Raw genomic sequence first — 72,089 nt, 5'->3', positions numbered from 1 at the left:
TTCCACCACTAGATCCCAAGGCGAGGGGGCTAGTCCTCTGTATCTGCAAAGGTCTACGCCAGGTGACGCTTCCACCAGGGGTAGTGGCAGCTGACAAGTCTCTTGGATCAAGCTGCACTTTCCGATTGAAGTGAGTGGCGGGAGTGGCTGCTGCTCTGGTGATACCGGAGGCATTCGGTTACCATGAGAACCAGGGTATATGCTAATTCAGAGCCAGTGCTGCAGCATTCTCCATTATGGTGATTCTCCAGAAGGGGATGAGGAATGGGGCATGCTCACAGGCTCCCACTCCTCTGTGCTCCTCCACACTCTCCCGCTGAGTATGGCTGTGCAGGCTGTCTTGCCATTGGAGCCTGGAACCGCAACCTCTCCCCTATGTCTCCCTGCCTTGCCCTCACGACCCCGGAGCAACAGGTTTGGCCACCTGTCTGAGCTGCCAGTGGGTGAACGTGCCAAATGCCCATGGGTAGGAAGATCACAAACTCCAGCTGTCTTGCGGGCTTCAACAGGAGCTCCCCCCAGAGCTGAAAAGCAGAACTCTCAACACAGAGTACTCTAGCAGCCACTATGGTAGGAAGAGGGGCTGCAGTCTCCCTGCACCGGTTTTGTGTCCTGGGGGCACTGGGTATTGCCCACCTGTCCAAGCCACTGTTGCTGCAGCTATGCTCTATGAGTTGGTTTCAGCTGGGAATGCCCCCATTTGGGGAGACACGTCTCTTGGCATGGAGCACTTTCACAGTTGCTATGGGGAGGGAGGTGCCATGGCTACAAGCCGACTTGAGCCAAAATTACTTTCTGGATGCCAGGAATGGAGGAGATGAAGAGAAGAAAGCGTCCAGATACATGAATCTTTTTCTCATGTCACTCCCTCATAGGATGAGAGCCCTATGTCCTGCTGCTGGCCTGAAGTACCTGGGTGGGGGAGGGGAGCCCCTCTTACCCTTTCACTAGGCTCTAGGCCTCCCTAGATTTTGTCTGTGCTGCTGATCTCTCTTTTCTATCCTCCTCTCTCTCATCTTCACTGCTCCTGTGGATGGGGTCCCCAGACTCCTCTGCTGTCTCTCCCCATGGTCTGCATCCAAGCAGTATTTGTTCTGAGCTCTCCTCAGTCCAACCCTCTACTCTTCTGCTGGGACGGTCTGACAAGCAGGGTCTCTAGTTGGCCATCTTAGCTCAATCTTGGTCAGCATTACCTGATACTAAACCAAGAAAACACACTACATGAAAACTACAAATGAATATCATGAGTATTGATGAAAAATCCTCAACAAAATACTAGCATAGAGAATTCAGCAGCTTATTAACAGGCTTACACACCATGACTAAGTCAGATTTGTTTGTAGAGTGCAAGGAAGTTTCAATATATGAAAATCAGTCAATCACATTAACTGAATGAAGGAAGAAGTCGTTTGATAAATTCAACACCCTTTCTTGATAAAAAAAAAAACATTCAACACACTAGGAATAGTAGAAAAATTCTTTAACTTAATGAAGGCCAAATATGAAAAACCTACATCTAAAATCATTCTCAGTAGTGAAGAAATTGAAGCTACTTTCCTAAGATCAGGAACAAGGAGAGCATGCCAGATTTCACCATTTCAATTCAACATAGCACTGAAAGTTCTACTCAAAGAAATTAGGCAAGAAACCAAAAAGGCATCCAAACAGGAAAACAATAAGTAATTTTTTTCTCTTTGCAGATGAATGATCCTATGTGGTATAAACCTAAAAATTCCACAAAAAAAACCCTGCTGATACAATATTAATAAATGAATTCATCAGGATTTCAGTATACAAATGTACACACAAAATCAGTTACATTTCTATACTATACTAACAATGAACAATGTGAAAAGGAAACTAAGAAAACAATTCCATTTATAATATATTCAGAAAAAGAACACGGGATTAAATTTATTCAAGAATGTGCAAGATTTGTACACTGAATACTACAGAATGTTGAAAGAAATTAAAGACACAAATAAATGGAAAGACATTCTGTGTTCACAAAATGAAAGACATACTATTATGATAATGATACTATTCAAAACAATCTACAGATTCCATGCAATCTTGATAAAAACACAAATAGCATTTTTGCAGAAATAGAAAAACTTATCCTAAAATTTACATGAAATCTCAAGGAACCCTGAATAGCCCAAACAATCTTGCAAAAGTAGAACAAAGTTGGCAGGTGTGTACTAATTTAAAAACTTACTACAAAGCCACAGTAACAAAAACAGTGTGGTACTGGCATAAGGACAGATACACAGACCAGTGTAATAGAATAGGCAGTTTGGGAATAAACCCTTACATACATATGTAATTGACTTTCACTAATGGTGCCAAGCCCATGCAGTGGAAGAAAGGACAATCTTTCCAACAAATGGTGCTGTGGAAATTATATACCCACACATAAAAGAAGGAAGCAGAGCCATTACCTTACACTATATAAAAAAAGTCACCCCAAAATGGATGAAACATACAAATGTAAGAGCTAAACCTATAAAAGTCTTTGAAGAACAGTTATGGGATTGGATTGGTGATAATTTCTCATATGTGTCACCAAAAGTACTGGAAACAAAAATAAAAATAAATCTAAAAGTCAATAAATTGGACTTCATCAAAATTAAAAGTTTGTGCAACAAAAGGCACCATAAACACAATGTAAAGACAACCTACAAAATGGTAGAAAATATTTGCAAATCACATAGCTGGTAAGGGATAAATATATATATATTATATACATATATATATATTATATGTATAAACACACAGAACTCCCACAACTCAACAACAAAAAACTAAGAACACATTTTAAAAATGAGCAAAGGATATGAATAGAAATTTCTCCAAAGAAGATATACAAATGGCCAATAAGCACATGAAAGGATGCTCATCACTAGCTATTATGGACAGAATGTTTCTGTTGCTCAAAAATCCATATGTGGAAACCCTAACTTCAAGTGTGGCTATATTTAGAGATGTAGTTGGAGATGGGACCTCCAAGGAAGTAGTTACAGTTGAATGAGGGCATTATGGTAGTGGGGCTCTAATACAATAGAATTAGTGTCCTTGTAAGACGAGATACTGGATAGCTCATTAGCTCCTATTCTCTCTCTCTCTCCTCACACTGAAGAAAGTCTCTTGTGAGAAGGAAGCCATCTGTAAGTCTGGAAGACAGCCCTCATCCAAAACTGAATCAAACTCAGAAATTTAATCTGGGACACTTCTGGCCTTCGAAACTGTGATAAACTGTGCGAAAATAATTCAGTCTTCGGTATTTTGTTATTGCAGCCTGATCAGACTAATACAGATTTTGGTTCTGAGACTTGGGGTGTTGCTATAACAAATAACTAAAAGTGTGGAAGTCGCTTTGGAACTGGGATAGGTAGAGACTAGAAGAATTCTGAGGTGCATGCTAGTAAATTGCCTTGAAGGGACTGTTAGTAGAAATATAAACATTAAAGGTGATTCTAGTGTGAGTTCAGAAAGAAAGGAGGAGAACTATAGAGAGCTATATAGAGAGCTATATAGAGAGCTCTAGAGCTATCTAGCTTAGAGAAAAAAAAAATAAAGATTATATATATGTAAAGAATATGTATAAAGAATACACACACATATGTATATATGATCATAAACAGAATTTTTGTAGAAACATGGATGCTAAAGGCCACTATAGTGAAGTCTCAGATGGAAATGAGGAACATGTTATTGGAAAGTGGAGAAAAGATGATCCTTCTTACAAGATGCAAAGAACTTGGCTAAATTGTATTCTAGTGTTTTCTGGAAGTTAGAACTTCCAATAGATGAAATTGGACATTTAGTTCAGATTCCTGAGCAATCAGTTGATGGAATGACTTAGTTTCTTCTTACTGCTTATAGTAAAATGTGAGAGGAGAGAGAGAAATTGAAGGAATTATTAAGTAAAAAGGAGCTAGAACATGAAAATTTGGAAAACTCTCAGCCTACGCATCATTTAAAAACTGAGAAAGCACTTTTCTGAAGAGAACATTGTGGGGAGTTAGCTATGCTCCCAGCAAAAAATTGGGTCCCTCAGGCAGGGGTTGTCGCAAAGGATGAAAAAATAGTAGGAAATAGAAATAAAAATAATACACAGAGGCAAAAATATAGTTTATAAAGAATAGATTTATGAAGATAGGCAAAGGAGGGTACTCGGAGGGCTACAGGATTTTCCCATCAATCCCTAAAAGCCATGACTGAAGTTTTACATAGGTATTTATAGGTACAGTGTTTCGTTTGTCAGGGATAACAAGATTTACATAATAACAGGTAGTTTGGTTTAGGTTCAAAGTCTTCCAAAAGGCTTCTACAGATCCCCTAATTAACTCTATCTATGTGAACAAATGGTTACAAAATCTTTTTAGGGCAAACTTCTACGTTTTAAGATAAAGCTATCACTTTAGCAAAAACAGAGACATCATGGCTCTGGTTATTCTGTATTAGAACAGAGATTTCAGAAGTCAAGCATGAGCTGTCACTTATGCTAATTACTTTAACTGCATGGGACTGTCTGGGCTCCAGCTCGGCCCGGCTTGGGTGGCATATCTTATTGATCAGCTCTCATCTTGGGCAGCCTGTCTTTATTGATCAGCTCCCCATCCCATGGCTCCATGCAAAACCTGCTTTGTCCTTCAAAGCAGGTGAGAACCACAGGCTTGAGACTACAGCATCACCTTGGAATGCAGCTGCTACTGACCATTGAGACGCCATCCTGAGGCAAGGCAGCCTTTGATATGCGAACTAACACATTCACATTTTCCTTCAGGACAAAGCCTTGCAAAACTCCTGAAATCATTTCTGTCTCTAAAAATATAAGGGGCATTTCTATAAATCAATATTTCTTAGGCTCAGCAGAACACTAAGGCTGTGGCTGAACAACCATTTGATAAGGAGATCAGTATGAATGTGAACCATGGATTTAATCAGCGATCTCAGCAGAAGCCAGGAACAGAGATAGGATTACACCAGTAGAAACACTGCCAGCTGGTACTAAAGGGGACAATAAAAATGGGACAGAATGAAGGAAGGCTGTTGGATTTCCTGGATTTTATAGGATGGAGCCATAGAGCTATATGGCTGAAAACATATATTATGCTGCAAGAAAAATGAAGAATGACCCCAAAGCTAATTCAGAGATCATCAGGGTCCCACTCCCACCACAGACCCAGAGTGCCTAGGCTTGGGGTGGCAAGGCTGCCTCCACCTCAGTTCCAAATGGTGGGGCCATTATGGAGGTTGCAACAGGTCATGTTGCTGATGCCTGGATCCTTGGGAGTGGGACCCCTGTCCCACAGAAGCTTGGGGGTGGTACAAAGAGCTGGAAAGGCTGAGAAGCCATGAGGTAAAACACCCATTTTTCAGGTGGGGCAAATAGATATGAGGAGGAAGTAATGTTAATCCAAACCTTGAACCCATCCCCTGCTGTGCTGGTAGTCTCTTTACCCTGACCAACACCCACTCTGATCTTGCCACTGCCACCTCTGTGGTCACTGGCACCTTTTGCTCCCGCCCCTGTGCTAATGGCTGAGGGGCCGAATATGCCACAGGCCTTAGGGCCTTATCCATGTACGGCCCAAAGTGAGGCACTCCCCAAAACAACATATGGGGCACAGGGACTTGGTTTGGTGTCACCATCTGGGCCCTAGCAGGGAACCCAATTTGATCAGGGGGCCATTTGCAGAGCTGGGCAATTTCCACTGCATCAATATCTGGTAGGAGGACTAAATGTCCAGGATCACCTGGCTGGTTTTCCTTGGATACACAACCCATTTTCAATCTCAGATTTATGCAAGTGGAAGAATAACAACCCTTCTTATAGAAAGGACCCCTTTTGCATGACTGAGCTTTTTACCTCCATTTTTTGCTACAAAGCACCCCTCACGGGCAGACATACACACTTATGAATATGATGTTGACTGGAGATGAGAGGAGGATAGTTATTGATAAAGCTAGAGAAGAGCCACATCAGCTTCACCTAGCGGACCCAAATAGAACTTCAGACATGAAGGGTCTCCACTGCTGAAACTAACTAGGGCCTGAATGACAGGCTAGGTCATTACAGAAAATGTATTTTGGTGGGCTTATGAAAGGGGGTACCCAAGGAAAAAAGTCTTGACAAACTTTAGGAAATACAACAAAAACCTAACGAGGACCTTTTAGAATTCCTAGAAAGAATTCACTAGGCATGCAAGTGTTACACAGATGCTGACCCTGAAGCTCCTAGGAATACCAGAATGGTAAAGATGACTTTCACTGGACAGAGTGCCCTGATATTAAGAAAAAGTTACAGAAACTAGGTGGAGCATTTGGAATGAACCTTTCTTGGTACATATTGCTTTTAAGGTTTTTAACAATAGGGAGCAAAACAGAAGAAAGATGATGCAAAGAGAAGTGCCACTTTCCTGACCGCTGCACTGGATTCCTGGAAGACAGGTAATGACAAGGTAAGCCCCCATTTGTTAAAAATCGATGTGCTTACTGTAAAGAAGAAGAACCCTGGAAGAAAGATCACCTCAAGCTGAAGAAAGGAAAAGCAGAGGGTAACAATAAGATAGAAGCAACTCAGATGGCTGAGAGGGAAATATGTTCAGATGAAGAATGAAGGAGCCAAGGGGCTCCCTTAGACTTAAGGCATCCAATTCAGATTTTTGCAAAGAAGCCCCAGGTACAATTGACAGTGGGGAACTGATTAACTTTAGTGGACACCAGTGAAACCTATTAGTTATCAACAACAAATTGGCACAAAAGACTTCTCTGTCTACTCCTGTTATGGGAGTATCAGGAGAAATACAAAACCATTCATTTTTACAACCATTATGGAATGTCATTTAGGACAGCTCACACTGAAACACAGTTTCCTATTGAAGGAGCTCAGGAACTTTCACCCCAAAATATGACTCCTTTGTATCAAGAGTGTTTTGAATTAAAGGCCCTAGAGACCAACAGGTCTTTGGAAGGGGCTTTCCCTCTATTTGCATAACCGGATGGACCTATTAAAAGAACAAATGACTTCCTTTTCCTTCCCTGGATTCTCACTATATTGCAGGAAAGAAAATCAAGAATGCAACCAGACCTGGCCCAAGTCATTTTAAACATAATACCTGTCCCTCGAGATTAATTTAATTTGTGAAGAGAATCATTTATAAGTCAATCTCTTTCCCCCACCCCTTCATCCTCCCTAGCAACCATTGATTGCCCCTAAATGGAATTACCTCTATTCCTCATCTCCCCCTCCCCTCTAAAAGGAGAGATAAAAATATCTTTGCACTTCATTGCAATATAGGGTAATCTCTCTGTGATTCCTCCCATATCCACAGTGAATAAACCTGTTCCTCGTATTAATCTGCCTTAATTGTGAGTTGATTTTCAGTGAACTTTCAGGGGAATGGGGAAGTTAGAATGCCCCATCCCCATCTGAGGCTGAGATCTCCTTTGTAAATTGAATGCTCAAGTAATCTTTTCACAGTTGGCTATTAGAGTCCCACCAGAACAAGCTCTGATTCTGCAGGTGGCTCTTACGGAGATGCTAGAGGAGGAAACAGATCTCCTGCTTCCTGAGGATGACAAACAGGTAAGGCTGGACATGTGGGTAGATGGCACTCCAGGCAGGGCCAAAAATGCATGGCCAATAAGGATTCCTGTCAAACAGGATGCTGGGACACCTAATCTAAAACAGTATCCCTTGAGACAGAAGGTCCAGAAACGGATACAGTTAATTCCTGAAAAAATGTTGGCAACAGGACTAATTAGATCGTATAGGTCCCCATACAATACTCCTATTCTCCCTGTCAAGAAGTCAAACTCAGCAGAGCATCATTTTGTTCAGGATCTAAGCGCCATTAATGAGGTGGTTCAAGACTTAACATCCTGTATCTCCTAAACTGTATACTCTGCTCACAAACATTCAGGGAGAATACGGATGGTTCTCAGTTTTGGATTTAAAAGATGCTTTCTTCTGCATCCTATTGTAGAGGAATCACAACAGCTACTTGCTTTTGAATGGCAGGACCCAGATACACAAACAACTCAGCAATATTGCAGGATGGTTTTGCCTCAGGGCTTTAAGAACTTCTCTACCTTATTGGGGTGGGAGTGGGGATGTTAGCCCAAGATCTTAGAAACCTTGTGTTAGTTAGATGAAGGACTCTTACTGCAATATGTGGATGCTTTGCAGATAGCAAGCCCCACCTATGATAAATGTTTATAGAATAGTATAAAAACATTGAATCATTTAGCTGAATGTACATGTAAAGTCTCAGAAAAAAACCCAAATACACAAGCAGCGGGTCACCTATCTGGGTTTTGCTATTTCCTGAGGCCAGTGAGATCACTTACGTGACAGAAAGCAGGCCATAGCAGAATTGGCCCACCCAAGACTCACAGGCAACTGAGGGGATTCTTAAGGATTGTGAGATTCTGCTGAATTTAGATTCCAAATTACGGACTTATAGCAAAGCCCCTCCATGTCCCTAAAGGGGCATGATCTAAAGCCTCTTATTTGGATTAAAGAATGTCAGAAGTCTTTCAGTACCATTAAGGAAAAATTGATTTTGGGACCTGCTTTTAAGGCTGCCATACTTGAAAAAGCCCTTCAATCTGAATGTCCACAAAGGACAGGGAATAAATCTCAGGGTACTGACCTAAAACCTTGGGTACTATTCGATGACCAGTTGCATATTTCTCTGAACAATTAAACCACACTGCCAAAGAATGGCCCCTTTGTCTTCAGGCCATGGTGACCACTTGTGACATCCTCAACAAGCTGACAAATTCATCCTGGGACAGCCTATCACCATATATGTCCCTCACTATGTCCTTTCTTTGCTGGAACAAAAGGGAGGCTATTGGCCAACATCGGGGAGGAGGGGAAAACATCAGGTCATTCTCCTAGACAACCTCAATGTGAGGCTATAAGTTATTTCTGTCCTAAACCCTAATGAAAACTTACTTACTCCCTAATGAAACCACACACACCCCTGAGAACGACTGCTTACATGTTATTGAAGTAGTATATTCTAGTCGGCCAGATCTAACTTATCAACTGCTGGTGGCTGGTACTATTGAAATTTTTTTTAAACCAACATGATTTAAATTTTCTAATTTTTTGTAGCTAGTATTAAAAAATACTGTACAACAATGTTATATAATGACCTTGTGTCCAGTAACCTTGATATATTTACTTTTAATAGTTTATTTGTACTTTCTTCTGAATTTTTTTACATATGCGCACAATCGTATCATCTTTACTTCTTACCTTTCAATCTTTATACTTTTGTTTCTCTGCCTTGTCTTATTGGTCTGGATAGGACTCCAGGATAATATTGAGTATCATTGGTAACAGAGAATATTCTTTGTCTTATTCCTATATTTAGGGGAGAAGGAAATATTCACAATTTTAACATTGAGTATAACACTGCCTGTAGGTTTTTTAGCTGCCCTTTATCATACTAAGAATCCTCCCTCTTACTTTTACTTTGGGAGAGTTTCTGTCATGATATTGGACTTTATCGAATATTTTTCTGCATCTATTAAGATGATCATATGGATTTACTTCTATTCTGTTAATGTGTAAATTATATGTGTTGAAATTTGAATGATAAACCAACATTGCATTCCTGGAGTAAATCCCAAATGGCTCTGATGTAATATCCTTTTGTATTATATTTTTTGCTGGATTCTCTTTGCTACTATTTTTTTTGTAGAATTTTAAATCTATGTTCATAAGAGGTATTATCTTCCACTTTCTTTTTCTTAAAATATCCTTGTTAAAATTTTATATTAGGGTTATACTTTCCTCATAAAAGAAGTTGGAAAATCTAACTCTCTCCTATATTTTCTGAGAGAGTGTAAAAAAGATGGTATTTTTTTTTTTTTTTGTAGGTTTGGAAGAATTCACTAGTGGACTTACCTAGGCTTTTGGTTTTCTTTTGAGAGATGGTTTTTAATTATAGATTTTTAATAGATACAGAGATATTCTGATTTTCTATTTTTTCTTCAGGAAATTTTGGTAAGATTTTTTTTCCAATTTGTCTATTTCAAGCATGCTGTCAAACTGATTAGATTAAAATTACTTATCTTTTTTTAGTAATCTGGTAGATTCATAGCCACGTCTTTTTTCAGTTTTTATATTGATAATTTTTAATTTGTTTCCTGATTTCTTAATCATCTTCCTGGAGGTTATTAATACATGAATTCCTCTTAAATAATGAAATTTTTACTTTATTGTTTGCTCTATTGTGTATCTGCTTTCTATTTAGTTCTCTATTTTTACTACTTTATTTTTAAATTTTCTTTGGTCTTAATTTGCTACTATTTTATTGGCTTCTTAAAGTGAAAGCTTATTTTCAGTCTTTCTTCTTTTTTCTTTTTTAACATTTTTATTTTTAGAGATAGGGTCTTGTTCTGTTGCCCTGAATGGAGTGCAGTAGTGTGATCTTAGCTCACCATAACCAAAAATTCCTGAGCTCAAGTGATCCTCTTGCCTCAGCCTCCCGAGTAGCTAGGACTACAGGTGTGCATCACCATGCCCAATTAATTTTTTTATTATTATTTTATTTTTTGTAGACATGGGGTCTCCCTATGCTGCCAGGCTGGTTAGAAACTCCTGGCCTCAAGCAATCCTCCCATCTCAGTCTCCCAAAGTGCAGGGATTACAGGCATGAGCCACCATGCCTAGCTTTCTTCTTTTTTAATATGTTTCTTCAAATTATAATTTAACCTCTAAACACTGCTTTGCCTGCATCCCAGAAGTTTCAAAGTTTTGATAATGTTGTATTAATATTGTTCTCTTCAAACTGTTTTCCAGTATTCATTGTGATTTTTTCCTTTGGCCCATTGATTATATGGAATTGTATTGCTCAATTTTCAACTTTACCCCTTATTGGTTATTTCTAGTTTAATTCTTGTGTGGTCAGGGAATAAACTCTGTACACATTTAATCCTTTCAAATTTATTAAGGTCTGCATTATGGTCTGGAATATGATCTGTTTGATACATGTATCAAATGAACTTGAAAATAATGTATATTCTGCAATTTGGGTGGTTGGGGGGAAGTACTCCATAAATGCCAATTAAGTCACATTGGTTAGGATATTTCATTTACAGTTGGAGGCTTAACAGGAATTTTATGAGTTAGTTCATCATTAGATATTTTTCTTCATGATTAATACATTATGTTGTAACACATTTCATTATGTCCTATCAATAGAAGCAGCTATTATTGGAGGATTTTTTTCACTGATTTCCACTACTTTCAGGATATACACTCAACTCAGTGTGAGCAAAATTCCTCTCACAATTATATTCATATACATATATGCACACATATACATATATATTCATATATTTTATTTTTATAGATTTAGGGATTACAAGTGAAGTTTTGTTACATGCATATAGTGTATGTAGTGGTGAAGGCTGGGCTTTTAGAGTAACCAACACCTAAACTATGTACATTGTACCTGTTAAGTAATTTTGTATCCCATGTCTATCATTTCACTCTCTATGACCATGTGTACATATTATTTAGCTCCCACCTATAGTGAGAACATGCAATATTTGACGTTCTGTTTCTGGGTTATTTCACTTAAGATAATGGCCTCCAGTTCCATCCATGTTGCTGCAAAAGACATGATTTTATTCTTTTTATGACTGAGTAGTATTCCAGTTTGTGTGTGTGTATACACACACACATACACACCCTATACACACACACATACACACCACATTTTCTTTATCCAATCATCCATTAATGGACACTTAAGCTGATTCCATATCTTCGCTATTATGAATAGTGCTGTGATAAACATACAGGTGCAAGTCTCTTTTTGATATAAAGATTTCTTTTCCCCCCAAAAATCATTAAAAGAATAAAAAAGATTTCTTTTCCTTTGGGTATATACCCAGTAGTGGGACTGCTGGGTCGTATGGTAGTTCTATTCTTAGTTCTTTGAGAAATCTCCATACTGTCTTCCATAGAGGTTGCACTAATTTACATTCCCGCCAACAGTGTATGAGTTGCCTTTTCTTCACATTCTCCCCAACATCTGTTATTTTTTGACTTTTTAATAACAGCCATTCTGACTGCTGTAAAATGGTATCTCATTGTGGTTTCCATTTGCATTTTGTAGGTGTTAACTTTCTTTCTACCATATTTCTTTGGTACTTTGTATTCTGATTATGCTAATGCATATCCAACATGAAACATTATCTCATCCATAGGTTTATTAATTTCATTAACAGCAATAATATTAATAATTTTTATAGTTTGAGACCACTTTGCTTCAAAATAAGAAGTCTCAGTAGTAGAAATTTCAACTACCAATCTTGGGTGACTCAATGGCTATCTATCACCATATCATACATTTGAAGAACTCACTCACTTGCAAGCCTAAAATAAGAAAAGAAGGAATTGGACCCCCTATAATTGATTTCAAGCCAGTGTAATAACCATTATGACTGTCTCAATATCCAAGATATTAGTAAAAATATTATATGATATTATTAAAGTTAATAGATTAAAATCTGTTATATCTTTATGGCATACCCATTTCAATTAGGTTTTCAAGATGCAACCTCACCTATAATGGAAGAACTGTTACCTTTTCCAAATGGAATCACCGTATTTTTAATTAGCTCTCTAGTCCTTTATATCATTTCACTGATACTAATAGCAAAAATAATTCAAACAAGTAGAAACAGCATGAGCTATTTGCCTGCCATTTCTTAATTTTAATTGCTTTACCATCTTTGCAGATCTTTTATATAATAGATAAAATTAATACTCATTCCTTAACTGTAAAACCATAAACTATCAATGATACCAAAGTTATGACTATACAGACTATGAAGACCTAAATTTCAATTTTTATATAATTCCCATGGCAAATCTTAAACCAGAGGAACTACTTCAGATGGATTAAATGAGTAATTTTACACATGGAAATATCAATTTATATATTAATTTCATCTAAAGGTGTGTTATACTCATGAGCCATATCATCATCAGGCTTAGAGACAAAATTCCAGGACATTTAAATCAAGCAATTCCAACATCTACATGACATGGCCTATACTATGGGCAATGTTCAGAAATTTATAGATCAACTTTATGTCCATTGTACTTTAATTAGTTCCACTAAAACATTTTGAAAACTGGTCAACATGTTTATTATAATATCATTGTGAAGCTAAATAGCATTAACCTTTTAAGTTAAAGACTGATAGTGATGACCTCTCCACAACGAAATGCCATAACTAGATACATCAATATGATTTCTTATTATTATCTCAATAATTCTAGCATTATTTTATTTCAACTAAAAATTTTAAATCCACCAAGATATTTGGAGCATCACAGAATGCAATCTGCAATCCCTTGAGAAAAAAGTAAATGAAAATTTATTTTCCTCTTTCCTGACTCCTGTGATAATCTGATTACCTACTAATATTCTATAATTTCCATATATTTTATTTCCCACATCCAATCACCAATCAATAACAATCACTCTTCAATAATGATTACAATGAGTAATTGTATTAAATAATACCAATTACAATATCAAAAGACTTGATCTCTAATATTAATTTTACTTATTTACTAGTTCAACAAATTTATTAGGCTTATTACTCCACTCATATACATCAACCACTCAATAATCAATTAATCTAGGTATAGCCATCCCATTCTGAGCAGGAACAGTAATTACTGGCTTCCAACATAAAACAAAAGCATCATTAGCCCATTTTCTACCACAAGGAACACCCATTCCACTTATTCCCATGCTAAGTACTGAAACTACTAGTCTTTTTACTCAACAGCCTTACCTGTATGATTAAAAGCTAACATTACAGCTGGTCATTTACTTGTTCATCTAATTGGAGGAGCCACATTAATTTTAATATGCATTAGTTCTGCAATGGCCTTAATTATACTGATTATTTTAGTTTTACTTACATTCTTGAATTTGCCATAGCCTTAATTCAGGCTTATGTCTTCATGCTTAGTCAGCCCTTATTTATATGATAATACTTAATGACCTACCAGACCCACACCTATCATACAGTCAACGCCACCCCTGTTCACCAACAGGAACATTATCAGACCTAACCATAAAATCCAGTTTAATAACATAATTTCACTTCAATAATCTTATTATCCTTAGACCTACTAATACATTAATATATCAATGATGATGATATATTATTTGAGAAAGCACATTCCAAGGATACTACACATCAATTGTCCAAAAAGTCATATGTGTGGAATAATCCTCTTTATAATATCAGTTTTTTCTTTTCTGGCTTCTTTTGAGCCTTTCATCATTCAAGCTTAGCCTCAACCCTAGAACTATCAAGTTATTGGCCACGAACTGATATTCACACACTCAATCTTCTAGACATTCCATTGCAGGATACATCACACCTATTAGACCCAGGAGTATCACCTGAGCCCACCAAAGTCTAATACAAGGTAACTGCAAACATATACTTCAAGCCCTATTTGTTACAATTGCCGTAGGTGAATATTTTACATTACTACAAGCCTTAGATTATTTTGAAGCCTCTTTTATCATCTCTGATGGTGTATATGGTTCAACATTCTTTATAGCAACAGGTTTCCATGGTCTATGTGTAATTATCAGTTCCACTTTTCTTATTGTTCTTTTGTATCAGTTAAAATACCATTTTACATATAACCATCATTTTGGATTTGAAGCAGCTGCCTGATATTGACATTTTGTAGATGTAGACTGACTAGTTCTATGTTTCTATCTAATAATGAGGATCCTATTTTAGTATAAATTAGTACAATTGACTTTCAAACAGTTAGTTTTACTATATAACCCCAAAAGAATAGTTAATCTGATATTTACTTTATTAATACTTCACTGGCATTATTGGTAATTATTACATTTCAATTACCACAATTAAACATTTACACAGTAAAATCACGTCCATATGGATGCAGATTTGACCTAATAGGATCAGCCCATCTACAACTTTCCATAAAATTTTTTCTAGTAGCCATTATGTGTTTACTATTAATTTTCGTTCTAGAAATCACTCTCCTACTACCTTTACCATGAGCATGTCAAACAATCAACTTAAAACCAATTCACTATAGAACTAACTTTAATTTTAATTTTAGCCATAGGCCTAGCCTATGAGTGAATTCAAAAGGGAAGAATTGAATATGGTAATTAGTTTAAACCAAAACAAATTATTTTGACCCTTAAAATATAATATTTCATACTTACCAACATGCCTTCAATTTATATTAACATCATCTTAGCGTACATTACATCCTTAATAGGGCTATTAATATATTGAGCTCACCTAGCATCCTCATTATTATGTTTAGAAGACATATTATCATAATTTATTCTAGGAACACTGGTAGTATTAAATATGTACTTCACACTATCCACCATAATACCAATCATTTTACTAGTTTTTGCAGCTTGTGAGGCTGCTATAGGTCTAGCATTACATATGGCCTTGACTATGTGCAAAACATAAATCTTCTTCAATATTAAAAATTATTGTCCTCACAGTTATTCTGTTGACATATATTCCAAAAAATTCTATAATGTAAATCAATATAATTATTTACAGCTTATTAATTAGTCTCTTCAGATTGTTTCTCTTAAATCAGTGTAATTCAAACAGCTTAGGTTTCTCATTAATCATTTTTTTGACTCACTACCAGCTCCCCTTCTTACATTAATAACTTGGCTACTTCCCATAATAATTCTAGCTACCCAACATCATCTCTCCAAAGAACCAGAGACTGGGAAAAACCACACATCTCAGAATTAATTCTCCTATAAATATTCTTAATTATGAAATTTAACGCTATGGAATTAATTTTATTTTATATCCTTTTTGAAGTAACATTAATTCCAACTGTAATCATTATCACCTGATGGGGAAACAAACAGAATGACTCTATTCCCTATCATGTACACTAACTAGTTCTTAGCCTCAACTGCTAGCATAGTTCAAATTCCATAGGCTCACTAAATTTTTAAATAATCCACTACTGACTTCAAACATTACCCAACTCATAATCTAACATTGTTTTATGACTAGTGTGCATAATGGCATTCATAATAAAAACACTCTTTTATGGCCTCCACCTTTGAGTGCCAAAGCACATGTAGAAGCCCCAGTTGCTAGATCTGCAATTCTTTTTTTTTTTTTTTTTTTTGAGACAGAGTCTCGCTCTGTTGCCCGGGCTAGAGTGAGTGCCGTGGCGTCAGCCTAACTCACAGGAACCTCAAACTCCTGGGCTCAAGCGATCCTACTGCCTCAGCCTCCCGAGTAGCTGGGACTACAGGCATGTGCCATCATGCCTGGCTAATTTTTTCTATATAGATTTTTAGCTGTCCAAATCCTTTCTTTCTATTTTTAGTAGAGACGGGGTCTCACTCTTGCTCAGGCTGGTCTCAAACTCCTGACCTCGAGCCATCCACCCGCTTCGGCCTCCCAGAGTGCTAGGATTACAGGCGTGAGCCACCGCGCCCGGCCTAGATCTGCAATTCTTGCAGCCATATTACTGACATTAGAGGCTATGGCATACTACAAATTATTAGTTTATTAAATCCACTGACAATATATAGCCTACCTCTTTTTATGCTTTCCAAATGAAAAATAATTATACCAAGCTCTTTTTGATTATGACTAACAGACAGAATCACTCATTGCATAGTCATCTGTAAGCCATATAGCACCAGTAATTGTACCAATCTTTATCCTAACACCAGGGAATTTTATAGGAGCTATAGCCCTAATATTAGGTTGGTGCAAAAGTAATTGCGGTTTCAGACTGTGAATTTTAAATCATTATAACTAGGTTCAAACACATCTTTACTAATCAAAGTAGGAACCATTACACTCAACACGTTTTTGCCAACGAGAAATGTTTGTTTATTCCTGTAGCATAAAAATCCATGCTTCGGGATTCAAAGAACTCTTAGAAAGCATTTTCTGTATACTGCTGGTTGTGGAAGCGTTTTCCCTGCACAAAGTTGTCGAGATGCTTGAAGAAGTGGTAGCTGGCGAGAGGTTAGGTGAATATGGCGCTGAGGCAAAACTTCGTAGCCTGATTTGTTCAACTTCTGAAGCAATAATCCCCTTTTCCTCTGTTTATCTGCCGAGATGTAAATTATGGCCGAATCATTCAATACACTCCAACAGAACACCTGTATTCTTTATTTGCTTCCTTATTCACATAGGACAAGGCCTATGTTATATATATCATATACTTTTCTGGAAACTTGAAATGTTGGAATTATCTTATTATTTACAGTAATAGCTATAGCATTTCTATGTAAATCTTACCATGTTATGTTCTGCAATGAGGACAAATATGCCGAGGAGGAACTGTAACTGTGAATCTACTTTCAGCCAACTCACATGTCAGTGCTAATTAGCACAATGAATTTGAGGAGCATCCTCAGTGGATAAAGCCACCCTCATGAGATTCTTTACTTTCCACTTTATGCTACCATTCATTATTTTCACCCTAGTCATTACTCACCTCTATTTCTATGTAAAACAGAATGTAATAATCCATCAGGAATCTCGTCCAACACAGAAAATATTCCATTTTGTCCTTATACCACAATTAAAGATAACCAAGGATATCTTTAGTTTAAATTCCAGTTTAATTTTTCTGTAGCCAGAGAATAAACTCTGTACAAACTTAGTCCTTTGACTGTGTCAAGACTTGCACTATGGCCTAGAATATGATCTCTTTTGATACATGTGTCAAATGGACTTGAAAATAATATGCATTCTTTTTTTTTTTTTTTTCTTTTTCTAACTTTTACTTCTCTGACTCCAGGTCGGTCATGCAGCATTCAACTTTGACAAGTCCACTGACATAGTGACAGTCTGAAACAGAAAACCTCCTTTGGGAGACCAATGTGGGACAATGAGTTTTCTACAATAGCTACCTCCCACCCCAAGTAAGTACATTCTCCTCTAGTTCATGGAATTGGCAGAGTTAGGGTTTAGGAAAGGTATTACAGCATGTTGAACACTCTTGGGAAGAAAATAATATGCATTCTGCAATCTGGGTGGCTGTGGGATAGTGCTCCATAAATGACAATTAGGTTCAATTAGTTAGTGTTATTATTCAGGTAATCTATCTCCTTACCAAAGTTTTGTCTGTGCGTTCTATCAAGTATTACAACCTCTCGTTTTTATTGTTGATTTTTCTATCAACTCTGGAAAACAGTATGGAGGTTCCTCAAAAAAACTAAAATAGAATTACCTTCTTATTCGGCAATCTCACTAGTGGTGAGAAATCAGTATGTTGAAGAAATGTCTGTACTCCCATGTTTATTGCAGCATTATTCATAATAGCCAAGATATGGAAACAATCTGTGTGCAGTAATTACTGAATGGATTTTTAAAACGTGCTATATATATATACACAATGGAATGCTATTCAGCCTTAAAAAAAAAAAGAACATTCTGTCATGTGACAACATGGATGAATTTAGAGGGCATTATATTAAGTAAAATAAGCCAGGTGCACAGAGACAAATGCCATATAATCTGACTTACAATGTGGAATCTAAAAATGTTGAATTCATAGAAGTAGACAGTAAGCAGCCTGGGAGCAGACCCTGGACCCCTGCCAAAACAGCTCTTTTGCCTGCCTTTGTGGAGTCTGAAGGTAGGCTCACCTGATCCAGCCTTGCCCAGTCCCACCTCTCTACCCACCTCTGCTGTGGTGGAAAATAAGGAGACCCCTGGTAGCTCTAGGGCTCTGCCCACCACCTGGGGCATTCAAGTACTTTTCCTGAGGGGCTAGAGCAGGTCACAGGTCCCAAAAAACAACACTGCAGCTGGCTCCTTCCAGGATGCACCACCTACTGGCAAGGAGGATAACTTGCACAGCCCTTTACAGGATTTACTGACTCAATCATACGAGGTATGGCTGATTCTTACCTAGCAATGCTAATGTAAGAGAAAAATGTTACAGGTAAACAATCAAAGAAGTTAAATATAAATTTTGTAATCTTTAGTTTAAAAAGCTAATATTGATATGAACTCATGATTTTTAATCTCCTTTATTTGTATATAATTTATATATAATAACATTAATGTACCCATGTTAAATATAACAATTTAATGAGTTTTGACACATGCATACATAAAGATATAGAACAATATACCATTACCCCTGTGATTTCCTTGTGCCCCCTGCAATTAATCTCTTCTATCCTCTATTTTATGCTGCTGCTGCTATGATTTCTATCACTATTGATTTCTATTATGGCCTACTTTAGAAATTCATGTAAATTCAATTGAATAGTATTATTCTTTGAGTCCTGCTTTGTTCACTCAGCATTTTTTTTGAGATTCATCAAGGCTTTTCTTGTATAAATAGTTTGTTCCTTTCTATTGCCTGGAAGTATTCTATCATGTGATTCTAATAAAACAGGTGATTGTTTATTCAATCACCTGCTGATGAATCTTTATGTAGTTTCCAGTATTTTGGCTGTTTATAAATAAAGTTGCAATGGATATTCACTTATAAGTGCTTGGGAAACGTATGTTTAATTTCTGCTGGGTAAACCCCTAAGAATACAATTGTTGGCATAGAATAAGTGTATATTTAATTTTGTAAGAAAGTTCCCAAAATGAGTTCCAAATGATTATAACATTTTATACTCTCATCAGCAGTGCATCTGAACTCCTGGTATTATAAGACTTTCTAACTTTACCACTTTAGTAGATCTGTAGTGATATGTACTTGTAATTTAACTTGTATTTCATAATGACTAATGTACTGGCATTTTTTAACATATTTACCAACCTTTGTATATCTTCTTTTGGAAGTATTTTTTTCATATACTCTGCCCATTTTAAAATGGATTGTTCCTCTTCATCTCCCTGAGTTTTAAAGGTTATTTTTATATTCTGGATACAAACCCCCTTTTTTATATATATGTACCTTGAATATTTTCTCCCAATCATTTTTTTACCAGTGTCCTTGGAAAAGCAGAAAATTTTAATTTTAATTACATCCAATTTACCAATTATTTTATGGTCAGTGCATTTCTGGGTGCTACATAAAAAAATCTTTGCTTACCCTAATGTTATATAGATTCTCCCCTATTTTTGAGAATTCAACATATGTGATGTATCTTGAGTTTATTTCTCTCTATATGGAAGGTGGTGGCAAGTTTCATTTATTATTAGTAAGACATCCAGTTGTGCCAGAATTGTTATTGAGACAACTTTCATTTCCTCATTGAATGACCTTGTCAAATTTACCATAAAATCAATATAGCATATATTTATGGATCTTCTAGGCTCCCTATTCTGTCCCATTGATCCATATGTCTCTTCTTAGACCAATGCTACACAGTTTTGATTAGGCAGCATAGCTAGATCTCAAAAAATATACTGAGTGAAGGAAGCTAGATTCAAAAGAATACATGCTATTTGAATTCATATGAAATTCTAGAATAGTCAATATTCTTTAATGATAGAAATCATAGCAGTAGCTACCTAAGGTAGGGGATGCAGGACTGGTTGCTTAAGGGCACAAGGAAATTTGGAGGGTAATGATATACTTCCTTTTAAAATTGTTTTGGCTAATCTAGATTATTTATATTTGGGCTAATCTAGATATTACATTCCAAATGTGGAAATTTGGATTTTCATATAAATTTTAGAATAAGTTTCTCAATTTCTACATAGATGTCTTCTGGGATTTGTATTGTTGTGGCATGGAATCTGTAGATCCGTTCAACTAATGTCGCATTTCTCATATCTCTAATTCATGTACTAGAGTCATTGTATAACCAGGGCACTATTTCCATCTGTACCTTATCCTAATATACCACAAAGGAGAGTCTTAGTTTATTTATTTATTTATTTATTTATTTTTGAGACAGAGTCTTACTCTGTTGCCTGGGCTAGAGTGCCGTGGCGTCAGCCTAGCTCACAGCAACCTCAAACTCCTGGGCTCAAGCAATCCTCCTGCCTCCACCTCCTGAGTAGCTGGGACTACAGGCATGCACTACCATGCCCAGCTAATTTTTTCTATATATATTTTTAGTTGTCCATATAATTTCTTTCTATTTTTAGTAGAGACGAGGGTCTCACTCTTGCTCAGGCTGGTGTCGAACTCCTGAGCTCAAAGGATCCACCCGTCTCAGCCTCCCAGAGTGCTAGGATTACAGGTGTGAGCCACCGCGCCTGGCCGAGAGTCTTAGTTTATAATGCTACTGCACACTGGTTGTTACAAACCTACTTGCTGCAACTATGAGTCCTAGTTGCTATCTGACAAGTAAATGATCAAATTCTAGACTCTTGCCTCCTATGAGTCTGCCTTTTAAGGAACACTTCTGCTACCAACAGCCTAAACACGCCCTGAGACATGGGTTTGAGTGTGAGTAATTTATTTGGGATGTAATCCAAAGATTTGAGTGCCTGGTGAAGGAGGAGGAAACTGAGACAGGAAAGGGATAAAAGACAATCAAGCATTCATTAATGGGTGAATGACCACGTGAGCCACTAGGACACAATTATACTATGGACTCTCTGAGAGACAGTATCCAATATCTCAGAGTTGTCCCACGAGGATTGAGGAAGTTATAATGTTCATTCATAAAACATCTCTCATTGGTTGAGAGTTGCTTCCAGACGCATTAACCCCCCCTTGCCTCCAGCCTGCTCCATGAATGACCCAAGTATACTCTTGAAAAGTAGAAAGCCATTAGTGTGTATAGAAATTGTCACCAGTAGTACAGATAATCTCAAGGTTCAGACTAAGAGGATACAGGCAGGCACCACTAGCATCTACTATACCATACTTTCCAACCCCGAATACCTTTACTTTTACTCTGACTTCCCTAGGATTGCATCTCCCAAACAAAGCATTTGAATTTAGCCCTTGCCTCAGCAATTTTTTTTCTAGGGAAGTTAGGTGCAGTAGATGCTGATGTCCCACCCTACATCCCTTTGTCCCACCGTAGTTCACTTGCAGCCACAGTAGACAATTTCTATGCTCTGACAGTTCTCCACTTCAAGTGCTTGTATCTCAGGTCTTCTCTTCCTGACAGCTTTCTTCTAAACCATGGGAAAATATTTCAAAGTATGTTTCACATGACTTCTTAGAAAATCCACAGGGATGACTCCAGTAGCCCACAGAGGAAACCTGCTCATTAACCAACCCTTTTTTTGTGCTTCCCAAATAAACTAACTCTACCTAAATCTTTATCTCTGTGTCTGCTTTTTGGGGAACCCAAATAAAAACAAACAGCAGGTATGATTACATACTTGTTATAAATAGCGTAATTCTAATTACACTACTTGTTATATGTTATAAATAGTGTAATTGTAATGACGTGCCTTGATACATTGACTGATCTGGCCCTAATTAACTCAACCAATTTAACTCTACAGTCATAGTTACTATACAAAAACTATACAGCTTTTCTTAAAATTAAAGTATTATAAAATTTGATGCTTCTTGTAAAAATTTACAAACAATAAGTAAAATAATAAGTAAAATACTGTGACTCAAACAAATTAACTTTGAAATATAATAGAGAATCTCAACCAGTAAAGCAGTAAAAAGGGGCTTATTCAATAAAGTGTATCAGGACAACTGGCTACCTACTTGAAAAAGTATATGATTGGATTCCTATGTCATTTCTTATAGCAAAATAAATTCCAGATTTAAGCATAAAAGCTGAAGCCAACATTATCCCAGGAAAAAAATTCAATCATTCCAAAGTTATCACATGTAGAAATACAAAACTCAACAAATGTAAAAGAATATTAGATTGATAAATTTTACTATAATCAACTTCAAATACTTTTTACAACAAACAATTTCAAAATAGAATTAAGAAACTGAAGCAGCTATTATTTGTTTCCATATGGACATATATACTTACAACATGTGAATCTTTCTCTGATAGTCAGGTTTAATCATATCATATTCTTGATTCACTCTTTCCTATTTCTATGGCTCCACCAGATGTCCTTTTCTCCTTTGTGTTCCTGGCTGGTACACTGTTAGACCTTTTCCTTGTCTACTCCTAGAGTGCATCAAACCATACAGGGGTGATCACAAGTGACAGGGGCACACAAGTGGGGCAACTAATATGATGGGGACGGGACAAGGTCTCACTCTGTTGCCTAGGCTGCAATGCAGTGGTGCAATCATAGCTCACTGTAACTGCTCACTATAACCTCAAATTTCTGTGCTGAAGCAATCCTCCTGCCTCAGTCTTCCAAGTAGCTGGCACTACAGGTGTGTGCCATCATGCCCAGCTAATTTTTCAAAGAAAAATTTTGTAGAGACAGGGCCTTGCTATGTTGTCCAGGCTGGTCTCAAACTCTGGCCTCAAGCAATCCTCTTGTCTTGGCCTCCCAAAGTGCTGGCATTATAGGCATGATAAGCCACTGTGCCTGGTCTCATCTAACATTTTATAAGAAATACTTTTCCAAAGATATAACATTTAACCTCTATTGAGAGAAAAATAGGAGTTTTCTAGTTTAAGGAAGTGGGAGAGGTTAGTAAACAGCATTTGGGGGATGAGAATTGCATGTATAAATGTGCAAGAAAATAACACAGTCAAAAATTTTTTGAACAGAAAATAGTTAAAGGATGCCAAGTTGGGAAAGCATAATGAAAAATGATATCCAAAAGCTCATTTGGCTTAATTTACAGAGTGCCATTCTAAGTTAACTGGATAATACAAAGGATACCTGATTATATCTGCGATTTCAAGAGACAGGCTTTCCAAAACCACTGAGAATAGACTGAAGAAAAGACAAGTTGGGTACAAAAAGACCAGCAAAGTGCACCAGGTACAAACAGCAGCATTTTAAATACATATATTTTAAATATTCAAAGTTTAATTTTTAGCAAGAGCCCCAACAGTCTTAAAATAAATAGGACTGGACTGACATCACCAAGGTGGCAAAGTATTATTTTAAATTTTCCTAGTTAATATCATGCATTTAATACTTCATTCAAGTACTCATCATTACTTCCCTCAAACATTTATTATGTATTAGGCACTGTTCCAAGTATTGGGGTTATGACAGTGAGCAAAACAGATTAAAGAAACCTGCCCTCATGGAGTTTATATTCTAGAATCAAAGCAAGCTTCAAAAAGATATCCAAATTGCCAAATTAAGACAAAGAGAATAGATACTATATCAAAAAGAAAGATCACGAATGACCTAATGTCACACATCTAGGAACTAGATAAGCAAGAACAAACCAAGCCTAAAATTAGCAGAAGACAAGAAATAAAAAAGACCAGAAAAGAATAAAATGAATTTGAAACAAACAAAAACCCAACAATGCAAAGGATTAATGAAATGAAAACTTGGTTCTTTGGAAACATAAAAATAAAACAAAACAAAACAAAAACAAAAACAAAAACAAAAAGATAGACCACTAGCTAGATTAACCAAGAAAAGAAGAGAGGAGATTTAAATAAGATTAATCAGAAATGAAAAAGGAGACATTACAACTGATGCCACAGAAATACAAAAGATCATCCAACACTACTATGAATATCTCTATGTACAAAAACTAGAAAATCTAGAGAAAATGCATAGATTTTTGGAAACACACAATCTCCCAAGCTTGAATGAGGAAGAATTAGAAATCCTGAACAGACCAATAACAAGAATGTGATTGAATCAGTAATAACAAAATTTCTCAACAACAACTGAAAAAGCCCAGGACAAGATGGATTCTCAACCAAATTCTATCAGACCTACAAAGAAGAACTAGTACCTATCTGACTGAAACTGTTCCAAAATATTGAGAAAGAGTAAATCCTTCCTAACTCATTTCACAAAACCAGTATCCCCCTAATACCAGAGTCAGGAAAACAAACAACAAGAAAAGAATACCACAGAACAGTATCCATGATGAACATAGATAGATGCAGAGCTCCTCAAGAAAATACTAGAAAACCAATCCAAAAGCACATCAAAGGATAATTTTCACCACAATCAAGTGGGTTTCATCCCAGGGATACAAGGATGGTTCAACATATACAAATCAATAACTGTGATTCACCTTACAAACAAAATTAAAAACAAAAACCATATAATCATCTAAATTGATATAGAAAAAGGATTTAATAAAATCCAGCATCACTTCATGATGAAAACCCTCAAAATTCTCAGCATAGAAGGAAGATACTTCAAAGTAATAAAATCCATATATGACAAACCCACAGCCAACATCATACTGAATGGGGAAAATTTGAAGGCATTCCTCCTAAGAACTGGAAAAAGACAAGGACGCCTACATTCAACACTCTTATTCAACAAAGTACTGGTAGTTCTAGCCAGAGCAATCAGGAAAGAGAAAGAAATAAAGGGCATCTAAATCAGGAAAGAGGAGGTGAAACTATCCCTGTTTGCTGATGATATAATCTTATACTTAGAAAACCCTAAAGACTCCTCCAAAAGACTACTTGAATTGATAAATTCAGTAAAGCCTCAGGTTTAAAAATCAATGTACATAAATCAATAGCATTTCTATATGCTAATAATAGCCAAGCTGAGAATCAAATCAAGATCTCAATACCATTTACAATAGTTGCAAAGAAAATAAAATACCTAGGAATATATTTAACTAAGGATGTGAAGATCTCTACAAAGAGAACTACGAAACACAGGTGAAAGAAATCCAGATGACAGAAACAAACAGGAAAACACCGCATACTCATGAATTGAAAGAATCAATATTGTTAAAATGTCCATACCGACCCAAGTGATTTATAGATTCAATGCAATTCCCATCAAAATACCAATATCATTTTTCACAGAATTAGAAAAAACAATTCTAAATTTCATATGGAATCAAAAAAGTGCCCAAATAGCCAAAGCCATCCTAAGCAAAAAGAATTAATCTGGAGGCATCACATTACCCGACTTCAAATTATACTACAAGGCTATAGTAACCAAAACAACATGTTAAAAGTAGATACGCAGATCAATGGAACAGAATAGAAAACCCAGAAATAAAAACATACACATACAACTAACTGATCTTCGATAAAGCAGACAAAAACATACACTGGGGAGAGGATGCCCCATTCAATAAATGGTGCTGGGAAAAATGGAAAGCCACGTGCAGAAGAATAAAACTGGATCCCTATCTCTCACCATACACAAAACTTAAGATGGATTGAAGACTGAAATGGAAGACCCGAAACCATAAAAATTCTAAAAGAAAACCTAGGAAAGTTGACCATACACTGTATGATGAGTCGGTAAAAAACACATCTGCACCAGAGTGTTTATAGAAGCACAATTCACAATTGCAAAGATGTGGACACAAGTGCCCACTAATACATGAGTGGATTAACAAAATGTGGTATATGTATACCATGGAGTTCTACTCAGCCATAAAAAAAAAAAAATGACGAACTACCTATTATATTTGTCTTGGATGGAGCTGGAGCCCAGTCTTCTAAGTGAAGTATCACAAAAACAGAAAAACAAACACCCCATGTACTCACCATTAAATTGGTACTAATTGATCAACACTAATGTGCACATATGGGAAGTAACATTCATAAGGTGTCGGCAGATGGAAGGGGGGAGGAGAGGATGGATAAATCCATCAGATGGGTGTGTGCTGCCTGGGGAGATGGGCATGCTTGTCGGGCAGTGCAAAGGCAATTTAGGTAACCAAAGTGTTTGTACCCCCCTAATACTCTGAAATAAAAATTAAAAATTAAAAAAAAGGAAACCTAGGAAAAACTCCTCTGACATTGGACTAGGAAAAGAATTATGACTGAGACTGCAAAAGCAAATACAAGAAAAACAAAAATAGACAAAAGGGACTTAACTAAACTGAAAAGTTTCTGCACAGCAAAAGAAATAATCAACAGAGTAAACAGACAACCAACAGGATGAGAGACAATATCTGCAAACTATACATCCAAGCAAAGAACTAATATCCAGATTCTATAAGGAACACAAATAAATCAACAAGATAAAAACAAACAACCCTCTTAAAAAGTAGGCAAATGACAAGAACAGACACTTTTCAAAAGAAGATATACAAATGTTCAACATCACTAATCATCAAGGAAATATAAATTAAAACCACAATGAGATACCACCTTACCCCATCAGAATGGTCATTATTAAAAAAATCAAAAATCAATAGATATTAGTGTAGATGTGGTGAAAAGGGAAGACTTACACAGTGTTGATGGGAATGTAATTTAGTACAACCTCTCTTGAACATGGCACGGAGATTTCTCAAAGTAGATCTACCATTTGATCCAACAATCCCATTACTGGATATCTACCCAAAGAAAAAGAAGTTATTACATAAAAAGACATCTGCACTCATGTTTATCACAGCACAATTCACAATCGCAAAGATAAGGAATCAACCTAAATGCCTATCAACAAATGGGTGGATAAAGAAAATGTGATACACACACACACACACCATAGAATACTATTCAGCCATAAAAAAGAATGAAATAATGTCTTTGGAGCAACTTGGATGGAATTAGAGGCCATTCTCATAAGAGAAGTATCTCAGGAATGGAAAACTAAATACTTGTTTTCACTTACAAGTGGGAGCTAAGTAATGGATATGCCTGAGCATTCAGAGGGGTATAAACAGACACTGGATACTCAGAAAGGGAGAGGGTATGAGCGGGGTGAGGTATGAAAACTTACCTATTGGGTAAAGTGTACACTATTTGAGTGACAGGTACAACAAAAGTTTGATTGCACCACTGTCCAATTTATCCATATTAACACAAAACCATTTGTATCCCCTAAATCCATTGAAATAAATAAATACATACATATATATACACAAAAAGAATAGAGCCTGGCTTGGTGGCTCACACCTGTAATCCCAACATTTTAGTAGGCCAGTGTAGGAGGAGCACTTGAATCCAGGAGTCTGAGGTTACAATGAGTTATGATCTTGCCATTGCACTCCAGACTGGGTGGCAGAGTGAGATCCTGTCTCTAAATAAATGAATTAAATAAATAAGTAAATAAGTAAGAAAGAGAAACAGGATAAACAAGCTTGGCTAGGAAGCACACAGGGAACAAGGTCGGGAGTTTTTATTAATATTAAACAAACAATTTGTTTATACTTAACAAAAATTCATTTCCTTCTCTTTTGGTTACCAAATAAGCCCACGGAGATGAATAGGACAAACATTGTTATCATCCCCTGTTTCAGATTTTGAAGCGGAATCTCAGAAAATTAAAGTCAATTTCTAAATTGCTAAATGGCAGTCAAGAGGCAAGACTCACTCCTAGATATGCTGATTTCTGTCTCCTGTCTTTCTCATAAGTCACACCTATGCATAAGAAACACAAAAGAACTAAAGAAAGGGTAAGATGGAACTTTATTTGCTGCTTTAAACCAATGAACAGTAGGTAGGAACATGTTAGGAATTATTTGTACTTAATGACAGTATTTCTGATACTGATGGAAGGGAAGATTCCTGCATTTTTCAGTAAACAATCAGAAATGTGCTCAGTTTTTGGCACGTACTAACATTTCTACAGCTAAGAGACCAAAACTCAATAATGCATGGGATAGTAAATTAGAGAATTTTTTTTAACCTGATGAGTGAACCGTAGTCTCCTGGGGACCAGAATAGTGTCGAAAATACATAACGAGCCCAACAGTACACAGAAAAATTAAAACAGACAAAGAAGGAATCACAATTAGTGGCAAGAAAACTCTTCCTTTTGCAGATGCTGGGCCACTGTCAACACTACCTCCGTAGCCTCTGAGCAGACAGTAGGGTGGGGACCACCCATAGCCACAGTGGCAGTGATGCTTGTTATTGCAGATCCCCTTCATATTGCAGGTCTCAGGAAGGCAGACTTGTGACAGGACAGATAGACTGACACACTTCTTGTGGATGCAGATCTTTCCTGGGCCACATGCAGTGCCATCTTTAACTTCACCAACGTCAGGTATGTCCATTCCTAAATGATAGTCGACCCCCCAGCAGGTGACGCCGTTGATGTGAGTGTGCTGCACAGCAGAATGATCTTGGAGAGAAGGAATGGCTCCCACATTCTGACACTGAACTCTCCCACAAAAGATATCAGAAGTATTACATTTTAGGTATGCCGTTCCATTTATACCACAGTGACCAAAACGGTTTCCCTGGGAGTTGATTTCTTTATAGCAATTCCAAGGCGCACTCTTTGCACCTTTACCAAAAATCTCCCTGCACTGTTGGTCATGGTTATTACATCTCTTTTGATAGCAGTAGGCACTGTCACTACAGGGGATCCCGTCCTGCACATATCTATCTTCTGGACATTGATGGGATGTCCCATTGCACCACTCTGGAAGGTCACATTCATTGACCTGTTGTCTACAGAGTTCCCCTGGTGACATGAATTTGCAGTCTTTACAACAAAGCCCAAAAGCACAAGCAGCACCAGGCCTCAGAGTGCAGTTCAACAGACAACAGGGATCTTGTTCACACTGCTGTACAGATCCACAGTCACACTCCTCTTCTCTTTCAACCACGCCGTTCCCACAGCGCTTCAACATAAAGACTTCCTCTGGTCTTGGAAAATTGTGCAGGCATGATCCCTGGTTTAAAGTGGTCTTCATAAAATCAGCATAACTGCAATTGGTGAATTTCTCTGCTGGCACTCTGAAAGCACTCATGATACAACCTTTTTCCCCACAAAAACAGAACTGCTCATCATGCTGCATACCCAAAGTGTGACCTAATTCATGGGTCACAGTGTTGGCAAAAAGATACCAGGTGTCTCCTTGGAAATTATCAACTCCACAATCAATAGGAGGCCGACATATTCCTGCAACATAGGCTATACCAAATATACTTATAAGAGGATTTTTTATGAAAATATGTGCAGCATCATGCTGTATCTGGGAAAGACTGATTTGTTTCCATTGAGAGAAATTTTCCAGGACCTGTTCTATACTTATTATTGGAAAAACATTTCCTTGATTCCAGATTTCAATCCCAACCAAAATTACATAAGTATCCAACTGCTGATACATGGAATCCACTATGTTGATAACAAGAAATACATCCTGTTGCACATTTGAGAAGTTGCTTTGGAAGTAAATGAAGAAATCGTGGTTTACCACCACAACTAGCTCCAGAAACCATGCATGGGTCCACCAGTTACCAGCAGAATTTTGTTTCAGAGCTGAGTTCTCAACCACTTCAAATTCCAAGTGTTGGTATGCTATTTCCTTTTCTTTTAAGGCACATCTCATGGGTAGGAATTGTGTCTCGTTAGTGTTTATCTTATAAACCAGGTGTTCAAATGTGGTAGAGTGCCTGATGGGTTCAATTTCGTAAGTGAGGTCATTTATTTGTAACATCCCTTGAAAGCCCCCAAAACAGGTACTGAAAACAACCAGAGACCCAGGCGCTCCCTCCACATAGCCATGATAGTAACAGTCATCAGGGACAAAGGGCTGATCCTCCAAGAGGGCATGCTGCTCTGTGTAGGTGAACACTGGGAAATGACTGGAAATCAAGAGCTTCTTGACCCTCATGTGGACAATATGTCTCTGTCCCCCAAACAGCAGGCTATAGGAGAGCCATCCCGGAGCATTTGCACCTCTGCCTCTGCTTGTTACCTTCAAGGGAATCACTATTTCTGGGGAGCTGAGGCATTGCGAGGGCCCGGCCTGGGACAGGTCAGGTGGGTACCAAGACACCCCAAGCCAGAGCAGCAGTAGAGTGACTCTCATGGATGCTCCAGCCTCCACAGCCAACATTTATGGCACCATCTGTCCAGAGCAGAAGAGTGCAGAGTGTGGGGAACTGCTGGTCTGGCTCCTGCTGGATGCTCAGGGTGCAGGGCTGACCTTTATAGATCTGTGTCCTGGCATAGTTGGATCATCAGAACTGCAATGCTGAAAATAAAAATAAAAAGACAGGTGGGGATGGTGATAGGATTGGGTAATAAAGTTGGGAAAGAAAAAGCATGGAGAGACAAAAAACTGATTGATGCGTCAAGAAAATACTTTGGATTTGGTTTTAATAAATGGGGTTGGGGAATTAGAGGGTATAGATAAAACAATATTGGCTATATGTTGATAACTGTTGAAGTGGAAGAGAGGTATTTATATACTTATTCAATTTTTATAGGTGGTATGAAAACGTCCATAAGAAGTTAAAGCAAAAGTAAAGAGACTTAATAGTGGGGTGACTTTATATCTCAACTTGTGCAAGACAGTATTGGTTTATGCCTGTTGCCTTTGCAATAACTATTGATAGTCTCCCCCCTTTTGACTGTGAAAACTGGAGACATCAAAAATAATCACAACAATTATCACATCAATTTGCATCAGTCTTATGGTTTACTTTAGTTTTTCTTATCTCAAAGTGATTTACTCTCTCCTCATTGGATTCTCCTTCACTCATAACACTATTAGACTGCAAAATCCTTATTGCAGGGTTAATGATTTTCACTCATTTTATAATAGTGTCTTCTATAGTGCCGAGTATATCTCTGTATACAGTGAAAAATGCAAAAAGGGAGGAGTGGTGGTGAACTGCCTTGGATTATAAATGAATACTACTTAAAATGTATTCTTATTTGATTAAAATTTTTAGAAGAGGAAAAACATGCGTAAAAACCTGACATCCTCTAAGGGTATGTATGGGGAGAACAATGTTGTTCTCTCCAGTTACCGGCAGGAGAATCCCCAAAACAAAAGGAAATGCCTTCAGAAGAGAAAATGAGAATCTATGTAGTTTAAAGACCTTGCGAAAAGGAACTCCGTCTCGTTAGGACAAAGGCATCAGAGTGCCTGGTATTTTAGGATAGCCAGGGAGAGTCCCAATGTTTGCTCAAATATATTTACCAACAGTATTTGAAAGTGGGGAATTTCTGCACCTGGCATACAGTCTGGCTGGCAACACTCATCTATTTCTTCCCTTATTCATTAAGTAAGCATTTATGTATTTGGAGCGTACAAAGTGCAGGACATTTACTAGATATTATTTTAAAAAACCACACATCATTAAATGAATTATCAATATATGGAGAAATTGGTGGCAGGAGCAAGAATAAACTTTAGGGGGCCTATAACATTGTATTCAATATTTTGTATATTTTGTAAATTACACGCCCTTTTCTTTTGCTGAGGGGACAACACGTAGATTTCATCATAGTCTCAAATGACTGACAAAAATGAGGCTAAGAAACACTAAACCTGTGTAAAAACAGACAAGTAAACAGACAATTATAATATATCATCTAAATCAGATTAGTCTGAGGCTAATAAAGTTTAGGTTTCAGGGAGCCTCATTGTACAGACTTCCATAATGAGTCTGGAAGGGGCCCAGCAATGGACTTTATAAAAGTCACCAAATTAAAGGCCGGGCACGGTGGCTCACGCCTGTAATCCTAGCACTCTGGGAGGACGAGGCAGGTGGATCGCTCGAGGTCAGGAGTTCGAGACCAGCCTGAGCAATAGTGAGACCCCATCTCTACTAAAAATAGAAAGAAATTATCTGGCCAACTAAAAAAAAAAATATATATATAGAAAAAATTAGCCGGGCATGGTGGCACATGCCTGTAGTCCCAGCTACTCAGGAGGCTGAGGCAGTAGGATCGCTTAAGCCCAGGAGTTTGAGGCTGCTGTGAGCTAGGCTGACGCCACGGCACTCACTCTAGCCTGGGCAACAGAGGGAGACTCTGTCTGAAAAAAAAAAAAAAAAAGTCACCAAATTAACAGTTTTCAAAATTAGTTCACTATAAAAGAAAAATGTGAAATGCACTGAAATATTACAATTCATATATAAAGGACCTGACAAAGGTTTTCTAAAATTTGGTAATAATGTATGTCATTATTTATCTCACTATCAATAACAGGTTGTGGAGCTGAATTTTTTTCTAAGCTATTAATGATACAAAATAAATTTTTAGCAAACATGCTGGGGAAAGAACATGCCCTTCAGTTCTTGCCTTAGAAATTTTAACAAAGTAATTGTCATAGAGAGGCAATTAAGTGGCAATTAAAAAACCATAGGGAAAACATATTATATAAGTGTGTCAGGAAGTTAATTAATGTAAGTATAAGGGAGTAAATTTTGTGATGTTTATGGTGTTTTCAACCTTTTAAAATTTATAATTTATTTCTTTCTTATGCTAAATAAATGTTCATTTTTATACATATTTTTTACAATTGTAATTTGGTATTCTTTTTCTTAATATAGGCCTGTCATCATGTAGATGCATCAGGCCTCAAAATTTGATTCCACCCCTGATTGTAATAAACATATTGATGAAGGTAAGTGTAGTTTCTCATAAGAACACAAAGGAAGAGCATCTAAATCAAGCTAATCCAAGAAGCCTTGCATAGAAGATAGAAAAATGAAGATGTCAAACCCAACACCAATCATCTCCTGGACTCTGAATCCACTTCTAATCAATGCTTTCTTTACCCCTTATTCAAGTTCCCCAATAATATCCCTCCATACACCTTCCCCTGTGCCTTCCAGAGTCTTCCTTTAGTGACAAAGGAAGACAGAGAAAGAAGAAATCAAACCCCATCCTCAATCTCTTCATACAAATCTCCCTACATCTACTTACTTTATTAAATCTGAGCTTCAACAGAATTCACTGCTTGCCCGAAGGCTTGCTCTACAGAAGCCCCATTCTCAGAAGTCACATGTACCACATGGTCCAGAATGTGACTTCCTGTTCTCCACACCTCACAAAGTCAATACCAAACCATTCATCCTATAATATCTAGCTGCACTATTTTTTATATTTCTCGTCAACCACCCCTATCACTCTTGCACAAACTTCAAAAGCTTTGGCACCTGACTGATAGTTATTCTCCATCAAAAATCCTACTGTCCTTGTAGCTAATATTAGCCAGTGTATAGACAACCCATCTGAAAACTGGAAGGTTTTAAATGGTTACTTCTTCAGTTCATCATCAGTGTAACTCGTGGGTTTACCCACTCACGGTCATAATTTATACCTTGTCATCATACAAAAAGTTCTTATATCCTAAGCAATTTACCAACAGTTTAAATCCTTCCAGCTCTCCCTTACTCTTGCTATTTCTATTTTTCAAACTCAAAGAGAACCCAAATACTTTTGTCTTTCATTGTCTCCCAATTTCTCTCAATCTCACACCTTTGTCTTCCATGTCATTTGAGCCATCACTTCAACCACTGTGTGCCAAAATCTTTAACTCTCTAAAGTCCTACTTACAACACAAATCTGGAGGTGGGAGTCAGAGAACTGTATTAATCTTGTCATATAATTTCTCGACTCCTACATCAAAGCCACCAATGGTACTATGGAAAAAAAAAATCCAAAACAATGTGCTTGTTAGAGACTTAAAAAGATAATGTACAATCAGACCTGGAATGGCATGTCCTATCTCCATAGCCTAAGGAATGGAGACATGAATTCAGCAAATGTTTCAAACCCTCCCATCCCTTATTTTTCCTCTTCTTTATTGTCCTGGATATTACATTCACACCTCCTTAATGTTCTGAGTTTCCTCATTTACGTATAGTGCCAGTAGCTGAAAATTCATTTTCATTGCCTTTCAATCACAGTATAGTTAACCGAGTACCGTTTTCCTTTCTAATATAAAATATTTAAGTTTTTTATTTGCCCTAGATTTGCTATGTGGATGGGGAGGACTTGTTTCAGTCTGAACAATACCCTTCCATTAACTTGCCTGTAGAGCCTGGCTCCACCTGAGCAGTTTCCATTGCTGTAAGGTAGGCACCATATTCCACAAGGTCCAAGTAGCACCCAAGAGAAAAAAAAAACTTCCAAGGACAAACATCTCTAAACTGGGGTGAAATCCTAACTTCCAGATTTGCTCTCAGTATCACTCTTGATGTGTTTTCTACTTGTTATGGAGTAGGAGTTGTTATGGATGGGAGGATGGAAAGTGGGAAGAACTAATAAAAGATACACTGCTGTGGAGGAGACTGATTAGCTGCATGAACCTCTTTCATATTATTGTTTTTCTTGGAGCTTAGCATGAGAATAGGCAAGAATAGGAAAATAACTCCAAAGAATCTTTCAGCCAGACATTTTTGTCTTCATTCCTAGTTCTCCAGAGACCAACTCCTGAAGGAACATCATTCTACCATCAATACTATGAAGTGGTGCCACTAAAACTCCATGTTCTCTAACATAATTGGACTCTCAAATTAGATATCAGATCTCCTCCACATGTTTTATAAACTCTTTCTTCCTTTCCCTGCAGCTATCTCAAATTTCTCAACACCCCTACCTACTCATCTCCCCTCTTACCCTAATGTCCTAATGCACTGTTCTTCCATCTCTCTGTCACTAATATCCAACCCATTACAGAGTCATGGGATTAATTTAGTTGGTTATGAGCTGCAGTTTTTTTCTTTAAGGAAATAGAAGATTCTTAGCAACTCTTGCACACTTGGTGCCAAAAATTTGGGACCGTATGTGTGTGTGAGGCCACTAGGTCACAATATAAAATGGATCATTTTCTCTGGAACACAGCAAAAAATATATCTACAGTGATACCAAATTCAAGGGCAAAATGGTTTCTAGGCTTTTCACCATTACAAATCTATCTGAATCCATATCCATATATACCTCTTCTCTACCTCACTCCCCACCCAAGTCTCAGTGGAAGCATGATTTCCTCCCAGATTCAGGTAGTAGCCCCATACTTTCTGTTCTAGATCTTATCTTCTACCTACTTGAGGGCTGATTCTATCAGTTTTCCCTACTCTCAACTGTATCTTCATCTTCTCCTATTTTGCCTGTTTTTATTGGCGACTGGGGTAAGCAACTCATCCTGATATGCTTGCGAATGTCCTGGTTTTAAAACTGAAAGTCCTGCATCCCAGCAACCTCCTCTGTTCCAGCCAAACCAGAATGGTTGGTTACCCTACTCCCTAGCCATACTCAAGTCACTCCCATCTTTAAAAAGTAAAACAAAACAAAAATTAAGAAATGTCACATTATCCAAAGGGCTACTCTAGATACCAACTTATTCATAGAACCAAACTTGATGAATGACCTACCAGTAAAAGAAACAGTAGTTTCCATGGCCCTTTCTGTTTAGATGGTTTGTACCACCCTTTATCAATGAACAAGATTTGTAGTTGAGACCACACAGAACACAGGGAAATATAAGCTCTCCCCCTTTTATCTCTCAGGTTACTAAATTCTAGATTTAGCTGCTTAGCAACAAAGATCTTTCACTTCTATAGAAATAACTGGCTCTCAAGGACATTGTGCTCTGCTCTATCATTTCTATACAATTTTGAATTTAATATAATGGGAGTTGGATAGCCTCCTCAGCTCCAGCCTATGTTCTTCTACAGTGTAGAGTCACTTCTGCTTCATAATTTTGCTCATGCATTGCATTGGCCAAGACAGTCTAATCACTTTTCACTATTGGACTAAATTATAGTAACTTTCTAGGGTAAGATCAAATTCCACTTGATATTGTACCACTTCCCTTACTACTATCATATTCAATGAACTTTTATAACATTAATAAACTTGCTATTTTCTGTTTTATATGTTATTAAAATTTCATCTCTTATTAGACTATAATGTTTGTTAGGAGAATATGTTCAAAGTGGTTGGTCAAGAATTTATGGGATAGTGATTGGCAAAATATATAATTGTTAATGAACCCACAAGGGGGTTCAATGTTGCTCACTGCACAAAAAACCAATTACTGAGACAAAAAGGATTGTGAAGGAAGAAAGGATTTATTGCAGGAGACACATCTACTGGGAGAGGAAGGTATGAACTGCCTCAAAGCCACCTCCCTTATCAACAGGGTCAGGGGTTTTTCTAGAGGTGAAATGAATAATGGATGAGGGGAGTGAGCATCACTATGTGTTTGGGTTGGAGTGTAGGGCACACAAGCACAGTCAGAAATCATGCTAGTACATACATCCCATTTTCAAAAAATGGCAGATAAGTCCCACCCAGGGTGGCGATTTTAGTATTAAAATGAACTAGGTGTTAATATTTGTCATTCTTTCAGCCTTATGAGCAGGCTCAATGGGTCCTTGGGCACAATTTGTGGTAGAGTATTGCATATCTTGTCTTCTCCAGACAAACGAGTGTGTAAGGCTTTGTAGTTATCTCATGACTATTGTGGTCTGGAGTGCGAGAAAAAGACCACCTAAAGACCAAAACTGAGCCAAATTATGAGTCTTTATTAGTTGGCCAGCGACTACCCTCTGCACCGCTAAGAGACAGCTTCACAGAGAGCAGTCCTGAGCCAGGAGAGGCCAGCTCTTTTAAAGGCAAAAACTACACTGTGAAAAACTATCTAATTGCACAAGCAAGGTTACAGAAGCCAAAGAAATCGTTAATCTTAGCCACGATACATTCTTATCTCGTTTCAGCAGGATTGGGGAGAGGTTGGGAGCTTTCCATAGCTTTGAGGTGGGCTTTCGTAGGAGTCACACAGCTAAAATTTAACTCTGAAGTAGTATGGTTACAGACAACATTAATCTTAGTTAAAAATACATTTCACATTCCACTTTTTGCTTATCTAGGTACAGCCCTATGTTGGGCGCCTCAGTGCTCCAGGGCGTTTCGACCCTGAGCTGACTGCTAGTTTATCTTATGGACAGTTGTGTGTAATGCACCGCCCTACCCCTTATTCTCTAAGCTAAAACATACTAGCAGAAGCAAGATGGCAGGTTCGGAGACAGATAAGGGTCAGCTGGAAATTTTCCACTCTCCTAAGCAAGCAAACATAATACAGAAGCTAATTTCTGGTTATTGGCTGCCTATGGTCCCTAGGCCCTAACAATGACTGCAAGGAAGAGCCACCATTTCTGGGAAAGAAACTCCACAGGGAATGCATCAGTGTGACAGAAAGTTACAAAGTTCTGCTCAGCAAATCTTACTGACCTGGGAACTTGAAACATAAGAGAACTACAAGAAAAAAAAACTACAAAAAATGTTTTCTTGCTTATGGAGCTGGTTACATAATCTGAGCTCAACCATACATTAATAAAAATTGGATACAGGCTGGGTGTGGTGGCTCACACCTGTAATCTCAGCAATTTGGGAGGCCAAGGCAAGAGTATTGCTTGAGGCCAGGAGTTCAAGATCAGCCTGGACAACATAGCAAGACCCCAACTCTACAAAAAAACAAATTAGCCAGGCACAGTGGTGCACACCTCTAGTCCTAGCTACTTAGGAGTCTGAGGCAGGAGGATCGCTTGAGCCCAGGAGATCAAGGTTACAGTAAGCTATGAAAAAGCAATCCCATTTACAATAGCTACTCAAAATATAGAATACGATCCAGAAATCCCACTTCTGAGTATATACTCAAAAGAACTGAATCAGAATCTGAAAGAGATATCTACATTCCCATGTTCATTGCAGCACTATTTATAATAGCAAAGCATGTTAACAATCTAAATGTCCACCAATAGATGAATGGATAGGGAAAATGTAATATAAACACACAACGGAATATTATTCAGCTTTAAAAAATAAACGAATCATGCCATTTGTTACAACATGAGTAAACTTGGAAGATATGCTAAGTGAAATAAGCCAGACACAGAATAACAAATACTAAATGATCTCACTTATATCAGGAATCTTAATTGTCAAACTCATAGATGCAGAGATTAGAATGGTTACCGGGGGGTAGGGGAGGAAGAATTGAGAGGTGATGATCAAAGAGTACATAGTTTAAATTATGCAAGATGAATAAGTCCTAGAGATCTACTGTACAGCATAGTACATATATCTAACAATACCATATTGTATAATTAAAAATTCATTAAGAGTGTAGACCTTACTTTAAATGTTCTTTTAAGAACAAGAGGGAAGAAACTTCTAGAGGCAATAGTTGAGTGTAGGGCACTATGGCTTTTGTATGTCAATCATACTTCAATTAAAAAAATGCCTGGGTATCAGTTGTCCATCTCTACAAGTATACTCCCAAAATTCCAGCTATACGGATCCAAGGTTAAAAACATTACCTTTAAGGGATTTTTCTTATGTTTTATGTCTAAATAAGCCATACATATTATATGCAAACCAAGAATGCAGGCCACACATTTGAATTGCAAATTCTCAATTCTACCGAGACCAAAAGAAAGTTCTGTAGCAGCACCACCACCTTTATCTTTCCTAGAAAGCCAAAGTTATAAAGAAAATATCTCAAAAATGAACAATCACAATCTTTGAAGAAAATTTGTTGCTTCAACTGTTCTTGCCAAGTAAGAGTAGGACCCATGCAAAATATCAATGTTTACTTCCAGTTGGTCTGTACTCACCGTATTTACCTTTTCATTTCTGAATTCCTAATATATAACATACTGGCTGTAGCATAATAAGTGAAGGGGAAATGAGTTATGTGCTAGAAAGCTAGTCTATGGCTCCAGTTGCTCATAAAGCTCTGATTCCTTCAAATTTCTATTAAATACTTGTGGGAATCCCCAAGGGGTTTGCCACATTTGTTCCACTGAGGAGATCTTCTGTCAGATCTACTGTCATGCAGTACATTCACCTTCTCCTGAGTTAGTTTGTTCCAATGATGTCTCCTACCACTGATAATGTCAAAGGAGGAAACTATACTGTCAACACCAGGGGTGAGGAACGTTTTCATGTTAGAAGGCTGCATTAATTTAGCTGTAATTACATAAGGCCACATTCAAGAAACTTCAATTAGCCATACTTAAAAATGTACATCATTTTGTAAAAATCTAACTATGTACTTAATTTCAAAAAATGAAAACTATTTGTTAATTTTAAAGTTAACTAACATTTTAATGACTTTGTTGTGTCTGCTTTTGGTTGGAAAGCATTTGAATATTTGGTTGCAGCACGGAGGTCCACGGTTCCAGTTGATCCTCTAGATAGGTGTCAGTTGTTTGTGACCTTAAGGGCGTCTTGATGTGGGTCAGGTAGGAGAATGTAGATTTGCACCAATAAGTGGTTGAAAGGCAAGAAAGCATTTTGGGGGCATGTTGCTGAAGGTATGGGTATTATGCATTTTTCCATATTTCAACTGGATCTTCTTAGCATCAAACAATGACTTTAAAATGTCCCCTACTGAGAGCTCAATCAATTCCATCTGTAGTTCTTTAGGTATGTTGGTGATATCAACAAAGTGACACTGAAATGCTCAGTTGGGGAAGACTGCAGTTCTGCCTCAGCAGCGGAGCAACCCCAGTGCTCCTGAAGGGACTTGGAGAAGGGGAATTTTCCTCTCTCTTACCCACCATTAGGTACACAGGAGCGTGACATGGGTGCACCTGTAGGATGGTCTTTCTGGGGCATTTTGGAGTGACTGCATCCCTATGGGAGGTGTGCCCTCCAGGGTCAGGCCTGCACAAGGGGTGCAGTCCCACTCCCTCTCTACACAGAATGTCAGTATTCCCAAAGATGGACAGAGGTGCCTATCAACTGAATATCTGAAACAACAGCATAGGGACATTGTGGGGAGGCAGATTACTTTTCTGCCAGCCTGGTAGTACACGTGAGGTAGCTTCTTCCCTTTCCCCGTGAAGAACTCCCCCAGTGCATTTCACCGGGAGCTCCCCCAGCCACCTCTGTCAGGGCTGATACTTTTGCCCATCATTGTGGTATTGGATATACCCATCTGCTTCAGCTGCAGCCGGTTCTCACCTGTAGATACCTCCTACTACCCTGAAGGCTGAACTGCATTTCAACACAGTGAAAAAAATTCTAGGGGAAAAAAGTACACACCTCTAGGGAAGGAGATAAGCTTCAAGAAACTTCTACCATTCCAGCCCCGCAGGAGACAGGAATCTGCTCGTACACACAGTACACTGCTACTACAATCACCCGAGAAAGCCACTGCACAAAGATTTTCGATACCCAAGGAACCCATGCAAAGTTGTTGCCACTAAGCACCGAGAGGCGAAGCTAGGTGAACATAAACTATACACGTTATAGTCACATCCTCAAAAGGGGAAAAAAAACTAGTTGAATCAAAAATAAATTCAAAAATAGGAAGAAGAAATAGTCTATCTAGATGTGAATGAACCAGAAAAATAATTCTGGCAATATGAAAAAACAAAGTTTTACAATGCCCCCAAAGGATCACACTAATTCTCCAGTAACGGATGGAAACCAGAATGAAATCTTTGAAATGCCAGTTAAAGAATTCAAAATAATTGATTATAAAGTTGCTCAATGAGACCCACAAGAAAGTTGAAAACAAACATAAAGAAATAAAAAAAAAATTCAGGATGTGAATGAAAAATGTTCTAAAGAGATAGATACTTTAAAAGAACTTCTAGAAAGATTGAATTAGGGAATTTCAAATTGCGGCGGAAAGTTTTAACAATAGACTTGACCAAGCAGAAGAAAGAATTTCAGAACTTGAAGGCAAGGCTTTTGAATTAATCCAATCAGAAAAAACTAAAATAATAATAATAATTAAAAAAAATAAACAAAGTCTCCAAGTAATACATGATTATGTAAAATATATAAACGTAAGGATCATAGGTATCTGAGGGAGAAGAAGAAAAAGGAAAATGTTTGGAAAACCTATTTGAGGGAAAAACCAAGGAAAACTTCCCTGGTGTTGCTAGAGATTTGGAAAACCTATTTGAGGGAAAAACCAAGGAAAACTTCCCTGGTGTTGCTAGAGATTTAGACATCCAGATCCAAGAAGCTCAGAGAACTCCTGGTGGAGGATGGCAGGATGGCTGACCAGAGGAAGCAGACAAATGCTTCCTCTCCGGAGAAAAACCAGGATATTCATCAAAAACCCAGTCTGAATAGATCATGGGAGGGTGAAAAAGCTAAGACAACAGGGAGGTGATGGAGAACACTCAGGGTGAAGCTAGAAGACAGACTGCCTGGGTGAGGTTTTTTTGAGGGCCTTGAATGGCCTCCAACTGAGATCCAGGAAAGGGGTAAGCGGGAGACCTTTGGGGCCCCAGGCTTCTGCCTGAAACCTTTCCAGTTTTGACTGAACAGGAGCTCCTTTATACTCACAGCCCCAGAGAGCTGCAGGGAATTCGGGTGTTTTTACAGGCTTCTAAACTCCAGACACCGGGGCCTAGAACTAATTGGAAGCACTTCCCCCAGTCCTCTGAGCCTGGCGCTGAAGCCTCTGCCTCACTGCTGGGCCAGGGAGGGAGATGGGAACCCAGGCAATCTGCACCCCCAGGAAAAATATCCCCTGCTGGCCATGAGCTGCTGCAGAACTAAGGGGTTTTGAGACGAGAAACGTTATGCCTGCTGGCCTTTTCACAGAGCTGCTGGCCTGGCTTCTTCCAGAGAGTGGTATCCTTTCTTTCCCCCTTCCCCCACTGAACTGCAGCAAAACTCCAAGCAGCTGGCTTGAGTACCATCCTAGGCTGCTGGAGACCAGCCTGCCTTTCCTAGTCAGAGTTGGTGCTTGGACTTGAGCATCCTAGGAATGGGTCTAAAGGCCTGTTCCCATATCCTGTGACTTGACTGTGTCCTTTGCGGGTGAGGAGGGGAGATGTGTGAACTGATCTCAAGTGGGGAGGGAGCCCATGTGGACAGAACAAGAAGAGAGTCTAGAGGGCTTTTACATTATGGCATACACATGGGACATCCCGCCCCCCATGAAAATAGCAGGTATTCTTTCTGTCCTGGCAGGGGAGGCTCACAGTCTGGTCCTGCTGTGCTGACAGAGCACAGTTGCCCTGTAACTGGCCCAACTGATTCGGTCAGAAGCCAGAAGGACATGGGTACCCAGGCAATCTCTTGTACCTCTAGGTGGAGTTTCCCCATTGCAGCTCTGGGCCAGAATGAAACTGTGGGGATTTTGGATCAGAAGCTCCACACCTGCCATCATTTTCCCTGGAGCTGCCTGCCTGGCTGCATCCACAGAGTGTGGGGTTCTTCTCCCTGCTTCCCCACCAACAAACTGCAGCGCAACTCCAAGTGGCTGCCTCTCATTCCCTCCAGGCAGCTGAGTACCAGGCTTGCTTTTCCTAAGTCAGGATAGTACTTCAACTTGGACAGTTTAGGAACGGGCTTGTTCCCATACTCCCACAACGCAATTGCACTGCTCAGGGACATGGAGGGATTTGTGAATTGATTTCAAGTCGGGAGGGAGCCCATGTGGACAGAAGTGAGAGAGAAGTGTAGTGTGCCTCTGTGCTGCAGTACAAACACAGGACACCATCCCCTTAGAAATGGCAGCAGCATTCTCTGTCCTGGCATTGGAGGCTCCCAGTCTGGTCCCGCTGTGCTCTGAGTGCAGTTGCCTACTGAGTGGCCTAGCTGATTTGGCCAGAAGCTAGGGGGTGGGCGGGTGGGGAGAGCAACCTGAACCCCACTTCCATCTACTAGACTGTGGATTCTTGACAACTTCAAGTCCATGAGCAGGTCCTATGGAGTGCTGGGGGCATCTCCACAACCTCCAGGATTCCCCCAGCAGCCTGGAAATCGACCTTTAGCCCTCATTGGTACAGCACTTGCACCAACCTCTGGGGAACCTGGATGCAGACTTGCCTGAAACAGCCCCACCTGGCTCTGCCCCACACATCAGCCTTGGGGGTGGCAGATCACAGGAAGGGGCCCCTGGGAGTTCCAGGGCCAAGCCCAGTGTGGGGGACATCTGAGTGCATCTTCTGGTAGAGTAGAGCTGGACATAGCTCCCAAACAACACCACATCTAGCTTTCTCTGGCCAGCATAACTTACTGGCAGGAAGGTCAATGTGTTCAGCCCATTGCATCGTTTGCCGATTCAATTGTACATAGCTTGGCCAACTCTTAACTGCAAGTGCCACCTACTGGTCTGGTGACAAAACTGCATGTTCCAACATAATTCTTCCTGTTAGAAGTGCACAAGGCTGGGGAAAGAAGCAAGATTCCAATTCCAGAGACCCCCATATCTCTTTCTTGGCAGAAAGCAGGGAACCTGCCCCCATATATAGTATACCACCACTACAGCCTACAAATAATTGGCATTTGAGAAAACCACAACAATAAACTATTACTAAAAAATCTATGCAGAGCTTTGGCCATCTTAAAGACAAGCAAAGACAAAGGTCTAATATATGCTACAGTCAAATCCTTGAGAGGGGAAACAAACAAACAAAAAAGAAGTCCCATTTAAACAAAAGTAAAGTAAAAACACACAAAGCAGCAGCTTCTCCAGAGGAGGAAGAATCAACACAAGAATTCTGGCAGTATGAAAAACCAGAATGTAACAACAACCCCCAAAAAGTTACACTAGCTCTCCAGCAAGTGACTCCAATCAAAAGGAAATTTTTGAAATGTCAGATATGCAATTCAAAATATAGACCACAAGTAAGCTCAATGGGATTGGTGACAAAGTTGAAAACCAACACAAAGAAACCTAAAAAATAATTCAGGACATGAATGAAAAAAATCCACTAAAGAGACAGAAACTATCTATCTAGTTTAAGTTTTTAAACTTAAAAAAATAGAACTTCTGGAAATTAAAGAATCTTCTATGGAAGTACAAAATACAGTGCAAAGCTTTAACAACAGACTAGACAAACAGAGGAAAGAATTTCAGAGCTTAAAGACAAGGCTTTTGAATTAACCCAGTTAGTCAAAAATAGAGCAAAAAGAATCAAGAACAACGAACAAACTCTTTAAGAATTATGAAACTATGTAAGATGACCAAACATAAGGATTACAGGTATCCCTAATGGAGAAGAAGAAAAAGCAAAAAGCATACAAAACCTACTTGAGGGAATAATGGAGGAAAATTTCCCTGGTCTTGGTAGAGATTTAGATACCCAAATACAAAAAGGTCATTGAACTTCTGGAAGACAAACAGGATATCTCCAAGGCACATAGTCATCAGACTGGCCAAAGTCAAAGTGAAGAAGAAAATCCTACAAGCAGCCAGGTGAAAAATTCAAGTAATTTATAAAGGATAACCCGTCAGACTAACAGCAGACTTCTCACAGGAAACCTTATAAGGCAGAAGGGAATGGGGTATTGTCTTCATTCTTCTTAAACAGAATAACTGTCATCTAAGAATTCTATATCATGCAAAACTAACCTTCATAAATGAAGGAGAAATGAAGTCTTTCCCAGAGAAGGAAACACAAGGGAATTTCTCACCAATAGACCTGCTCCAGAAGAAATCTTTAAAAGTACAATATATGTTGAACAACACAACTGATACTCTACAGTATAAAAACAACCAAAAGTGAAAACTCACAGCTCTTATAAAACAGAAATACAAGGGAGAAAGCAAAGACACTAGGTAGCATTCAACATGATGACTGGTACAGTATCTCATATATCAATATTAACATTGAATGTAAACAGTCAAAATGCCCCACTTAAAAGATACAGATTGGTGGAATGGATTAAAAACATAACCCAAATATATGCAGTCTCTAAGAAACCCATTAAACTCATAAAGATTCTCATAGACTTAGGTAAAAGGGTGGGAAAAATATTCCATTCAAACAAAAACTAAAAGTGAACAGGAATAGATATTCTCATATCAGATAAAACATATTTAAATCAACAACAGTAAAAAAAAAAGGTGAAGATGGTCATTATATAATGATAAAGGGATCGATTCAACAAAAAGATACAATAATCCTGAACATATATACACCTAACACAGGAGCAGCCAGATTCATAAAACAAATACTACAACACTTAAGGAAAGAAACAGACAGAAACATCGTAATAGCTGGGGACTTCTGATAGAAATAGACAGATCATTGTGGAGGAAAATGAACAAAAAAACAAGATTTAAATGGGGGTCTATAACAAACGAACCTAACAAACATTCACAGAACATTCTACTCCAAAATTACAAATACATATTCTTCTCATCAGTACATTGGGACATTTTCCAAGATAGATCATATGTTAGGCCACAAAAAAACTCTCAGAAAATTTTCAAAAATCGAAATGATACCGTGTACCCTCTTAGACTATAGTAGAATAAAACTGGAAATCAATTCCAAGAGGAACTCTCAAAACTATACAAACACATGGAAATTAAACAAACTATGATTGAACAATCAATGATGAAATCACGATGGAAATAAAAAAATTTATTAAATTTAACGACAAAGGTGACACAAGCTCCCAGAATCTCTAGGACACAGGAAAAGCAGTTATAAAAGGGAAGTTGACAGCACTAAATGCCTACATCAAAAAGACAGAAATATTACAAATTAACAACCTAATATCATACCTAAAGGAACTAGAACAAACCAAACCCAAAGCTAGCAGAAGAAAAGAAATAACAAAGATCAGAGCAAAACTAAGTGAAATGGAAATAAACAAAAATTACAAAGGATCAATGAAACAAAAGTTGGTTCTCGAAAAGATAAACTAAATCAATAGACCACTCCTAGATTAACCAGGACTAGAAAAGAAAGGATTCAAATAAGCTCATTCAGATATGAAAAAGAAGATATTAAAACTGATACCACAAAAATATGAAAGATTATCTGAAACTACTATGAACACCTCTGTAATTACAAACTAGAAAATCTAAAAGAAATGGATAAATTTTGGAAAAATACAAACTCTCAAGCTTAAATAAGTAAAAAATAGAAATACTGAACAGACCAATAATGAGTAGTGAGATTGAATCAATCATAAAAAAATCTCCCTAAAAATAGAAATACCATTTGATCCAGCAATAGCACTGTTAGGCATCTACCCAAAGGAACAAAAGACATTCTATAATAAAGACATCTGCACTCAAAATGTTTATGGCAGCACAATTCACTATTACAAGGATGTGGAAACAACTCAAGTGCTCGTCAATCCCTGAGTGGATTAATAAAATACGGCATATGTATACAATGGAACACTACTCAATTATAAAAAATGACAGTGATCTAGTACCTCTTATATTTTCCTGGATAGAACTTGAGCCCATCCTCCTAAGTGAGGTATCACAAGAATGGAAGAATAGGCACCACATGTACTCACCACACTAAGGTGCTCACCCAGTAGTAATATTCTGTAGGGATTGGGGGGTTGGGGTGGGTAAACTCATAATAGACGAGGTGAGCATTGTAGGGGGGAAAGGGCATGCCTCCAATTTTGGTTTGGATTTGGGAAAGTCATAACATGCAACCAAAATGTTTGTACCCCAATAATATCCTTAAATAAAAAATATATATATATGTCTTTTCTGTGCCTTTGCTCAGGAAACATAAAGAGATGCCTTCTGGGGAAAATCAATTTTTAATATTGCTTAAAACACTGAAGAGAGAGCTAGAACATGCTGGGAATACTTTGCTGTGATAGCTAATGCTTATGATCTTGACATGAAAGATCTTTGAATTTTTGTTTAAACAGTCAGATATGCCTTCATATTTCTCTATTATTAAAAGAAAAATTAGAGATTTTTAAATGAAATATGAGCCTTGGTTTTACTCTTATTTCCTTCCACATTGCTCCTACCTGTTTTCTTCGTTTCTATGCTCTTCTTCAACTTTCTTCTGTGTTTCTTTCCTTTTCTTACCAAGTACAAGGAAGCAACATAAAAATAAAAAAATCAAAGGAAGAAGCAACAATAATGACATATAACCCAAACTTCCCTTTGCATTTACCCCTTCCGTGCTGTGTCCAGGAGGTGGGCCGCTATCAACACTACCTCCAACGCCTTTGTATTTACAGTAGGGAGGTGCCCATCCACTGTCACAGTGACAGTGCTGTTTATTATTGCAGACCCCCCTCATGTTACAGGTCTCAGGCTGACAGGTTGGTGACGGAAGAACCATACTGGCACACTTCCTGTTGATGCAGATCTTTTCTGGACCACAAGTAGTTCCATCTTTCACTTGACCAACATCAGGTATAGACACCCCTAAATGATAATCAGTGCCCCAGCAAGTCGTGTCATTGAAGTGAAATTGATGCACTGTAGTATGGTCTATCAGTTTGGGAATCTCTCTTACATTTTCACACTGAACTCTCCCACACATGATATCAGCAGTCAAACACCGCATGTATATTGTGCCTTTCATACCACAGTGACCAAAACGATTTCCTTGGGTATTGATTTCTTTGTAGCAACTCTGAGATGCACCCAGTGCATCTTGGCCAAAAATCTCTTTACATTGCACATCATGGTTACTGCATGACTTTTTATAGCAGTAGGTATTAACACTACAGGAAAACCCATCCTGCACATATACATCTTCTGGGCATTGATGGGATGTCCCATTGCACCACTCTGGAAGGTCACATTCAGTGACCTGTTGTCTACATAAAGTTCCCGATGGCATGAATTTGCAGTCTTTGCAACACATTCCAAAAGCACAAGCAGCTCCAGGACTCAGAGTGCAGTTTAACAGACAACAGGGATCTTTCGCACACTGATTCACGGTTCCACAGTCACACTCCTCTCCTTCTTCAACCACTAGGTTTCCACAGAACTTCAGCCTAAAGATATTCTCTGGATATGGAGGAGGCTGAAGACATAATCCAGTACTGTAACTATTGTCAAAATATTGGGCATAACTGCAGTTGCTGAATCTAGTTGATGGCACTCTGTAGGCATACATTATGCAAAATTTGTGCCCACATACACACGATTCAGTGTCATGTATCATACCGATATTATGACCAAGCTCATGTGCGAAAACCAATGAAAAACCAACCACGCTGTTGTCTTCAAAAACATCAACTCCACAATTAAGTGGAAACTGGCATACTCCTTTAACATAGGCAACACCAAGCTTCACACCATAGAATTCTTTTATAAGAAGATGTGCAGTATCATGGTGCACTCGGTTATCAAAGTTATGATATTTCCAAACAGCAAACTCCTCCACAACATGATCTAAGTCCCCACTAGTAGAAAATGGATTTTTTTCAGTCCATATCTCAAGCCCAGTCAAAACTATATCAAGGTTAAGAGCATTATAGAGAGCATCCACAATATTGATAATAGCAAGTACTTGGAACTGAACTACTGACACGTTACTTTCAGAGAAAACGTATCTATCATGGTCTACTACAACTGCAAACTCAAGAAACCTCTGGTGGGTCCACTGGTCTAAATAAGAACTTTGCTTCAGAGTGAAATTGTATGAGAGTTGCAATTCCAACTGACGTGCTATTTTCTCTTCTGTTAAACCACATCTCTTACGTGGGAACTGTGTGTCTTCATTGTCTATCTTATACAGCAGGTGTTCAAATGTGGCAGAAATCCTAATTGGCTCAATTTCATAAGCAAGGTCATTTATCTGTAGCATTCCTCGAAAACCCCCAGAACAGGTACTGAGGGCAACCAGGGACTCAGGGACCCCTTCCACATAGCCATCGTAGTAGCAGTCATCACGAATGAAGGGCTGATCCTGGACGAGGGTATCCTGTTCCGTGTAGGTGAACACAGAGAGGTGTGTGGAAACCAATAGCTTCTTGAGCTTCAGGTGGACAATGTGTCTCTGGCCCCCAAACTGCAGGCTATAGGAGAGCCATCCCAGAGCCTTTGCACCTCTGCCCTTGCTGATCACCCTCAAGGGGATCACCACTTCTGGGGAGGTGAAATGCTGGGAGGGCCCGGCCTCAGAGGGGCCATAAGTGAACAAAGACACCTCAAGCCAGAGCAGCAGAACAGTGGCCCTGAGGTACAGCAGGGTCTCACCCACTGCCATTATGGAGCCATTTGTTCAGAGCAAAAGAGGACAGGGAGTGAGGAACTGCTGGTCAGGTTCCTTCTTCTGAGCTGCAGAGGGTGCAGGGCTGACCTGATGGATCTGTGTCCTGGCAGAGCCGGACCATCAGAGCTGCAGTGCTGAAAATAAAAAGTGAAAATAAGAAGAGCTAGGATGGGGAGAGTGGGATAGAAAGGGTAGGAGAGAGGGAGAGAAGAAAGTGAAACAAACTGAATCTCACATCGGGACTGATTTGAAGTAAGAAAGTGCATGGGATTCTCTTAATATATATGTGGGAATGGGGGTTCCTGTGGAATAAATGAAGAAGTTTGGACCCAGGTGGATAATTATCAGTGATGGTTGATACATAAATGAGACCAGAATTATAGAGCATGAGCAATATCCTTGGCATTATGATGTTGAGAGAAACTGTACCCACCTATGAGGGATTCCAGAACTAATGGGTACTACCAGATGCCACCAGAGAAAACCAAGGTCACTAGATGAAATATCTCAGGGAATGTATCTCTAAAAGAGGGGAAATCCCAATTGCCAGATTTCCTTTCCATGTCTCTCTTCATAATATCCTTAGTATTTGTCATAGAGTAAGATGGGAATGGGTAAATTGGGAGAGGATTATGAAAGAAAATGGCTTTGGAGAGCATAATAACCTATATTAAGCATTGTCATAAATATGATGAGGCTATAACACAAAAGTTTTTTCCAAAGAATCTTTGTGACAGGCCAGTCTTTGTCGCTGTTGCATTACTACAGTGACAAGTCCTGAAGGAACACTGCATTCCATTAATTTTGTGAACTGGTGTGTTCCAAAGGTCTTTCCTCTAATATTACTGGGACTTCAACCACTGTGAGAATCTTCTTCTGCATCAGTCATTAACTCTTCTATTTCCAGTAGCAATTAAAAAATTCCTCAAAACCCTATCACATCTTTCCACGCACTCAGTCTAGACCTATTTCAGCATTTGCCAAATTTGTGTCACAAACCATAGTGAGTCATGATATCAATTTAGTTGGCCACAAGTAAATGAAACACAACAGAGTGGAAATATCAGAGGGCTTCCCATGAATCCCTATCTGTTATTGTTTACTATCACCAAGAATATAACAAAAGCATAATGCTAACAGTTCTTATGCTAACTATCTCAACTGTTTACTGAATTCTAAACCGAAAAATTGTATTTAGTCTGTGAAGCTGGAGATAGCATTCTGTATATTATATTTCTACATTGTGAGTGGGCTTTCTAAAGAGTTTACCAAGTTGGGCACTAGAGGGACACTAAAAGGCAAAAAGAGGATAAGTTGTAACTTCCTATTTGCTTGCTGTTACTCTCTTCGTACCCCTAGCAGTGCTTCCTTGTTCTGGCGGTGATAGCTGGTTAATACCACATTTCCAGAGCCAGCTCTATCAAGGCCGTTGAAGGTACCAGTACCGGCAGAACAGACTTCCCTCCCTCACAAGTCTGAGAACTAGATAAACAAGCCCATCTTCCAGTCCCCTGGGCAACCAATGTCAGCCTGACAGTGTCTCTTTCTGAGATGTTACACTACCAGCTATATCAGGCCATGCCACAAATAGCCTTGATATCAGCCCCAAGTGAGCAATATCCTTCCTCTGAAACCTAAATCATACTTTTGGAGGACCTTCTTCCAAGTCCCTAAGGAGCCAGCACTACCTCAGCATCACTTTCTAAGAGGTCCAGCTATGAGCTCCACAACATGGCTTTCCTGAGATCCTAAATCACCAGCACCACCAAGGAATGCCCTGTCCCCTACAGTCCAGGTCCAGACCTATGATGCCCATTAGAAACAATCTAGGTTTTGATGACCCCAACCTCTTCCCTTTGTTTCCCCTTTCTTAGGGATGCATTAATAGCTCCTTCTGGGAATCCTACCTCTGTGTACCTCAGTGTTCCCTTTTTTAGTCCTTTCAGACCTTTAATACCTTTTCAAAGTTTTCCTATCTTAGTTTTCCTTGGTGGGTTTCTCTTTCCCAGACTGGATCTTCACAGACACAGGACTTGGTACCAGGAGTGATAAGCAAGACAGAAAGACAAAATGGGAATCCGGGATTGGTTTGGGCATGTCCATGGCCTCAAACCACTGCTGAACTCCCATCCAATAGGGAATGGGCATGCAGTGGCATCACAATTATTTAAATTACTACTCAACATTGATTGTGATGAAATGCCCTATTGACACAAGTACGTAAAGGGACAAAGTGACTATGTGATGATGACTATCGTACCTCAAGGACTGAGGGGTAGGATAGCTACATTTCATAATAATAGACAACTTACACAATTAGGCTCAAGACCCTACATTCTCAGCTGAAACAGAGCGCTTATAATAGTGGAATTGAAAGAATCTCTGCTTTAGCCATAGGACCAAGCTCAACAAAAATCAAAATAACTGTAGGGGTTCCAGAATTACAATGTGAGCTAAATATATACATTTGTCAACACTCTAGTGGGAAAAGTTAGTACATTGAGAAGGAAAACACATTGGGACTTGAAATGGGGAAATCCAGATGGACTTGGATGTTTCTGATTAGATGATTAGATCCTTCCAAGTATCCCCGAGTCTCCCTTACTAGTAAAAGAGCCCAAAAGGTGGCTGAGAAGTCTAGCCACCTCTAGCTTGAGACCCTGTAATGACCTCAGCTGGGGAACTTACTCTGCAAGAGGATGTCCAGTCTCCTCAAGACATACTCCTACCGCCCTTTATGGCTCTAGATGAAAATCAGAACCACATCTCAACATGCTCTAGGGGGACAAGTTCCAAGTCGGAAGTACAAGGAAATAACTTCTACCGTAAAATATTTGCAATATTTAACTAATTCATTTTGGCAAAAATACATGAAGAAACCATAATAATAGCAGTGGTTAAGTGGTTATAGATATAAAGAGGGTGTATCTGATAAGACAAAACTCAACAGGAACTTTTATCTACTTAATGAATAGCTTCCAAATGTATAAAGGAAATCTTGAGAAATATGAAACGGTAGAAAAATACAAAATCCACCGTAGGTATTAACATTCTTCTCTCGGTAACTGGTAGAACTGTAAGACAAAAAAATGAATAAGGAAATAGAAAATTCGAGCAACGTTAATTGACTTAACCTAATTAACACATAAAAACACCACACCCAATTACAGCACAAATTAGGTTCAAATGCACATGAAATATTTACCAAAAAAGGTGATATCCATGGTTATAAAGGAAGTCTCAAGACCACAAAAATATTGGACAGGTGATATTTCATTGTGGTTTTGATTTGCATGTCCTTAATTATTAGAGATGTTGAGCATTTCTGTAGATGTTTGCTGGCCATTATTCTATCTTCTTCTGAAAAGTTTCTATTCATTTCCTTTGCCCATTTATTGATGGGGTTGTTTGATTTTTTCTTATTGATTTCTTTATGTTCTAGATAGATTCTTGTTATCAGCCCTTTATCAGATGTGTAGAGAGCAAATATTTTCTCCCCTTCTGTAGGCTGTCTATCCACTCTAATGATAGTTTCCTTGGCTGTGCAAAAGCTTTTAAATTTGATCAGATCCCATTTATTTATTTTTGTTGCTGCTGTGATTGCTTTGGGGGTCTTCTTCAAGAATTCTTTGCCTAGGTCGATATCTGAAAGGGTCTTCCCCACATCTTCTTCTAGAGTTCTTAAGGTTTCATGCCTTACGTTTAAGTCTCTTATCACTGCCACCACTAGGTCCCAAACCCTGGCCAACCTGGTGTCCCAGTCCCCAAAAAACTTCATCATACCCTCCATGAACAACTGCACACTAAGCCACCAAGGAATCACAGACACCACTGATGCTGTTTATAGCCAAAGAAATCATTCACATACTATAGATTACTATATGTGCCCAGAAAGAAAACCAAGGGGCCCTACCATACCAATACCAAGAACATGTCTTCAGGAAAAAGTCCTCCCCTTTAAAAGCAAATTCAAAAACATGGGAAAAGTGACCGTTTCAACAGATGTCCAGATATCAATGTAAGCACACAGGAAAGATAAAAAAGGAAGGAAAGATGACATCTCCAAAAAAACCTAAATAATTCTCCAACAACACATCCAAATCAAAAGTAAATCAAAATCCTGAAAAAAGAGTTCAAAATATTGATACTGTAGAAGTTTATTGAAATACAAGACATTTCTGAAAAGCAATACAAAGAAGCAAAAATAATTTCAGGATATGGATGAGAAGTGTACCAAAGAGTGAGATATCATAAAAAAAGAACCAAAGAGAAACTCTGGAACTGAAAAATTCACTGAATTGAATACAAAATACAATTGCAAGCTTCAACAAAAGACTAGATCTAGCCAAAAAAAAAAAAAAAAAAAGAATCTCAGAACTTAATTACAGATTTTTGAAATAAGCCAGTCAGACAAACATTTTTTAAAAGAATAAAAAAGAATGAAGAAAACCTTTGTCACACACAGGACACTATAAGATGACCAAATATTGGAATTGTCAGAGTCCCAGAAGGCGAAGAGAAAATAAAAGGGTTAGAAAACTAACAAAACAATAGATGAAAACTTGCCAAGTCTAGTAAGAGATTTAGACATCCAGATTCAGGAGGCTCAAAACTCACCAAATAGATATAAGTCAAAAAGATCTTCTTCATGGCATATTATAGTCAAACTGTCAAAAGGCAAATACCAAGACAGAATTCTAAAAACTGCAAGAGAAAAGTATCTACTAACTTAAGGAAAACCCCATCAGACAGTAGATTTCTTAGAAGAAACGTTAAAGTCCAAGAGAGAATGGAATAATATATTCAAAGTGTTCAAAAGAAAAAAAACTTCCTACCAAGGGTATTACACCCAACAAAATTATCTTTTGTAAATAAAGGAGAAATAAAGTCTTTCCCAGACAAAAAAAAAAAGCTGAGGGAATTCATCACCACTAGACTGACCCTACAAGAAATGTTTAAGAGAGTCCTATACCTAGAAATGAAAGAACAGTAACTACATTCATGAAAATAAAACAAAAAAAAATTTTAAACGGGTACAGCAAAGTCCCCCAAACAAGGAAGAGTAAAAACCAAAATGTTACCACCTAACCACAATGATAAATAAAAACAGAGAAAGAAAGGAACAGATGATATACAAAACAAACAAAAATCAATAAAATGACAGGAATAAGCTCTCACATATTAATAATGACCTTGAATGTAATCAGATTAAATGTTTCCCTTAAAAAATTATAGCCCAGCCTAATAAATTTTAAAAAAACATCTCCCAAAAATATGCTGCCTAACAGAAACTCATCTCATTTGTAAAGATACATACAGACTGAAAATAAATGGATTGACGAATGTCCTATGCAAATAGAAACCAAAATATAGCAGGAGTGGCTATACTTAGACAAAACAGACATAAGTTAGAAACAGTAAAAATAAGGTAAAGAACATCATTACATAATGATAAATGTATCAATTCATCAAGACAAAATAACAATTCTAAACATATATGTTTAGAATATAGACATATAAAGCAAATACTACTAGATCTAAAGGGAGACGTAGATTCCAATATATTGATAGTTGGGGACGTTAATACCCCACTCTCAACATTAGACAAATCATCTACATACAAAGTTAACCAAAAAAATGAATTTAAACTGCACATTAGACCAATTGAACCTAACAGATATTCAGAGAACATTTTATTCAATAGCTACAGAATATACATTACTCTCCTCAGAATATGGAACATTCATCAGAATAGAACAGGTTAGGACACAAAATAATTTTCAACACCTATTTAAAAACTGATATTATATCAAGTATTTTCTCAGACCACTTGAAACAAAATTAGAAATCAATAACAAGAGGAACATTGGAAACTGTACAAATACATAAAAAGAAAGCAATATGCTCCCGAATAACCATCAGGTCAAGAAAGAAACTAAGAGGGAAATAAAAAATTTTATTGAAACAAAAGAAAATCAAAACACAACATACCAAAACTTATGAAATACAGCAAAAGCAGTGCTAAGAGGGAAGTTTATACCAATAAATGCCTACATTGAAAAAAAAGAAAGATTTAAATAAACAATCTAACAATGTACCTCAAGGAACTAGAAAAGGAAAAAAACAAACCAAATACAACATTAATAGAAGAAAAGAAATAATAAAGATCAGACCACAACTAAACTAAATAGAGACTAAAAAGACAATAGAAAATATCAATAAACTGAGAAATTGGTTTTTTGAAAAGTTAACAAAATCAACAAACCACTTGCTAGCCTAACCAAGAAAAAAAGAAAGAAAATCCAAGTCGTCAGAAATGAAAAAGGAGACATTACAACTAATACCACCAAAATACATAAGATCATCAGAGACTATTTGAAAAAATACAATAACTAACTAGGAAACCTAGAAGAAATGGATACATTCATGCACATATACAACCTATGAAGATTGAATCAGGAAGAAATAGAAAATCAGAACAGACCAATAATGAGTAATGAAATTTAATCAGTAAGAAAATTTCTTTCAACAAAGAAAATTCAGGACTGGATGGCTTCACTTTGAATTCTACCAAACTTTAAAAAAAGAACTAACATAAATTCTCCTCAAATTATTCCAAAAATTGAAGACAGAATTTCCCTAAATCATACTACAAGACTAGCATTACCCTGATACCAAAACCAGACACAGACGCAACAAAGAAACAAAATTATAGGCCAATAACCCTGATGAACATAGACACAAACATTCTTTAAAAAAAAAAACAAACTAGCAAACTGAACCCAACAGCACATCAAAAAGATAATACATCATGCTCACTTAGGATTTATCCTGGGGATGAAGGAATATGCAACATATGCAAATCAACAAACCTGATATATCACATCAATAGAATGAAAAACAAAATGATCCAATCATCCCAGTGGATTCAGAAAACGCATTTGGTAAAATTCAACATAACTTCATGATAAAAACCGTTCAAAAACCTAGGCACAAAACAAATATACATCAGGGTGACAGGCAAAATGGCAGACTAGATACAGCCCACACACACTGCACTCAAGGAGGGGAGCAAAAGTTGCATGTGTATGCCCACCTATGGATGGGTCTTCTTGAAAAGAGCATTGTGAATCATCAGAGAAGTGACAGGGGACATTCAGAGTGAAGGAGAAGGTAACAGGACGATCTACTTGGCAAGATCAGAAGGTACCTGGGGGAGGCATCACACGTGGGGAAGGACAAGAGAAGAGAACCCTGGGACTCCATGCTCCCCCGACAGGCACTGTTGCCTGAGCTGTGAGGGGGGAGGGGGGTCCCCACCACCACTGCAGACCTCCAGACTTATCCGGTAGCTGCTTGGAGCCTGTGTAACAACATTGCACTGGAAAGCCGGCACAACAGGGACCTGGAGTCTCCTATTCCTGGGTCACAGTAACTGATGCCAATCTGGGCTCTCAGGTCCAGAACGCCAAGTCTACAGTGGGCTTGGTTTTGTTGCAGTTGCCTCTGCATTGCCCCAGCTAGCTACTCTTAAACACCGCATGCCCATCCCTCCCCCAAAGGGGATCTGAACAGATTGGACACCACAGAGCACCTGAGAAGTCCTACAGCAGCTGCCTCCATGAGACCTGGGTAAGGGGACAGTGCCAGCTGCCCAGCAGCCAACACCACAGCCTCACTCCCAAGGCTCCAGTGCCATCACCAGGTCCTGTGGGCTCCATCCCCAAGGTTCCAGCACCACCACTGGGCCTGCAGCCCCAGCTCGCAGACTCCCCTACTGTCAATGGGTCCTGTACCCCACCCTCAAGGCTCCAGCACCACAGCTGGGACGTGCGGCCTGGATCTGAGGCACACAGGACCCCATGGCCCAGCCCCAAGGCTCCAGCTCCATCACAGGGCCCTGCAACTCTGGCTCTGAGACTGCAGCAACACCACAGAGCCCTGTGGTCCCATCCCTATCCCTCCCATCAGCTGCCTGGTGGGAACTTCCACAGTCCAACACTCTGCCAGTGACCGGCTGGCAGAGCCTCTATGACACTGGCACCTGGTTGGCGAGAATGCCCTCAACCCTTGCAACCATGACCACTGCCTAGATAGCCTTGCCCAGCTGTCACTGTCACTGTTGCAGGAAGACCCAGGCAGAGCTATCTCCCCAATGCCAGACCCTGTGGAGAGGTATTTGCCCAGCCTCCAACCTGAGCTTCCAACAGTGGCCTGGGGAACAACCAACCACTTTGCACAAAGGCCATCCAGCATAAACTTAGACTGAGACAATCAAAGGGGAAAGGGACAACACATATCAGCTGCATCAGAGGGTCTCAGTGCATCCACCCCTCCCCTGCCAGGTCCATCTTCCAGAGCACGTCGCAAAAGCACCAGCTAGGTACCTCTTCTTCTTCTCACTAAGTAGATGAGGTCCCAACAAGAAGAAAAGGTGTACTTCAAACCTATTTGCCCTGAGCTGAGAGAATAGGTTTCAGATGAAAATAAATCAGCAAAAGAACCCTGGTAATATGAAAACAGAAGCTAGTTAAACACTCCCAAAGGGATCACAATGAATCTATAACAATGGACCTCAATCAAAAGGAAATTGTCAAAATGTGAGGAATGTAATTGACAACGTAGATGGCAAATAAGATCAATAGGACTGCAGAGTGAGTTGAAAACCAACACAAAGAAGCCAAAAAAGGTTTCAGAACATCAGTGAAAACAATGAAAAACTTACTAAGAGCTACACAACATAAGAAAGGAAATAACACAGCTTAAAAAATGAAAGAGTCATTTAAAGTGTTTCAAAATATAGCAGAAAGCTTCAGTAACACACTAGACCAAGCAGAAGAAATAATTTCAGAGCTTAAAGACAAGGCTCTCCAAACTAACACAGTTAGCCAAAGATGGAGAAAAAACAATAAAGAAGAATGATCAAACATTCACAGAAATATGGGACTATGTGAAGTGAAGCAATGTACAAATTATAGGTATCCCTGACGAAGATGAAGAAAAAGCACAAGTCGCAGAAAACTTGTTTAAGAGAACTATTGAGGAAAACTTCCCTGGTATCACCAGAGATTCGGATATCCAGATACAAAATGGTCATCGAACACTGGGAAGATTCATAGCAAATCAACTTGGCCAAAGTCAAAATGAAGGAGAAAATTCAACAAGCAGTAAGACGAGAGCAATAACTAGCCTACAAAAGGAAATGCATCAGGCTAAAAGCAGACATCTCAATGGAGACCTTACCGTCCAGAAGGAATTGGGGCCCCATCTTCAGTCTTCTTAAACAGAAAAACTGCCAGCCAAGAATTTTACATTCTGCAAAATTAATTTTTGTAAATAATGGGGAAATGAAGACTTTTAGAGACAAACACACAATAGGGAATTTGTCACTACTACATTGCCCTACACGAAATACTCAGAACTATGTAATACACGGAAAATCACAACTGATACTCACCAGCGTAAAAACTCCTAAAAAGTTAAAGCTCACAGCTCTTATAAAACAATAGCACAAGAGGAATAATAAAACAAAAAGGTGTCATCCAAAATAATGAACAAAACACTGCCCTACATATCAATACTAACACTGAATGTGAAGTGACTTAATGCCCCACTTAAAAGATAAACTGGTTGAATGGATGAAAAAACACAACCTAAGTTTAGACTCTCTCCAAGAAACACCTCTAAATCTCAAGGACTAACACAGACTCAAGGTAAAGGGATGGAAAAAAATATTCCACGCAAATGGAAACCAAAGCAAGTGGGTGTAGCCATTCTCATATTAGATAAAATAGACTTTAAATCAACAATAACAAAAAATACAAAGATGATCGTTCTATAACGGTAAAGGGAGCTGTTAGATAAGATGACATAACAATTCTAAATATATATGCACCTAATACAAGAGCTCCCAGATTCATAAAGCAAATTCTACTAGATCTAAGCAAAGAAATACACAGTAGGATAGCAATTTCCAAAGACTTCAACATTCCACTGACAGAGCTAGACAAATCACTGAAGCAGAAAATCAATAAAGAAGAACTGGACTTAAATGAACTCTAACAAAAAAGGACATAACAGACATTACAGAAAATTTACCCCAAAACTACTGAATTTACATTCTTCTCATCAATGCATGGGATATTCTCCAAGAATGATCATATTTTAGGCCACAAAACTAGTCACAGTAAATTCAAAAAAATCAAAATCAAACCACGTATGGTCTCAGACCATAGTAGAATAAAAATAGAAATCAATTCAAACAGAAACATTCAGTTCAACACAAAGTCATGGAAATTAAACAATTTGATACTGAATGATCCTTGGGTCAATGACAAAATCAACATAGAAATAAAAAATGTTTTAATTGAACAACAAATGCAACACAAGCTATCAAAATATCTGGGATATAGCAAAAGCAGTGCTAAGAAGGAAGTCCGTAGTACTAAATGCCTACATAAAAGAGACAGAAAGATCACAAAATAAAACCTAATGTCATACCTGAAGGAACCAGAAAATGAAAAACAAAACAAACCCAAAGCCAGCGGAAGAAAAGAAAGAACAAAGATCAGAGCAGAACTAAACAAAATGGAAACCAAAAAGAGAAAAAATGCGAAGTATCAATGAGCAAAAAGTTGATTCTTGTAGAAGATAAACAACATTGATAGACCACTAGCTAGATTAACCAGGAATAAAAGAAAGCATTCAATTAAGCTCAATCAGAAATTAAAAAAGAGACATTACAACTAATATCACAGAAATACAAAAGATCATTTGTGACTATTATGAAAACCTCTATGCACATCAACTAGAAAATCTAAAGGAAATGGATAAATTTTTAGAAACACACAACCTCCCAAGCTTGAATTTAGAATAAACAGAAACTCTGTAAAGACCAATAATGATTAGCAAAATCAAAACAGTAATAAAAGATCTCCGAACCAAAAAAGCCCAAGACCACACAGATTCATGGCTGAATTCTACAAGACCTACAAAGAAGAACTGGCACCTATCCTACTGAAACTGTTCCAAGGAGGGAATCCTCCCTAACTCATTCTATGAAGCCAGTATCACCCTGATACCAAAGCCAGGAAAGGACACAACAAAAAAAATAAAACTGGCCGGGCGCGGTGGCTCACGCCTGTAATCCTAGCTCTGGGAGGCCGAGGCGGGTGGATCGCTCGAGGTCAGGAGTTCGAGACCAGCCTGAGCAAGAGTGAGACCCCGTCTCTACTAAAAATAGAAAGAAATTATCTGGCCAACTAAAAATATATATACAAAAAAAAAAAAATTAGCCGGGCATGGTGGCTCATGCCTGTAGTCCCAGCTACTCGGGAGGCTGAGGCAGTAGGATCGCTTAAGCCCAGGAGTCTGAGGTTGCTGTGAGCTAGGCTGACGCCACGGCACTCACTCTAGCCCGGGCAACAAAGTGAGACTCTGTCTCAAAAAAAAAAAATAAATAAATAAAACTATAGACCAGAATCCCTCATGAACACAGATACAAAAATCCTCAATAAAATACTAGCAAATTGAGTCCAACAGCACATCTAAAAGATAATTCACCATGATCAAGTGGGTTTCATCCCAAGGATGCAAGGATGGTTCAACATATGCAAATAAATAAATGTGATTGACCACATAAATAGAATTAAAAACAAAAACCATATGATCATCTCAACATATGCAGAAAAAGCATTTCATAATATCCAACGCACCTTTAGAATAAAAACAAAAACCCTCAAAAAACTAGGCATAGAAAGAACATACTCAAAATAATAAAAACCATATATTAAAAATCCAGAGCTAACATCATACTGAATGGGGAAAAGTTGAAAGCATTCCACCTAAGAATTGGAACAAGACAAGGATGTCCACTGTCACCAATTCTATTATACAGTCTAGAATTCCTAAGCCAGAGCAATCAGGCAAGAGACAGAAATAAAGGGCATCCAAATTAGAAAAGAGTAAGTCAAACTATCCCTGATGATATGACCACATACCTAGAAAATCCTAAACATTCCTCCAAAGTCTCCAAGAATTAATAAATACATTCAGTAAAGTTTCAGGTTACAGAATTAATGGACATAAATCAGTAGCATTTCTATGCACTAATAACCAGTCAAGCTGAGAGTCAAATGAAGAACTCAATACCATTTACAATAGTTGCAAAGAAAATAAAATCCTAGGAATATACTTAACCAATGAGGTGAAAGATCTCCACAAAAAGAACTACAAAACACTGATGAAAGAAACCACAGATGATAGAAGCAAATAGAAAAACTTACTATACTCATGGATTGGAAGAATCAACATTATTAAAATCTCCATAATGCCCAAAGTGATTTACCTATTCAATACCATTCCCATCAATATACCAAGACCATTTTTCATAGAACTAGAAAAAACAATCCTAAATTTCATATGAAATCAAAAAGTGCTCGGAGAGCCAAAGCAACCCTAAGTAAAAAGAACAAATCTGGAGGTATCACATTATTGTACTTCAAATTATGCTGCGAGACTACAGTAAACAACACAACATGGTACTCATATAAAGGCAGACAAATAGAGCAAGGGAACAGAATAGAGAACCCAAAATGTCTTAGATGCCTTTGTAAGATGCATATGTGTTAAGGCTAGAAAAAAAAGCTGTTTCCAAGAGACACATTTTAAATATTAACATATAGAAGAGTTGAAAGCAAAAGATAAATCATGTGAACATTAGATGCAAAGAAGTAATGTAAACATTGACCAATAGAAATCTGATGGAACCATATTAAAAAGCAGTAAGAAGAAATATTCAGAGAACAAGAGGCACTAGTCAAGATAACGAATATATTTAATATGACAAAAGGGACCCTTTCAGTTTTTTTTAATGCTCCTAATAACATAGCTTTAAAATATATGAAGCAAGAGTTCAGAGATTAAAAAAGTTAAAAATCCAATATCATAGTTGGAGATGTTTACATGCCTCTCTCAGTAACAGAACAAGCAGATGAAAAATAAGTAAATAAATAAACGAATTAACACTAATCAAACTGACCTAATTCATAAGTATAAAACACTATACTCAACAATTGCAGAATGCACATTATGTTCAACTGTGTATGGGGCATTTACCAAAATTGAAGATATCCATGGCCATAAGTCAAGTCTAAACAAATTTTTAAAGACTAGTAATTGCACAATGAATGTACTTTTGGTTTTCTCTCTGACACGTAAAGAGCTTTGCAAGTCATTACTCCCACCCTCACAAAAAGAAAGAAGCTGAACAAACTAAATCAATAATTTTTCTTAGACACATCAAGGAAATGAGATTACAGAACAAACTGCCTGTAGTGAATTCTTATAATTTCATGTTGCCCTGACATCCATTGTAAACATAAGTTCAACTTTCTCACACCAGAAGCAGGGCTCAATCAACCTTGGCACAGTTTCCAGTTCTACACCTTCCTCCAGTTCCTCAATCTAGATATCCACCTTATACAACAGCCTCCTGGTGACCGCCGCCCCATGGGGCAGCTAGATAAAACCTACTTGACTCACCCACAGACCCTCACACCCTGTGGACTGTGCAGATATACAGCAGTGACTGCTTCTCAGTTACAGCATGACCCCCTGGAACTCATGTCTGCTGGCTTTAAGCCCACCAATTAAAACTCTCCATGGGAAACCTGTTTGAATAATGTCTTGGATCCCAGTAAAGACACTGGTCTCTGTGTGGCCTTTCAGCATGCCATGTACTCCTGGGACATGTAATTAATAAAATCTTTATTTTCATCTTGTGTGACTTCTTATCATTCAAGGGGTAGTCTCCACTTTAAAAGAAACTAAAACACTGCCACCCTATAAAACAGAGAGACAGGCTCATTGAGAGAATAAAGATCATCTTACCTAAAACAGAAGTTGCTGGAGCCACTAACTGACAGAAACACTTCAATGGTAACCTCAATAAATTGTTGAAAGCTAAGTATAAACTAGCTTGAGAGTTAAAAATGCCTGTCTATAGAAGCCCTTACATTTTCATGGGTTTTACTTCCTGGATCCCCACCAGGGTCTAATGGTAAAGATCAGAGAAAAATCTTCCTATGTTTGGCAAGGAGTGGAAAAGTGCCCATTTTGAAATACGATGATGAGAACAGTAACCATTTTGAAATACACCGTGAGTGTCTCTAAAACAAAGACCTTTCCAGCAAGGAAAAAAATTTCACCAGAGCATCATCCAATTTTAGGAAGGGGAAGTACCCAACTCCAGCCCCTTTTAGCCTTCCTATCTCATCTAAAGGAGGGGGAAAAAAAACTCAGAAGCATCTGTGAAGGTCACTTTCCAGGGACACAGACGCAATAACAGACTGAGGACATAATCATAACATTAAAGAATGCTTCTCATTCCCCCACAGCTTACTTTCACATCCAAAGGGCTCCCATATCATAAGGGGATTACAGGAGAAAGAATCGCAAGACTCAGACGCTTTTCAAGGACTTTCGAGGGAAACCCAAACAACACAGGAGACAAAAAGGACACCAAAGGAAATGGAAACTTCTGACATCTCAAACTACATGAAACAGTAATCGCAGCCTAACTCCTACCCACATAAACACTAAAGACCTATTTACCTCAGTTCCTGTTACTGAAAGCTTGGCCACTTATCTATGAGGCCGAATCAGAAGAACGAGGACAAGTGGTTTGAAGGTAAGGAAAGAGAAGTTTTATTACTTTGCTGGCAAAGGAGGAAGGAGACTCCTGTCTGAAATGCCATCATCCTAATAATAATCAGAAATATAGAGCTGATAAAGGGTGGCCATTCAGCTTCACGCAATTGCTGTTCAATTACATCTGATGATTCTGATCTGCCCCATCTCCACTGAAGACAGTCCGGTGACCTCCGCCTGGGAACTCCCTTTACCGGGTCTGTGCTGTGCCATATCCTGTTGCACAAATAACAAAAAACTTACCCTACCCTTCTGAATCACTGGCCTGAGGCAGGGATGCAGACTGTAGTTCTCAAAAAGGAGTGGAGGATGTTTTAAGGGGACAGAAAATATTTTTGGCATTTTTTCAGGCCATTCCCTCTGTTATACTCCTATTACCCAAAACATCATGTCTGCCTTTCAACAAAAAATTAAAAGACATGCCCAAAGGCAAGAAAAAACAGTCTGAAAAGATAAAGCAAGCATTTGAATCAGACTCAGATATAACAGAGATTTTGGAATTAACAGAATGAGAATTTAAAATACTACGACAAATATAATAAGGGCTCTAATATAAAAAGTGGACAGCATGTAAGAAGAGATGAATAATATAAGCAGAAAGATTAAAAACTCTAAGAAGCAAAAGGAAATGCTGGAAATTAAAAATACTGTAACAGACAAAAAATATTTTGATGAACTCATCAGTAGAGTGAACATTTCCCTTCCCCTCACACCTTACCACCACAACACTATAGGCCTATTTAGCACAGTTCCTTTTACCCAGTATATCACAGCTGAATGAATACAAAAAATTGTAAGGCATACTAAAGGCAAAAACACACTTTGAAGGGACAGCAAGTACTAGAACAAGACTCAGATTTGGGAGAGACGTTGGAATTAGACTAGGAATTTAAAATAAATACAATTATGTTTCTTACTGTGATTGTGGTGGCAGTTTCATAAGAATATGCATATATCCAAACTCATAAATTTATATTCATCAAATATATGCAGTTTATTCTGTATCAATTACACTTCAATCAAGCTATTTAAAAAATAAAACAATTATGAATATGCTAAGGGTGTTAATGGAAAAAGTAAACAAAGTACAAGAATAAATGGGCAATATAAGCAGAGAGATGGAAATTCTAAGAAAGAATCCAAAAGAAATGCTAGAAATCAAAAAGACTGTTACAGAAATAAAAAATGTCTTTGATAGGATCATTAGTGGACTAAACATGGCTGAGAAAAGAATTAGTAAGCTCAAGCATATATCAATAGGAGCTCCCAAAACTGAAAGAGCAAAGAAAAAAAAAAAAAAAACTTAAAAAAAGAACAAAATAGAAGGAATACACCTCAATATAATAAAAGCTATATATGACAGACCCACAGCTAGTCTTATACTAAATAGGGAAAAACTGAAAGCCTTGCCTGTAAGATATGGAACAAGACAAGGATGCCTACTTCACCACTGTTATTCAACATAGTACTGGAAGTTCTACCTAAAGCAATCAGACAAGAGACAGAAAGAAAGGGCATCCAAATTGGAAAGCAAGAAGTCAAACTACCCTTATTTGCAGATGACATGATCTTATATTTAGAGAAACCTAAAGATGCCATCAAAAAACTATTAGAACCAATAAATAAATTCAGTAAAGTTGCAGGATAAAAATCAACATACAAAAATCAGTAGCATTTCTATACCACAACAGCAACAATCTGAAAAAGAAACCAAGAAAGTAATCTCATTTACAATAGCTTCAAAAATATAAAATACCTAGGAATAAACTTAACCAAAAAAGTGAAAGATCTCTGTAATGAAAATTATAAAACACTGATGAAAGACATTGAAGGAGACACCAAAAAATGGAAAGATAGTCCATGTTTATGGATTGGAAGAATCAATATTGCTAAAATGTTCATACTACCCAAAGCAATCTACAGATCCAGCATAATCCCCATCAAAATATCAATGACATTCTTCATAGAAATAGAAAAAAATAATCCTAAAATTTATATGGAACCACAAAAGAACCATAATAGCCAAAGCCATCCTAAGCATAAAGAACAAAACTGCAGAAATCACATTATCTGACTTCAAATTATACCACAGAGCTGTAATAACCAAAACAGCACGGTACTGGCATAAAAACAGACACATAGACCAATGGAACAAAATAGAGAACACAGAAACAAATCCACACATCTATAGTCAACTGATTTTTGAGATAGGTGCCAAGAACACACAATGTGGAAAAGACAATATCTTCAATAAACAGTGCTGGTAAAACTGCATAACCATATGCAGAAGAATGAAGCTAGACTCCTATCTCTCGCCAAATACAAAAATCAAATCAAAATGGATTAAATACTTAAATTTAAAACCCGAAACTATGAAACTACTAAAAGAAAACTTTGTGGAAACACTCTAGAACATTCGATCCTTCTATTTTTTTTAATTAATTAATTTATTTTTTAAAGGAATATCAGAAAAAATTTATTTCTCTAGTACTTATAAATAATGGGCATGTGATACATGTTCTTAATTCCAACAGTTACAGAGTACTTATTCTGGATTACAAACTTATTTGAAAAGTTAATAAAGAAGACAAGGAGTAATAATTAGGTCTTATCAGACTTAATATATTTATAAAAGATTTAGACATACATTTATGGTAAAACATATATAATTGTTTTATCTTCTTAATAAAGTTTTCCATTATTATTTATTCATGAAGTTTATTTTCAGATCAAAACATCCAAGTCTGGATATGAATATCTGGATATGTTCTATATTGACTTAGAATGCAGATACGAAAGTAAAAAAAATAATAATTTATTTATTTTTTTATTCCACTTACTCAGACACATTGGCATCAATCCTTTTAATAAAGGAATTTGTTCTGTGAAGTTTGGATTTGGTCAAGGGGCCACACTTGGGGATCTGGAGGGCCACATTTGGCCTTGAGGCTGCAGGTTCTCCACCCCTGGGTGGGCAATGATTTCTTGAGGAATACTTTAAGTATAGATAACCAAAACAAAAATGGACAAATGGGATCACATCAAGCTAAAAAGCTTCTGCACAGTAAAGGAAACAATCAACAAAGTGAAGCAACAATCCACAGAATGGAAGAAAATATTTTCAAACTACCCATCTCACAAGGAATCTAGAATATATAAGGAGCTCAAACAATTCAATAAGAAAAAAATCAAATAATCCAATGAAAAATGGGCAAAAGATCTGAACAGACATTTCTCAAAAGCCAACAGGTATATGAAAAAATGCTCAACATCATTAGTCATCAGAGAAATATAAATCAAAACTACAAAAAAAGAATCTAAACTACAATGGGATATCATCTCACCTCAGTTAAAATGGCTTTTATCCAAAAGACAGGCAATAATGAATGCTGGAGAGGATGTGGAGAAAGAAGAATGTTTGGTGGGAATGTAAATTTATGGAACCACTGTGGAGAACAGTATGGAGGTCCCTCAAAAAACTAACAATGGAACTATCATATGACCCAGCTGTTAGGGTATCCATCCTCCAGACGGTGCACATCACACTCATTATGTATGTATGCACCCATCCCCTCCCCGCCATCTGCCCGACACCCCTATATACACTGAGATTATGAAGATAATTCTCCTATGTTATAGGTGCTTTATCATTTTACATTTCATGTTCAAAACTATAGTCCATTTGGCTGAGATTGACCTAGAGATCAGTGTAGGGAGAACTGACATTAGATAATACTGAGTCTTCAGAATCACAAACTTGATATGTTTCTCCATTTATTTAGGTTTTCTTTAATTAAAGCTTTGCATTTTCACAATACAGTTCTCGTACATGTTATTAAACTTATCTGTAAGTATAACATGTTTTTTGATGCTCTTGTGAAAGTTAAAAAATTTTTAGGATATTCATAAAATTTCATGTTAGAAATTCATAAAAATGTAATATTCATAAAAGCAATATTTTTATGCAATCTTTTATTTCAGCATGTTATGGAGGTACAAAAGTTTAGGTTATGTATATTGCCCTTGCCGCCCCCCTCCCACCCAAGTCAGAGCTTCAAGTGTGTCCATCCTCCAGATGGTGCACATCACACTCATTATGTATGTATGCACCCATCCCCTCCCCCCCATCTGCCCGACACCCAGTTAATGTTATTCCTATATGTGCACTTAGGTGTTCACCAGTGAAACCAGTTTGATGGTGAGTACATGTGGTGTTTATTTTTCCATTCTTGGTATACTTCACTTAGTAGAATGGGTTCCAGCTCTATCCAGGAAAATACAAGAGGTGCTATATCATCATTGTTTATCAAAAAGTGGGCAAAGGACATGAACAGAAACTTTTCGAAAAAAGACAGAACAATGGCTAATAAACATGAAAAAATGCTCAACATCTCTAATCATCAGGGAAATGCAAATCAAAACCACAGTGAGATATCACTTATCTCCAGTGAAAATGGCCTTTATCAAAAAATCCCAAAACAATAAATGTTGGCATGGATGCAGAGAGACAGGAACACTCATACACTGCTGGTGGGACTGCAAACTAGTGCAACCTCTGTGGAAAGCAATATGGATATACCTTAAACAGATACAAGTAAAAGCAATTTTTAATAATAGCCCCAAACTACAAACAATCCAAAGGTCCATCACCATTATAATGGATTCAAAAATTGTAATATATTTATGCAATAGAATACTGCACAAAAATTAAAATAACTACAATAACATGAAACAACTTTGATGAACTTCGTAAGCACAATATTGAGCAAAAGAAGCCATACAAGAAATGACATAGGGAAAAGGATTCCCTAGAAGGAATAGGGATCCTTAATTTAAAGAAATGGCTGCCTCCAGGGTTGAGATGAACCTGGAATATTTTGGTGCTGCTAAAGAGCAAAGAAAACACTCAATGAATGGTGGGGTCACATGAAAAGAACACAGGAATCAGCTTGAAGGGGCTCCCATTGGCTCAATCCAGGACAATTTGAGCACCAATATGATGACAGTAAAGAAATACAAACCATTGAATAAAATAAGAACCCAGGAGTCCACAATGATATAAATAAATAAGTGGGGAACAAATGAAAGTGCTTTATAGCAGAAAGCCAACTAATAAATACAAAAAGAATGATGGGGTTAGAAAATCACCATTTGGCAAACATCACCTTAATAAATGATTCAGGCAAGAATTATCAATGGAGACTAGTGGGTAAAAGTCTGAGGAATAACAGGATCCTCACAGAGCCTCAAAATGTTTCCCTACAATATAACTTACGAAAGGAAAAATAACTTTACAGTGTAGTAACCTCACCAACACTACCTTAATTAAGTGATCAACATTAACATCACTAGAAATGGAGCAAACTGACAGCATGTGTCTGCATATGCATCTTTTCTATGGCATTCCTGACAAAAATGCATGAGTTTAATCATGAGAATACATTAAACAAACCCAAATTGAGAGACATTCAACAAAATAAATGGCCTGAGCTCTTGAAATACCAAGGTCATGAAAAATAAGGAATATCAAAGAACTGTTCCAGATTAAATGAGACTAAAGAAACAAAACGACTAAATCCAACCCATAATTCAGGATTTCCTTTTGCTGTAGATGACATTATTGGCACCACTGGTGAGATATGAATAAGGTATACAGGTTAGATAATGAATAGTATTAGTTTAACTGATAATTGTACTGTGACCACATAAGAGAATGTCCCTGATTTTAGGAAATGCACACTAAAGTACTTAGGAGATGGACATCATGACAGCAACTGACTCTCAGTACAAAAATAAAAGGGGACTGTATGTATGTGTATTATAAACATATTCAGAGAGACAGAGAGAGAGAGAGAAACAGCAAGTAACAGCAAGAGTTAGAGATAGGGAGAAAGAGAGAAAGAAAGAAAACAAAGAATAAAATATGGGAAAAACGTTCATATTAATACATGGGGAATTAGGATAAACGGTTTATGTAGGAATTCTTTGTACTATCTTACAACTTTTCTGTACACCCGAAATTACATCAAAAAGTTAAAACAATGATCTCTTTACAGAAAACAATTACCTCATTACAGAAAATCAGACATTTCATAAAAGTAGAAAAGATAGATGAGATATTGTTCAACCACTTTAAATAATAAAACACTACTTTTGCTACTTATTTAGCACTAAAAATATAAATGGCAATACTTAGTGGTAGCAATTCCAGAAAACCTGGTATGTACTTTCATACTCTGCTGTTTGAGTGATAACTAGTCCAAACCTTTTTAAGAAAAACAACTTGGCAATACAGACTAAGAAAAATAAAAATGTAGAGACTCTAGTGATTCTATTTTTGGAACTCTATCCTAAGGAAATAAATACTAAATATTGAAAATGCATTACATACAAATGTAATCACTGTAGCCATTTTTAAAATAATGCAAATTGGGAAAAATCCATATATAATACAGGAAGAATTCATAAAAACTAAGATATAATCATAGGAATTATTCAGTCACTAAAATACATGGTCTATAAAAACTAAGTAAACATGAGAAAAAACTTACAACAGATATAGCAGTATGATAAAGTGAAACTGTATGAACAGAATAATTACAAACTATGGTTTTAAAAGTATCTAAAAACAAAAAAAGACTAAAAGAAAATTCACAAAACTGTTACAGTATTTGTAGGATGATGGTATTGGTGAGAGAGGTTTTTCCTTTTCTTCCTGTTCCAAAATGTCAGTAACTATTTATTATTTTAATACTTGAGGTATCTAACTAATGAAAGGAAATACTCAGTTACTACTTTAATATTAATCCTTTTTGTCTTCAAAGTGCATGTGAAAAATTTCAGAGAAAGCAATAAGGGGGAAAAAGTCATGATGAAGCAATATGTACAAATGCCTTTATTTTGTTTTTAAACATATATACCAGTACACATGAGTGGGTAGGCTGTTCAAGTCCACGGAAAGGTTACAAAAGATACAGAAGAAATAGTCACATAAAAAGCATGATGGGAATAATACCATTTCTGAAAGAATAAGCAAATTTCATACAAATGAGAGGGTTCTGACAAAGTACTTTAAAGCTCAAGACCCTGCCACGGTACTGAGGTATAATAGCTGAGGTGAGGAGTATTGCAGGCTTCTCTTTTGTCCAATATTCACTGAAGTCTCATCCGTTTCTCAGGGGGACCTTTAACGCTCACTGTCTGTTGAACATTCTTTGTGGTCTCCTTCTCCTCAGATTTTACAGTTTCTGGTATAGGTTCTGCCTCTTTCTTTGTTTGATCCACTAGACATCAAAAGCAGATTTTTTTTTTTGTGGAGGATGAGGGGATGATTATTAATATGAACGGTTCACTCTTTCAAATTCATTTTTAACTGCTAGTCTCAAGTCCTAAATTTAGTTGTTTCAGGCAGATATATACAAGAATGCAGCTATAAACCTAACAACCTGATAACTCAAGGAACCTAGTGATACTAGACAAAAACCACATGGCATTAAAATAAGACATTATGTATAAGCAAGATATATCATTATTCTAACTCAGTTACATGGATAGTTCAATACTTGTTTTCATTGATTTAACAGATGACCGCTTTTCACACCAAGATTTGAACCAAAACCTCAAATCACCTGGCTTCTTCACACCTCAATACCCACTCTTTCCACCCCAATTCATCTTTTAAATACCAAGCTCACTACCACAAAGGCATCATCTGTTGACAATTCAGCAGAT

At 37.7% G+C, this 72,089-nt stretch overlaps 3 protein-coding genes across 4 annotated transcripts in view; all 3 read right to left on the bottom strand.

Moving 5' to 3' along the window:
• Positions 1 to 28,407: 28,407 nt before the first annotated feature.
• Positions 28,408 to 31,027, bottom strand: ADAM21 (ADAM metallopeptidase domain 21). Its single transcript, XM_045554720.1, has one exon. It carries the CDS (start codon positions 30,812 to 30,814, stop codon positions 28,646 to 28,648), a length of 2,169 nt encoding a protein of 722 aa, XP_045410676.1. The 5' UTR covers positions 30,815 to 31,027; the 3' UTR covers positions 28,408 to 28,645.
• Positions 31,028 to 47,410: 16,383 nt separating this feature from the next.
• Positions 47,411 to 49,643, bottom strand: ADAM20 (ADAM metallopeptidase domain 20). The gene has a single exon (XM_045554709.1). The coding sequence runs from the start codon at positions 49,641 to 49,643 to the stop codon at positions 47,439 to 47,441; it is 2,205 nt and encodes a 734-aa protein (XP_045410665.1). The 3' UTR covers positions 47,411 to 47,438.
• A 21,584-nt stretch (positions 49,644 to 71,227) lies between these two features.
• The window catches only part of MED6 (mediator complex subunit 6), a 16,076-nt gene continuing 15,214 nt past the window's right edge, over positions 71,228 to 72,089 (bottom strand). For both annotated transcript variants that reach the window (XM_045564736.1, XM_045564746.1), the window contains exon 8: positions 71,228 to 71,641. In XM_045564736.1, the coding sequence (XP_045420692.1) occupies positions 71,511 to 71,641 (131 nt within the window). In that variant the 3' untranslated portion in view covers positions 71,228 to 71,510. The remainder of the gene's footprint in view (positions 71,642 to 72,089) is intronic.

The sequence above is a fragment of the Lemur catta genome, chromosome 1, assembly GCF_020740605.2.
Source record: "Lemur catta isolate mLemCat1 chromosome 1, mLemCat1.pri, whole genome shotgun sequence".
NCBI lineage: Eukaryota > Metazoa > Chordata > Mammalia > Primates > Lemuridae > Lemur > Lemur catta.
The sequence above is the reverse complement of the archived record's forward strand: the minus strand, read 5'-3'. Positions and strand labels throughout refer to the sequence as shown.

Bases quoted from the DNA above. Each gene is read 5' to 3' on its own strand.
- ADAM21 (XM_045554720.1), bottom strand. From the start codon at position 30,814: ATGTTGGCTGTGGAGGCTGGAGCATCCATGAGAGTCACTCTACTGCTG.
- ADAM20 (XM_045554709.1), bottom strand. From the start codon at position 49,643: ATGGCAGTGGGTGAGACCCTGCTGTACCTCAGGGCCACTGTTCTGCTG.